Genomic DNA, 55,528 nt, shown 5'->3' with positions numbered 1-55,528 from the left:
TTTGAAGCATCTGTCAGCAGCCTCTGTCAGAAGACAGGATACTGGGCTAGATGGACCATTGGTCTGAACTAGTATGGCCATTCTTATGTTCTTAACCAAGGTTTCAAAGAAAGATACCACCCACTACATCAGCTTCAACCACTCAACCGTCCTCATTATCAAAACATAAGTTTTGGTGGTCTGATCAAAGGCCTGGAACACCGCTGTTTCTTGTATCTCCAGCTGCACCAGTTTACCTGCCTCCCTCCCTTTTGGGACCATCTCTCCCACTTTCTACCTGCATGGGAGCAGACTACATCCAAACAATGGTTGTTGGACATTACAAAATTGGGTTACTCCATTAATTTTACCTTCCTCCCTCCACCCTAGCTTTCTTCCCTGTCCTTCTTCAGGGACTCTTCTCACAAACACTTGCTGAGACAGGAGATAACCTTCTATCTATGCTTAGGATTCATAGAACCAGTTCTTGCACAGCACAGGGGGAAGAGATTTTACTTCAAGTATTTTCTGGACTCAAGGAAGAATAGAGGGTAGAGACCTAGTCCAGATATAAAAGACTCCTAAACAACTTTGTGAAAGTACAAAAATTCAGGATGGTGACTCTTGCAGCTATAAATTCCATCACTGAATCCCAAGGATTGGTTTTCGTCCCTCAGCCTTCAGAATGTGTATTTTCATATGATGATTCACCCATCTCAGAAGAGTTTAATTCAGTTTCTCATTGACCAAGACCACTTTTTGTATTGGGTATTTCCATTTGGCCCTTCCTCTGCTCTGGGGTATTCTCAAAGATTTAGGGGGCGCTAATAGTTTTTCTGTACCTCGAATAGCTGCTCAAAGGCCAGTCTTACAATGAGATTATTTCTGTCATGAAGACAGCTTTGTTCCTCAAGCTAGGTCTCCAGCTCAACACTGAAAAGTCCTCTTTGACCCCAGCACAAAGGATAGAATTCATAGCGGCCTCTTTAGATGCAGTAACATCTAGAGCTTACCTCCCCATGGACAGATTTATGATTCTATCAAACCTTATTACAAATACTCAAATAAGCCTGCAGACTTCAACAAGAAATTGTCTTAAACTTCTGGGACATGTGGAAGCTTGTAACTTTGTAATGTGTCTTGCAAGGTTACATCTTTGCTGTTTGCAGGTATGGCTCAGCAGAGTTTATATGCTGAACAAACGTCATCTGGACAGGCTGGTATCAGTCCCTTTTCAAGTACAAGACTCCCTCAATTGGTGGAAGAACTGTCACAACATCTGTGCAGATGTCTCCTTTATTCAGCCATCTCCAACCATCACTATAACGACAGATGCATCTTCTGGGCAGGGTGCATCTAGGGACACATAAAATTCAGGGCAGATAGACTTCTCAAGAAGCTCGTTTACAGATCAACCTCCTGAAGTTGAAAGCAGTCAGGAATATCTATATTCATTTTCTCCCATCAAAATCATGACAGACAATGTAGCTTGCATGTTTTACATCAACCAACAAGCAGGATGGGGCGAGTTCCCCTTTCTCTTTGTGCTGAAGCAATAAAGTTATGGATCTGGTGCATAGCCAATCACATCCTCATGTCAGCAGCTTACCTTCCAGGCATTCAAAATATCATGGCTGATGCTTTCAGCGTGATTACACGTGGGAGTTAGATTGCTGGATTCTCAATCATATTTTTTTCTGATCTTGTGCTTTCCAGAGGTGGATCTTTTTGCCACCCTCACCAACAAGAAGTGTAGACAGTTTTTGTTAGAGCTTCCCCTGCCCTCCCTTGGTTCTTGTCACACAGACAGACAGCAGAAGACCAGAGTCCGAAGTCCAGGCAATGCGATGTTTTTTGGGGTTACCAAGCAAGCATAATTCCAGCTCTTTACATGAGTAGAGCTTTTCCTGTTCCTTTTTTCCACCTCCTCCTTCTGAGCAGGCTTAATTATACTTGTAATGCATGCCCCTGGTCCCATCCCTTACAATTTATGGTCGTGTTCCATTTTGGAGGGTTGTGAGTCTGGGGTCTTCGGCATCACCTCTTTTGTGCCCCATGGGAGGGATAAGGAGTGAGGTTATGTACTTGCTAGGGTCACCTCATCTCTGGATTTTTAGTGTTTCTTATGCCTCTTCCCCCAACCTGCCTTGCCCCTCCCAACTGGTTGTTTGACCTTGCCTTGAGATAGGAGTTGAGGCAGTTTCAAGTGTACACTTGTATATTAAACTACCACCATACTCAGCAACCCTTTAACTGTCTTCCTTATCTTTTCTCATTGTGCTATAAACCTCATCTGGTTAGGCAGAAGCAACACAGTGGTTCATACATATTAATAAGGATATAAAAGTATCAAAAATAAAACCCAAAATTCTATCTCAGGCTAACAAACAGGCCTATATACTAACAGTTTTGCTCAAGAGGGGGCTTGGGCCCTCAATGACTGAGAGATGCTTTCCTTGTTCCATGGATGAAAGAGCCTTCTGTATGTGTTTCCTCCAACACCTTTGATATTGAAAGTGTAAACAAGATCAAACAAGACAAAGCCAAGGTCATATTCATAGTTCCAATGAGGTCCAGATAGGCCTGCTTCCCTTAGCTAATTGGTCTTGCTGTTTGGTAATCAGTCTTCTGTCCATTCCTCATATCTCTTTTAAGATGCATGTCACACTCTCCATCCCAACTTGGGAATTCTGCATCTCAGGGCTTGGTTCTTCAATGGTTCTCAGGAATCGAGACTTCGTGTTCTGCAGAGGTATAGCAGGTGCTGCTAAACAGCAGGAAAAGTTCTATGTGGAACACTTTCAAAAATGGAAGAGAGTCCACCATTGGTGTGACCAGTGGTGTCTTTTTTTTCATTCCTCCCTCTCGGCTGTCCTTGACTATCTGTTGGAATTTAAAACAAATAAGTATTATTTATGAGTTATATCAGAATTCACTTGCAGCTATAACAGCCTTCCATTTCTTAGTTGAGGGATTCTTATTGTTTGCTCATCCCATGATGGTAAGATTTACATGGGATTGGAAAACTTTTTTTCCCCTCCCTGTATGGGATCTAAACTTAGTATTGAAGTGTCTTGTGGGACCTCCCTTCGAACAATTGGATACCTGTTCTCTTCTTAGCTTCTTCATGATGCAATATTCTTGGTGGCCATCACTTCTGCCCAAAGAGTCAGGGAAATTGGATCTTTAAAGGCAGAGCCTCTTTTTACAGTGTTTTTCAAGGACAATATCATATCATATTGCCTCTGTATAAATTCATGGTATGCCCGCATGCAGATGTGGTCATCCCATCTCAAAAAAGATATACTGGAATTGGAAAAGGTTCAGAAAAGGGCAACAAAAATGATTAGGGATATGGAATAGCTTCCGTATGAGGAGAGATTAAGAAGATTGGAACTTTTCATTTTAGAAAAGAGATGACTAAGGAAGGATATGATAGAACAGTGCTTCTCAACCAGGGATTGGGGACCCCCCTAGGGGGCCTCAAGCAGGTTTCAGGGGGACCTCCAAGCATGGCCGCATTAGACTCGCTGGGGCCCAGGGCAGAAAGCTGAAGCCCCACCGCATGGGGCTGAAGCCCAGGTCTCCGAGCCCTGCCACCTGGGGCTGAAGCTGAAGCCTGAGCAATGTAGTTTCATGGGGGGCCCCTGTGACATGGGGTCCCAGGCAATTGCCCTGCTTGCTACCCCTTAACACCAGCCCTGTCTTTTATATGCAGAAAACCAGTTATTGGGGAACAGGTGGGCCATGGAGTTTTTATAGCATGCTGGGTGTGGGGGTGAGGGGGGGCTCAGAAAGAAAAAGGTTGAGAACCTCTGTGATAGAGGTCTATAAAATCATGACTGGTGTGGAGAAAGTAAATAAGGAAGTGTTATTTACTCCTTTTCGTAACACAAGAACTAGAGGTCACCAAATGAAATTAATAGGCAACAGGTTTAAAACAAACAAAAGGAAGTATTTCTTCACACAACACGCTGTCAGTCTGTGGAACTCTTTGCAAGAGGATGTTGTGAAGGCCAAGACTATAACAAAGTTTTTAAAAGAATTAGATAAATTCATGGAGAATAAGTTCCACAATGGCTATTACCCAGGATGGTCAGGGATGATGTCCCTAGCCTCTGTTGCCAGAAGCTGGTAATGGATGACAGAGGATGGATCACTTGATGATTACATGTTCTGTTCATTCCTTCTGAAGCACCTGGCATTGGCCATTGTTGGAAGACAGTATACTGGGCTAGCTGGACCTTTGTTCTGACCCAGTGTGGCCGTTCTTATGTTCTTAGGTTTTGTCATGCCCACTTCCTAATTTCACATCAATCAGTCATCCATCTCCCAGTATTTTCCCCAAAACTACATCACACCTGAAGGGATGCTACCTTATATACCTTGGACTTCAGGAGGGCATTAGCTTTCTATCTGGACAGAATCAAACCATTTAGAAAAGTCTCCCAGCCTGTTAATTTCAATTGCTGACAAGTCCAAAAGGTTCACAGTCTCCACCTTGTGATTCTCCAGGTAGACTTTTGGATGCATTATTTCTTGCTATGAATCTGCTGATATACAGCCTCCTTCTACAGTGTCAACCCATTCCACAAGGTCTTTTTCTACTTCTGTGACATTCTTGAGCATGTTTCTATTGGGGAGATTTGTAAGGCTGTGTTATGGACTTGGATACACACCTTTTACAAACATTATGTGGTGGTTCATTCTTCTAGATGAGATGCTGTCCTTGGAAATGAAGTCTTGTCTTCAGTCTTGGACTCAGCTCTGAAGCTCCTTCCTTCAGTTGAGGGTACTGTTTGGTAGTCATCTGAAATGGAGCACCCATAGGGTCACTGCTCAAAGGAGGAGAGTTTACTCACTTTATGCAGTCACTGGAGTTCTGTAAGATGTGTCCCCCTGTGGGGGCTCCACTAGCTGCCTTCCTTCCCCTCAGCTTCAGAGTTTCCTCTGAAGGACTTTGGAGTGGAGAAGGAACTTTATTCAGTGACAGTTTCTGAGAATAATAAGGAAAAGTCAAAGCAATCCAATACAACTTTTGTAAATCACTCGATGTACATTGATATTGGCAAAATGTCAGAGTCATAGAGTTTAAGTCCAGAAGGGACCACTAGATCATCTAGTCTGACATTTTGTATGTCACAGACCACCAACACTACCCACCAGGGCCGGCTCCAGCTTTTTTGCTGCCCCAAGCAGTGAAGAAAAAAAAAAGAAAAATCCAATTGAGCTGCTGCTGAAGAGGAAGCGAAGGACTGAGGGATCCGCCGCCGAATTGCAGCCGCAGACCCGGATGTGTCACCCCAAAAATGGATGGAGTGCCACCCCTTTCTGTTGGCTGCCCCAGGCACCTGCTTCCTGCATTGGTGCCTGTAGCCGGCTTTGCTGCCCACCACCTGCAAACTAAACCCAATAACAGAAATGGGACCAAAGTAAATAAAACCCACAGAAGACTAGGCTATTGACAGCCACAAGCAGAGAACAGGAGGGACCAAGATACACAAGTGCTCAAGGCCCGTGCAATGGCAGGGATATGATTAAATGAGATATAACCCACACTTACACACTGCAGAGGAATCTGAAAGTGTGTTATGAAATGAACAAAAGGATTGGCAAAACTGACAGCTATATGAAGATGGCTGAGAGGAGCGTTTGTTTTCAGTAGTTATTGTGTGTGCTATGGATATGTACTGTGGTGATTTTCTTTTTGCCAAAACACATCTTTTTTCTATTTTGTTGCACATTGTCTATATGTGTGTCTTAGTGCGTGGAAATGGGTATTGCACGTTGGGGCAATATGACATAAAAATGTCAAGCAAAAGCTTTTAGGATAACACACGTTATGGAAGGTGTAGCGAGGCGGTGTGGCCCCCCTCCCCCTGAGGGAGGGTCGAGCCCCATCAGTCATCCACGGGGGTGGGGCCGCTGAGCGGAGGTCCCGCCCCTCAGAGGGTCAGGCGGCGACCCGGAAGAATAAAAGCCGGGCCCCAGCCTTCAGTTGCAGGTCTGCCACCGGCAGGAACAGACGTGTCCGCTGATGCCCGTAACTGGGAGACTGCCCGGGCCAGAGGCCGAGACCAGGAGCTGCCAGAGCTGCCTCCCCTCTACTACAAGGAGCCGCCGGAGCATTCTCGAGGCTGCTACGACAAGGAGCCGCCAGAGCTGCCTCGCCCCTACTACGACGAGGAGCCGCCAGAACTGCCTCGCCCCTACTACGACGAGGAGCCGCCAGAGCTGCCTCACCCCTACTACGGCCCCGAGGAGCCCCCAGACCAGGCTTGGCCCGCATTCCCCGAAACCTTACCGGACCTGCCGCCCAGCCCGGATTGGGAGGAACCGATGGTCCTCGACGTCCCCGGAACAGAGGTCCCGAACCAGGTAGGAGTAGAGGGGGAACTAGGAAGTAGCCCGGGGGAGCCTGACGCCAGTCAGGCTGTAGGGCTAACCTTGCCGATGTCAGTGTGTTTCGGTCAGGATCCCCACTGACCACCGGTAGTGGTGACGGCTGCTACAAGGGCCCCGGGCTGGAACGCAGAGGAGTGGGTGGGCCTGCGTTCCCCCTGCCACCTGTAACCGGGTGGCAGATTCCCCCTCTTCCCAGCCGAAGAGGCCAGAGCTGTTGATAACTGTGTTTGGTGCCCCGCCTGAACCAAGGGCTGGGCCCCCTCTGACTTGGCCACTGCTCTGCCCTGCTCCAAAGGGCCAGAGCTGCTTGTTACTGTGTTTGGTGCCCCGCCCGAACCAAGGGCTGGGCCCCTTTTGACTCTGCCACTGCTCTGCCCCGCTCCAAAGGGCCAGAGCTGCTTGTTACTGTGTTTGGTGCCCTGCCCAAACCAAGGGCTGGGCCCCATTTGACTCTGCCACTGCTCTGTCCTGCCGAAAGGCCAGAGTGGATTGTAATTGCAGGGAAGACAGTGAGGCCAGTGTGGCTCCCCCTCCCCCTCAGGGAGGGTCAAGCCCTGGCGGAACCCTTCTACAGAAGGTAATACATCTATGGCAATACTGGAAGGCGTCTGCTTGCCAAGATGTCACATGAATATGAGCAAAGCAAACAAAGCAAAGAAGTTAGTCTGCTGTTTGCTTTACTGAGCTGATTAGGATACTTTCTACTGATGAAAGAACAGGAGTGCTTGTGGCACTTTAGAGACTAACAAATTTATTTGAGCATAAGCTTTTGTGGGCTAAAACCCACTTCACTGGATGCATAGAATGGAACACACAGAAAGAAGATATTTATATATACAGAGAACATGAAAAGGTGGGAGTAGCCATACCAACTGTAAGAGGCCAATCAATTGAGATGTGCTATCCTAAAGCTGCTATAGTACCATATATATTGATTTATTTGGTTATAAACCATTCTCATGATCACATAAACTGTTATACAGTACATTAAGAGAAAAATCTCATTTGTGATTATTTCCACAGCACCACACATGGGCATGTAATTTAATAGAAAAATAAAAGACAATTATAAGGCTCAGATGATCATACTTCACAGGAACGAGGAGGAAAAGAAAAACTCCATGATGTTCCATTCATAGAGTTTCCTCTAAATCATTCTGCGTGGGGCTGGTTTTCTCCAGTGGAAGAACAGGAGGTTCCACTTCTGTTTGCAGGATCAAGGTTCACTGATTTGTCAGGTCATGTAACAAGTTGATGGAGGTACAGAATTCAGATAGCAGGCATGTTCCAAATCAGGACTGAAGCAGATTGGCAGACATGTTTGGATGAAGTTTTAATAGGTGTAAATCACACTAGACTTTATTGTAGTCAATAGGTGTTTTGATATTTGCATTTATTCATAGTCATATTATAAATCTGAATTAAAATAGGAATAATTTTGTATTTACTCTCATGAATCCTAGTTAAACATTTTATCTTCTACTTCATAAGAGAAAATATAGTAGGAAGCTACAGGACTGGCCAGACTCATGCTTTTTTGTTTGGTTATGGTGTAAAAAGGAAGCTTGAAAAGTTGACTTAAAAATAAATAAATAAAAGCAGGGGCACGTGTGTGTCCTGCTAGTTCTTTTACATTTGAAATGTAGGTCTTGTCTGCCCTCAAAAATTTCTGTGGGTCTCTGTATTAGCCTTTCTTCCTTAGAATTTCCTGGTGCTACTATCACTGGTGCTAGCAATAGTGAGGATTACTGTAGAGTGAATATTTTAAACATTATGTCATCTAACCCTGCTCAAAACTATCATCAGGGATAAAACAGTGGTAAAACTGTTGTTTACATTAACATTCCCACTTTGCTATTACCTGTGGAGCCATATTGTTGGTAGCAACAGTGGAAATTTTAGAGAAAAAAGGACAGAGACAAAGTGTGAAATCCTGACCTCAAAGTCAATGAGACTTTTGCCACTGACTTCAAGAGGGCTAGAATTTAATCTAAAACCTGTGTTAACCTGTGCACTGGTGGCATCACAAGAGTCAAGTGATTTTTACTCAGGTCTCATCTGCACTAGAAAATTATGTTGGTTTAACTATGTCGGCAAAGAGTGTGAAAAATCCTCACGAAGTCTGTTTAGGCAGCACTATATCGAAAAATTCTTCTGCCAGCCTAGCTACTGCCTCTTGCTGACAGAGAACCCCTCCTGTGACCCTAGGTAGTGTCAACACTGAAGTGCTACAGCAGTGCAGCTGTGCTGCTGTAGTATTTTAAGTGTAGACAAGCCCTCAGACTGCTTAAAACTCTATTTTTGTTTACTTTTGAAACACCTGTTTAACTGAATAACTAACTAGTATTTTGAGTAAAGGATGTCTTTTTAAAAAAAAACTACTCATGCCCCTTTAATGAAGGAGTTAGATCTCACAATAAACATGTTCTGAAATCCCCAGCACATCTTCCTCTCAAACCAGTGAAGACCAGAGTTTTCATTCCTAATATTTCAAAGGTAAACAAGCTGAAAAGAAAACATATAAAACCCCAACTGTTCAGGTCCTCTTTATATATGGCTAGAGTTAGATGGTAAATTCCTTGGTGAAGGAACCCTAAGTACTATAGGCTCCCAAGTGGTTGGCCTCCAGGCACTACCACAATATAAATTATAAGCAAAGAGGCACAAGTTCAATTAACAAAAAAATCCTTGGCAGGCCAGCTTTAGTATCAACCTGCAAATTTGAAAAATGACTTGTGGGTGTCCAATGTGTACATAAACTACTCTATTTTCTGAGTGCAACAGGAGCACCTCATCACCATCTTTGGGTGCCATATTCTGACTATGTGCACAAAACAGCTTTTGCTCTGGCAGTGACTGTCTTCCAGTTCTGTATTTGTACTGCACCTAGCACAAAAGGGTTCTGGTCCCTGATCAGGGCTCTTAGTCACATATAACCCTCCCTAAACAGGCACATACTACATTAAAATCATGCAAAAAAAAAGGGGGAGGGAATGGCACCCCCCTCCCCATTTTGGGGAGCAAGCTGAATCTGCTCTGCAAATGTGATCGTAACGCATCACAGAAAGCATCCTCTTCAGTACGCTCCTGAAGGAGCTACAGTGGGCAGCAGGAGCCCGCGAGAGAGCAGCCAGGCCCGGCCCGGGGAAACCCGTCAGCAGCGGGGAGGAGTGAGAGGAGGAGTTACGAGGCCCGTGTGACAAAGCCCAGTGCGCAGAAGGCTGGTGACCAGGAAGCAGAACAGCTCCTGGCTGCGGCCGGGGCTGGGGGACGGGCGCGGGCTGCACCTGAGCCCAGCTGTCCAAACACAGCCCTGCCCCCCTTGTCAGCGGCCCTGATGGGGGTGGGGAAGTGAGGCCTCCTCCTCCCGCCCGCTGCTCCTCACAGGCCTCCCGGCCCCGGGAGGGGGAGGAGGCAGCAGCAGGAGCCGGAGTGTGCGGGGCGAGGGGGAGACAGCGGGTCCCCGGTGCAGCCGGGTCGGCGCTAAGCCTCTTACGGGGAGAGACGGGCATGAGCTTCCCCAGCCGGGCGGCTGCTGCTGCGGGCGGCCTGGCGCTGCGGGGCGAGTAAGGCGGGAGCGCCACTGAGGAGGAGAAGCCCTGTCCCCGCCGGGAACGATGGGGAACTGCCTCAAGTCCCCCACCTCGGATGACATCTCCCTGCTGCACGAGTCCCAGTCGGACAGAGCCAGCTACGGGGATGGGACCGAACCGGAGCAGGAGCCGCCGCCGCCATATCAGGTACTGGAGAGAGGGGAGCGAGGCAGCCACAGAAGGGGGGAGGGTGAAGGAGCCAGGCGTGCCCAGAGAGGGACAAACAGAGAAAGGGGGAGGTGGGACACAGGAAAGGGGAGGAGAGAGGAAATAGAGATTGGGAGGGAGGGGAGAGAAGAAAAACAATAGGAAGGAGAGAGAAAGACACTAACCATTCTTTCCTATTTTAATTCATGGACTTTGGGTGGATGTAGCTGCTTTCCATGTGGGCTTCTGTTTTTTGTAAACAGCTCCAATGAGCCTTTCACTTTTAAGTAACAGAAAGGTTGGGGGGGGGCTCTTCCTTCCTCTTCCCCGCCCTACTATGATTACAAAACAAACAGTGAAAGTGCTTTTTCTGTAAAAGCTTTGGTTGGTGAAACTAATGTGTGCCCAGTCTTAAGTTTGGCAGCTGGCTAACTCATTTTATGTACACCCTTGGGTGAGACTTCTTTGTTTCTTTCAGTCTCATCTATTTTTGCCTTCCAACAAATTGGAAAGGAGATCAGAGGTTTTCTCTTAAGATAGACCGTTGCTCAATGTGTTGTTGACGAAGATTTTAATTGATTTATAAAGTGTAAGTATAAGTGTGCGGTAGAAACTGTGCATACGAGAACAAAGCAATACACACACTAAAACTAGAAAAGATTTTTTTTTGTAACCCTGTCTTTAATTTTTAGACAGCTCTGGATTATTTTAGGTGTTAGTCTTCTAATTTTTGGCTAAATGAGAGGAGCCTCTAGTTTCTCAGCCTGGGCAGCTTCCTTTGTTATCTTCATGCGGTGACATCACTGTCTGGCATTGCTCTTTTCTCATTGCCTTTTTAAACCAGAGACCACACAAACAAAAAACAGTCTTTGTCCGGGTTTATTTACTCTAGCCTGTGCTATCTTGATTTTTACCAGTAATTGATCCTTAATGGATAACTTTTTTTTTAAGGCAATAGTTCTTATTTCTCTCGAGGAATATCAGACATAGGAAGTGTGTTTTTTCCCTTGCTTCTCCCATCCTTACAAATATTCATGAATTTGCAGCTTCTTGAACGATTAAAAAGATAGAAAATACATAGCATTTTTCTTCTGCATGAAAACTAATGTTGATATCAAAACAACGTGGTCATGAATAGTAAGTCTGTAACCTTGACCGCCATTCAAATGGTGACCAGAGAGATAGACAGAGACAGGCACACACTGAACTTGTGGTTGCACTTGCCCACTCTGTGTGATTACCACTCCCCTATATATCAAGCCATCCTAAAGGAGTTGGTTATGTCAGACAATAGTAAAAGTGGAAAAAATAACTTATCTTCATTTTTCTTAGGGGATGATAAAAGGAAAAAAAATCTTTTTGAAATTTCAAACCTGAAATAATAGGATATCTTCCTTGGAAGTCTACCGAAGTGATTGAGACAGTAACCTTGAAGGGAGACTTGATAGCTCTTTAGTTAGTTAGATAGGTGTCATTCAGAATTGGCATATAATTAACAAAATTGCAGGAAGCATTTAACTGGGTAGATCTGTCATCTGCAAATGCTCTATATGTTAAAGAATGATATCTATGAGAGGAATTTTTTTTGAACTGTTCAAGAGAAGGCATGTGTAGCTGTCACTGATGATGCAGTGAAACAGCAGTGGTATTACAGAACATTGAGTATAGTTGTTTGTTTACATTTTGCATGTGCAGGGAAGTGTCTAACCCAGGGGTAGGCAACCTATGGCATGGGTGCCGAAGGCGGCATGTGAGCTGATTTTCAGTGGCACTCACACTGCCCAGGTCCTGGCCACCGGTCTGAGGGGCTTTGCATTTTAATTGTTTTAAATTAAGCTTCTTAAACATTTTAAAGACCTTATTTACTTTACATACAAGAATAGTTTAGTTATATATTATAGACTTACAGAATGAGACCTTCTAAAAACGTTAAAATGTCTTACGGGCACGCGGAACCTTAAATGAGAGCGAATAAATGAAGACTCGGCACACCACCAAAGGTTGCCGACCCCTGGTCTAACCCTTTTAGAATGAACTTCCTCATATGAGGAACTTTTCCTAAATTCTCAATTAGAGCTGCTTAACTCCAGTGAACTGAAACTCATCACTGTCAGCTCAAGTTATTTAACGAACTTATTAATCAAAATTAAGCCTACATTATCTTTTCTAATTAAGAATGCAAGAATATTTTTGAAACCAAGACATAATATAAATAAAGTTTGGCAGTCCATGATATACATTGCAAATGCCAGAGGTGGTGGTGCATTATCTGACCACCTCTGGCATTTGCAATGTATATCATGGACTGCCAAACTGACAGCATTATCATAAAGACTTCTTCATAATGGTCTAGAGCCTCTTGTGCAATTTCTGCAGGCCTGTTGATTTCAGTAGCAGATAAGCATGTGTGTAAGAACTGAGACCCTTTCTCAGTTTTCTGGGAGGTTTTTTTTTCGTTTGTTAAATGAATGTGCATTTGGGAAGTGGAAGGGAGTAGGCTGATTTAGTTTACTGTCTGTTCTTTTTGTCAATTATTCTTAAGCTCTGCCACTATTGAGGTACCGCAGCAAATTTATTTCATAGTTCACTTACGTTAATAAAGTTATGGAGTTCCACATATATGCACAGAGTATATCTGAAGCTCTGCTATTTTGAACTTCATTTGTTGCAGTGACATTCATGATAGTTTATAAAATACTTTATATTTCCTAAGTAAATCAGTGCCAGAAAAGCTACTTTAATGCAATATCATGGTTCAGTTTCTTGATTTGTATGTTTAAAATTTCAAAGTTACAAGTCTCACAACTGAAGTTCAGCCTCAGTGACTGAAGATATAAATTTAACACTAGATACATCACATATGTTCAAAATGAATACATTAAAATTGAGGAAACCGTAATTTTGAATTATCTGACTTCTGTGATAGATAGTTAAACCAGAGTAGCTGCTTCATACTGTTACAGTGGAACATAAAGAATTCCATATTGTTAGTTTCATCCTTATTGTGAAAATAATCATTATCAAACTATAAAATTATTTACAGAGTTTCAAATTGTGTATGAAAATGTGTAAGATTGATGAGAGGCGTGCCTAACCATTTTGAAAACTACTGGTTTTGGAAACTAATGACATCTACTCTGGACAGTGCTGGGTGTTTATTACGATAAACATTGTTACTGGACTTTAAGCCTAAAAATAGGCATATGTATGCCTAAAAACAGCTACTATTTAGAAGACAGTCCTTCTCTTCTAGGGCTTACGTTACAAAAAACAAAACAAAAAAACCCCAAATCCCCCCAAGAACAAAACCTAGATTTCTCTTCTGCCAGAGTTCAATCAACTTGTTTCCCTCCTCATTAGCCGTATTTCTGTAGGTAGACACTGGCTTGTGGGTCTCATAAGTGACTCCTTAACCGTTTAGAGAGAGAAGGTGGGTGAGGTAATATGCTTTATTGGACCAACTTCTGTTGGTGAAGGAGACAAGCTTTCTTGAGGTCTGTGTAGCTTGAAAGCTTGTCTTCTTCACCAACAGAAGTTCGTCCAATAAAATATATTACCTCACCCAACTTGTGTCTGGTATCCTGGGACCAACACAGCTACACCACCACCTTTAATTGTTTGGCATTTAAAATATTTAGTGTTTTTAGATACTATGGTGATGGGCACGTATTTAAGACTCCAGTTAGGGCAAGTCTTCCATAACTTTTTTTTTTAAACTGTTCATGCAAAATACCCTCCCAACATTCCTTTAACTAGAGATGACAGATTATTACTGAATGCAGTGATATATAGGACTTAGAAGATGCAGTTTTTAGCTTCAGGAATTATAAGTCAAGACTGAAATACAGACACACAGGATAACAGGGATCAAAAGCTTCACTGGGTGTTCATGCACATATCTCTGTATATTATGTGGTGTGCATTTGAGTTGCAGCTGAAAGGTTTCACGGAAGAATTATGGTTATTTTTAGGAGGGACTTGAATGACCAGGAAGAGTAGCCCAAAATGGAAAGCAGTTCAGGTTTAAGGGGCAGCATGGAAGAAGGCACAAAGACAAGACTGAAAGAAGGGTAAAAAGGAAGCAGTTACTGATAGCTCTTTTCATAGGCTATATATTTTGTCACATACCAAAAGCCAGCATTTTGAAGTATCCACTAATTTTGGGTGCCTCCATTTTAGGGTGACCAATTTAGGTCCTGATTTTTCTAAGGCGCTAAACACATGTAACTCCATTTGAAGTAAAAAAGAGCGGTCTGTATTTAAGAAAAAAAGTAGGGTTTTTTTTTTTAAGTTCTCAGAACTGAGGTTTTTAAAAAAAAAATTGCTTTCCTTTTCTGTGTATGTCATCTCATCATTTGTTAGTACAACACTTCTGCTATATTTCAGACAAGTTCACTGCTTTTCCCACTTGTCACTCTTAGCAGTTCTAATCCAAAGGTTATTTTGTAAAACAGAAGTCTCATATGTGTTGCTTCAAAAAACCTAACAACAACAAACCTCCCCCCCTCCTCCCCGCCACACACATCCTCACTCCATCACCATCCTGTTCCTGAATAATGCACACAACAATTTATCATTTTATTAATTTTTGGAGACCCATACAGTAGCATCACAGTTTGAATGAGAAACTTGAGGAGAAAAGATGTGGGAAAAAACACACTTGTAGAGAAAAGAGGTATAGCTAACTTCCAAAAAAGGATTTTCATAAAGTTCAATATTAAAGCACAGAACCTTTGTCTCAGTATATATTATACTTAATGCAGTAACTGAAATGCATGAAAAACTCATACAAGTTCTTGGTATTCATATTGATCTCTAGAAAGCATATTTGAAATGTTGGTTTGGAAGAATAATTTACAAAACACTTTCACGTTGAATAATGTAGTTCCAGATCTATCCACAGATTCCTGTAATATTATATACTGGCCTACAGAATCATACATTATGGGATCCAGAGTTTAGTTTATCGTTTTGGCTTTTTTTTTTTAACGTGATATCCCTTAGATTAGATCTTCAGCACAAGATAAACATAGGGAGAGGGCACAAATGTGGCTTAAAGCTAATTTTATGCTCTTGTAATCTTGGAGCAGCTGGAGGGCTGAACTATTTCCTAGCAAAATTTAGGACAGACGCCATTCTTCTCTAAATTCTGATTGCTGCAACAGCCCCTTATGGTCTGTTGCACCAGCTGGGGATCACCTGCATTCAGTGTGCTCTGGCCATGCCCCCTCCTTCTCTAATATGCATTCTTCCACCCTCAGTGCTGGGGATGGCAGGTTGGGTCTGTACAAGTCAAATCCCCAGCAGCCCTATTAGGATAGCCATAGGAGTAGCACCAAGGTGCCAGGGCTGAGGTTCTGGCCCCTTGATTTTAAGGAGTTTTCAAGTGTCCCGGAAAATTAATCAGAATAATCAAAAGGCTGTTTATTGGAATAGTCCACTAGTTGCCTGTTTGAAACTTTCAGCTTTGGATGCATTTACTGGCTTTACTTTGTTTAACAAAACAGACAAGCTTTTATTGTGTCTCAGCAGTGCAATTTATATGTTGTGACTCACCCAACTATTACTTTGTATTGATGTTCTTCCACTGTTTCCAAAAGGAGCAGTAATTAACACTATTAAATAGGGCAAGCCATTTTAATCTCTGGTATGAGTGCAACTCCCATAGAGGTATCTGAGCCAAATTCTTTGAAGCCTCAAAATGATGGTGAGAGTTACATGGAGGCCCAAGATATTAATAAAACAAGTGCAAATGATAAAGTAGTATCACTTGTTCCAATTTGGCAATGAGTAGGTGTGTAAACGTAATGTAACTTACGCAGGGGCATAAGAGGATAGTTGAGCAGAAGAGCAACTAGCAGGAAAAAGTACCTACTGTTATCTTATTGATAAACCAAACCAGCTAATAGTTTTTATGTTTATATAACAAAATTAAATATGCAGGCCTGTTTTTCGTTCTCTTACCTTAGTATTCCAATCTCTCATCCCTTCTTCCTCCTCGCCCTCCCCAAAAACCCATACAGAAGGAACACCAAGCACAGTTGCCTCTGTGGTACTGAACTGTTCAAAATTCTGGTTAATTTCACTCTGCTCTTGTGGATGCCATTGGAGTAGTTCTGCACTGGAGAAGAGATTGTGTTGAGGGAGCTTCTGAAGATGTAAGACTCCTATGCCAAATTTTAACCCTTGGTTAAGCAAGCCTCATATTTGTAGTCTAAGGTATAATGAGGCTTAGTCTCCTCTGTCAAAATGTGGATGATGTAAAGGTTCTGTCATGGTGTGTGTCTAGGTAATTAAGACAAATGGAGCTCATTTCCAATGGGATGAGAAAGAAACGGAGTGTATAAGGAAGCTTAGAACTTGTGGAGAGTGGGAAATGGTAGAATGAACTAATGTTGTTCTTGCAAGGAAGTGAACAACAGAATGTGATGACATGAGCTATCTTGTATAGCTTGTTTTACAGATTGAACATATCCTGTGACAACATTTTGTAACAATGACTGTCTGTTATGCCCAGGACCAAATTATAAAGCCAGTTCTAAAAAAATTGTGCTCACGACAGAAAGAGTGCAGTATTTTCAGAAGCAATTTAGACAGTTATATTTGCAGATCCTTAGAATGATTCTTGTATGTTTTTTGTTATAATGGTGTCAGTATGATAAATTGTTCAGTCGTGCAAAACTTGGCATTTTGTAAGCACGAAGCGCACTGGACTATCTTTTTTTAATATCTGTATTTGGAGTTGCTGGGAGAATAGCTTCATTCAAAAATATATCCATACCAAATTATTTGGCTAGGAAACAATTTACCTTGACATTTCTTCCATCTGGAGGGTCATGTCTCGTGGACTCCCAAAGTGGTTTTTTGGGGGATTGTGTTGCAGTTGATCAATGCTAAATAGAGTGGATTTGGGGTTTTTTTAAGTACAGTTTTCTTTCTGGCTAATGCTAAACAAAAAAAAGTGCAAGTGTGTCTGTCTTGTGTACATTTTCAGCGCTTCAGCAGTGCAGCTGTAGTCCATGTGGTGAACACGCTCTATGCCGACGGGAGAGAGCTTTTCCATCAGCATAAAAAACCCACCCCTGTGAGCAGCGTAAGCTCTGTATGTGAGAGAAGCTCTCCTGCCAACAGAGTGCTGTGCACACTAGCACTTTTGTTGGTGTAACTTATGTCAGTCAATGGTGTGGAATATTCACTCCTGGGAGCAACAAACGTTTTACCGATAGAGGTAGTAGTGTAGACATAGCTCTGGTGCAGCCTAGTTAGATTTTTATCTTGAAAGAGAGGCTATTTGCTGTCTTGTTAACTTTTTCTAGTTAGCAAGATGGGGATGGGGGAGAGCCATATTAGGTATCCAGAAGATAAAGGACACTAGATAGGATCATAAGGTAGGTAATCTTCTGGCATCAAGTAATGGTGGAAGTATTCTTTATAACACATACTTTTAATGAATATACTTGGTTATTGGCTGAATCTTGTTATTGACTCTCTTCCAGATTAAAAAAATTAGTGTTGGGTTTTTTTAAACCCCAATTTAATTGGATACAAGTATTAAATTAAGACCTGAGTTAGGAGGAACCACCACCGAAGTACAGTATGTCCACTGATATTTGAGTTCTGTGTGTGTTGTGTCCTTTCTGTTGTGAAAACTAGAGAGAGTTTCTAGAGTCGTTGGTGATGGGCCTGCTAGCAGTAAATACTGATTCACAGACATTCCTGCCAGAATGTTCTGTAACAGCTATTCTGAAGTAAATAGAATATGCTTACAGTCTTGTGTGAAGGAGAGCTTTTGCCCCTTTTGAATGAACACAATGCTTTAGAAATGTCTGAGCTGGATGGAGACTCTACACATGAAGTAAAATCCATCTACCTTCGTCTCAATCGTTTTCTCTTTCTCCCTTCCTCGTTTTGATAAAAGTCAGAGGTGATGGTTAATGTACACTTTTGATCGTCAGACTGGTTGTAGATGTCTTTCTGACCTTTACTGGAGAAGATTTTAGTTGTGGTAAGTGAAAATGTAGCTAATGCTTCTTAGAATCTTCTTTGGGGTTGGCACTGATTACTGGGCTTCAGGAAGTTTAGATAGGAAGAATTTACCTTGCATAAGGAAGCAGATTATATGAGGTAACTTGCTATTCTGTGTAGTTTATCAAATGCTCTGTTGCAGCTGAATTTGGTATCTGAGGCAATTATGCATTCAGCGGACCAGGACTCACCATACTAACTTTTTTTTCTAAAAGTTTGAGTGAAAAAGGAATAATCTCACCACAGAACTACTGTGCGTGCCTCTCTTATTGGTAAGAAAAATAAATAAAATCTAAGAATGCAATGGTTGTGTTTCCTCAAACCCCCCCCCCCCAATCCATCTTCTGCAGAAGGAGGGACTATTTCTCCTCCATTCTGAATCATAAGCAGTAAAATGATTAGAGAGGCTTTTTTCTCTCAAATATTTTAAAATCAAAGCCTAAGGATCGGCAAAACATTGGAGGTTCAATTTAAACTGGAAATCTAAATAAAAAGAGAGAAAATTTCCTCTTAATTAAGCATTGGAGTAGATAATCTTCTGAATGCAAACACTTTAAGAAGAGAAGACTCAGTAGAATAACTTCAAAGTTTTGCAGATTCAGAAAGATAAGTCTTTGTATGTACATCTGCCAGTGCAAAATAAGAGTGGAACAATGGTCCCTCTGACCAGTAAGACAATAATTCATGCTAAGGTCCCAATAATGGGATTGTGTAGAGATCGGTGGGAATCTTATGTGAAAACAGAATCAGTACTGAGGAAGAATAAAGTCTTCAGCTATGTCCCAGCACACAGTTTAACTACTTTTTAAGGGAAGTTTTGGTGTATACTCCAATCTGAAGTATGATCAGTTTCTAGAGACCAAAACTCTCTTTACGATTTTTGTGGTCATCTTTTTTTATATTTGATGCATCTTAAATGCATTTTTAGATCTGCTTAGTTGATCCTCTTGTGTGATTGCATGGAACACTGTGTCCAGAGAAGACATTTCTGTTTGAAGCATTGAAATGTCAACAGGAAAAACAAGAAGCTTCTAGCTTCCACCAAGTTTTATCAGGGGAAATTGTTTTTAAAACTCTTTATAAAGCAGTGGGAGAAGAGAACAAATTCCTTCTTTTTGCAAAGTATTTCATACTGATCCAAAGCCTTTCCTTTTGCATCTGTGCAAAAATCATAGACAAGATTACAGAGACAATAAACATACAGTTCTTGCCAAAGCACCTTACAGGAGAAAGCTAGAGGAAGAATTGGTTAAGTAAGATTCTGACATTTCAGTGGCTAATTTATATCAGATCAGTCTACTTGAAATTATGAGGTAGGAAGCAAGCTGCTAATATAATCTGACCTTCAGTGTTTGTTACATTTTAAGACCAGTGGAGAAATCCTAGCTCCATTTAAATCAATGGGAGTTTTGCCATTGAATCCAGTGGGGCCAGGATTTCCTTCCTAGCTGTTTATTGTTCGCAATATCTCTGTGTTTATAACTTACTTTGCTCAACCATTTTATGATTTCTGGGTGGAAAATAGTTCATCTTCAGAAACATGGTAATATCCTCAAAACAAGCTTATTTTGACAACCATAAATATTACATAGGCAAAACATTAGAAGAACGCTGTTGTAAAGTCAAGCATTCAGAAGTTAGGAAATACCAAAATTAAGGTTACCTGTGCAACCTTGTGTGTATGTATGCATGCATTCTGGTACAGTTTTCAGTTATCACAGTATTTTTTCCACAAGACCCCTGACTCATTCAGTGCATAGGAAGGATGGTGCTTAGCAAGTAAGAGTTGTATGATGAATGAAGCCGGGTACAGGAATTAGAAACTGTTTATAGTGAATTGGGCTGCAAATAAAAAAAGGATGGTTTTGTTAACTAGTGAACCCACAAGCCAATAGAAACACTTGACATGTAGTGATTTCCTTTAATTACTTGCTTTGTTATTAGATTGCTGTATCCCTGTTCAAATATCAGAACAAAACAAAAAACCCCACAACCCAACCTATCATACCTGTATCCAAGTTACAAATGTGTGTTTATGCAGAATTAAATAGACTTTTAAAAATATACCCTGCATCCTCCCGAAGCGCGGGGCCTGGGGCGGTTGCCCCGATCCATCCTATGGACTGGACTGCTCTGGATCCAGAGCAACCTAGGGAGTTAATGGGGGGGGCCTGGCACCAGCAGCAGCGAGCAACTCGGCCCCAGCCCACCCGTGCTCCGCCCCCTCCCTGCCCCATTCCACCCCTTCCCCCAAGCCCCTGCCTCTTTCTGGCTTCTGCCCCTTCCCCCAAGCGATGTTGAAGTGAAGCGGGGTGGGCTGGGGACGGGTTGCTCACTGTTGTGGGTGCAAGGCCCACCGCTAGGCACCTAGGCCACCCTGGACACTGTGTCTCCTCAAAGCCCATGGCCCAGGGCGTTTACCCCAGTCCATCTCATGGATGGGACGGCTCTGCTTGGACCTGTTTTGGGCACCACCAAAAATTATACAGACCTGGCGCCTATGCTTCCCCATACCCTTGTTTGTGGTCATCCTTTGTGTGTCATGTCTGAATTAGATTGAAGAGGATAAGTAGCTGTGCATCCGCTTCTTCCAGTTAGTTGGTAAAACACCATCCTATGGCTCTGTATAATTTGTGACCTCTGGCAAACCACTTAACTTCTCTGTGCCTCAGTTTTTCCATATGTAAAATGGGAATGCTAATGCTTATCTACATTACATGGTTGAAGCGCAAAGCATCTTTCATTCAATCTACAATAAAAATTGAATATTAGATCCAAAAAGGGATCCTTTCATTATGGGATTAATTCAAGAAAATTGACTTGCATTTTGAAGGCTTTGCAAAAACAAAAGAAACAGAGATACATCTGTTTTTCTGTAACAACTAGCCTGTTGACAATTACATAAGTAAAGAAGGGGTCGTTTTTGTAAAGAAATCATAGTGAGCTGTGTTTTGTTTATATAATATGACCTTCTCTCATTTCTCTGCAGTCAACATCCCAATAAGCAGTGGGATACTCAAATTTCAGCTGTTTCAGCTCAAAAAAGATCTATCTCATGTAAAGGAGAAAATATTCTCCAATTCAAGGCAAATAACATGTCATCTTTCTGAATCATGTTCAGTTTCCTCCTTGTGGTCAAAATTCTTCAGTTTTATTCAATAGGTGGCTATCTCATTTCAGCTCCCAGAACAAGCAAGACTACATGTTACAAATGGCCCAGACGTAGAGCTTCATTTGCTGTTAATTCCTCTAAAAGCTCTGTAAATGGTGCTACAATATTTTTACTGAAAGCCAAAGACAGGAGAGAACATCTCACTTAGAAGTTGTGGTAGAAGATGGTACCAAGAAGGTTGTGAGTGTTGCTAAGTTGGACTAATGTTTCTCTTCATAGTAAATCAAAGAATTTTGGCAACTAAAGTTGGGGGGGGAAGGAGGAGGAAAGACTATTCATCTCCCTGCCAATGCAGGAATCATTCTTTCTGATCGGTTCTTGAGGAGCTTGTCTAGTTCGCTTTTGAGTTATTCAGGTGATGGGGGTTTCTATAGCTTTCTTAGGGAGATTGCCCACATCTTCTGGGAAATTGTCCCAGACTAGTCACCCTAAACACTCCCTGCCTTATCTACACTAGGGACTTACTCTAGTTAAAGCCTTCAGTGGCTAGTAATCATTGTAGCTGCACTAGTGCAAACTCCAGCAGTGAGTAGGATACGCCACTGTAAGCTGCAGTTTGTATTGGTCCAGCTTACCTTAGTTTCAAACAGGTGTAGGCTCCACCAGTGCAAACGGTGGCTGTGTCTGACCATATAAGGTGTGAAATCCTGACCCCAGTGAAGTTGATGGCAAAAGCCACTGGCTTCAGTGGGGCCAGGATTTCACCCTAAGGGTTTGCAGTTGTTGCAAAGCAAATGTCCAGTATAGACAAGGCCTCAGTTTCGTCCCTTTTTTCCCCTTCTACCCATGATCCTTCTGTAAAAGAGTAACCTGATAGGATGTAAAACTATCCACATAAGGTATCACAGGAACAGCCCGGATCTTTACTAAACCACCTAACAGTTCATAAGTTTTTTTTTTTCTGTTTGTAGATTTAGGAGGAGACTGCAGAGGCTTTCACAGCTTGTTCGTGTTGTGCAGCAGACTGATATCCCATGGGCCATTGAGGATTACAATAACATCATTCATTTGCATTGTGAGGTGCTGCTGTGCCTCTTTCCCTCACACAGACTGCCAGTTATAACTCTGTGGATTGTTTCCAAAGTCTGAATCTATTTGGCAAGCTTTCTCAATGACATTAAGAGTTTGATTACCTTTGTTCCTGTGTGTGGGGACTGCCTGTGTTTTTTGAAGAAATGTTGAACGTAAACCTTTTTGGTCTCTGAAATGTTTTGCTTTTGCTGGAACTTCTGCTATTAATATCATATTTTTAAAATTGTAAAGCATTCACTTTCAGTTAAACTGCACTGTGTTATACTTGATGGTTCTTTGCTGTAGTTTAGTGTTTTTCAGTAGAGTCCACCAGTTTCCTCTCTTTAAGTCTGTGTTGTTTAATGTGAATTGCAGGATTGAATCCTGCCTCTAAATACAAAGTCCAGGGACTCATTTCAAGAAGAAAATCTTGCTTCCATTTTAAGTGTTTGTATGTACAACAATAGCTAATTCACTGTGCAGCAGCAGCACATTTCTTATATAGTTTTTAGCCCTATCTTATTAACTAATATTTTATTTCTTTATCCTTTGTTAATTCATAATTAGTGAGACTGAATATTGGCTGGCAGCAAATACCCCTTTGTCTGTGGCCTCTTCAGATCTCATAAGCTAAGTATTTGTCAGGCCTCATCAGTACTTGGATTAGAGACCTACAAGTATAACCCAGATGCTGCAAGAAATTGTGTTATGGTGCCATGATGCTTTCTTTCTAGCTGGTATTAAACTAAAAAAGTGCCTGGTATTGGGGCTGGGGCACTGCACATCAAGAAGTGTTGTCTTCTGATTGAGACATAAAATTGAGGTCGTGATTACTCAATGTCCCTGAAATTCCTTTGGTTCTTTTCACAAGATGTACAGGTCAAATTCCAACTTGAATACAGTAATTATATGCTGCCTAACTAAAATTCCCCTGTATTTTAAATTAGAGCAGTTATTCTTCATGTCTCTCCTCCTTTTAAAAAAAATTGAACAAAAAAATTAAATGGCATCTGCAGAATGACGACTGTATTCCAGCACAGACGTGGTTGCATTTCAGTGTAAGATGGTAATATAAATATCTTCACACTTTAGCAAAATGTAAGTTGCTTCATTGGATGCTACAGGGCAGATCTTGGCCTGTGATGCAGCCCTTTTGTGCTGCTGGAGCAGCGTTGAGAGGTTGTAAAACTAAGGATTTTCTTAATGTGGTAGAATCCCTAGCTGGCATAGAGCCAGCACAGCAAGCTTTATAATGATCCTCTCACACACCCTCCCTCCCCTACTTTGGTGACACTTTTGGCTGTACTGTGTTCTAACAGTCTCCACCAGCATATTGGTTACCCCCTAGGGGTTGTTTCAAACCAGTATAAATTAGGCAACCCTGAAGTTAATTTTAGACTGGGGTCTGAACAGACTTCCTTGGGAACAGGAGGAGCACAGAGGTGGTGCACTCTTGCACATATCTCCACCCCACATTGGGTCCTGTGGGGAGTGTAGCTTGACTGGATCCGAAGATGATGGCATATATATATTAAATATATACAAATGCAAATATCATGCACTCATACTTCTTATATTAACTTACACCAGCCAATGAGACTATTTTTGTAGCATTTCTAGGACAGTGATAAGGTAGATTTTGTAGAAAAAGTTTAAGACTTTTGCTGAAACACTTTATTTTCTTTAGATTAATCATAATTATATTTATTACATGTATTTTTGTTTTACAGAATTTAGAAGGGCTTTTTGGTAAAATTATGTGTTAACTGCATGAATCAGAAGTTTCAAATGATGAAATGAACTAGGAATTGGGGGTTAAAGCAGAGGCAACTTTATAATACAGTGAACTCATAAGACAAACATTCTGGATTATGTAAACGCAGCGATGAATCCTGTGGCACCTTATAGACTAACAGACGTTTTGGAGCATGAGCTTTTGTGGGTGAATACCCACTGCGTCGGTGTTACCAATTTCCACTACATGCATCCGATGAAGTGGGTATGCACCCACGAAAGCTCATGCTCCAAAACGTCTGTTAGTCTATAAAGTGCCACAGGACTCTGCTGCTTTTACAGATCCAGACTAACACGGCTACCCCTCTGATTCTGGATTATAAAGTTTTGTCCTAGCTATTCTTTCACAGCTATGTGATCTACTTGTAAAGACTTTCTTTTTCTCAGTGGTAGTCAGAACCTGGCAATCCATAAAGTTCTAAAGTTTTTAGTACAGTAAGGCCTTGTTTAAATGGAAGGGGTTTGGAGAAGACACTGTGGTATTATCAGATATAATTATTTTCCCCCTTTCTGTACCTCAGCGTACCTTTCTGCTGTGGTGCAGACCAGACCTTAGTCTTTTCAGAGCTTTGATATATTTGTTTGATAGTGTTAAAATCATTAATATAAGGAAAGTAACAGAAAATCTCAAAAGGAAAATATTTATCTATAACAAATATGAATCCATGACATTTTTCCCATAGCTGTTGAAATGATTGTGAATATTGTCAATACTAACTCTTTTGAAGACATTTTCAGAGAGGAGTTTCTCCAAGTTTTAGTACTGGTTACTATCACAACTTCAAATATAAAATATAATTATACATGCACACATACATACCCTCTTCTAATGCTCATCTCAAACAGGACTTACCTTTCTCAGTCTCTGTGGAATGACACCCAAACCCTTTGTAGGGTATACTAGTTCCTAAAAATCTGGGAAACGAATGATAGTCTCACAGTCTCTGTCAAACCCTCTTTGAATCTGCTATTTCCACAACCTGCAGCAATTGTAGTCATTATCTTCTCCCAATGGGTGAGGGAGCCTGAACACACAGGCAAAGTCCTTGGAACACAATTCTTACAGCAGACCATGTCATGTTGCGCTGTTCCACCACTAAGTTTTCTAGTCAGGCTCCAACTCCTTTTATTTATAAACTCCTTCCCTCCCCTTGAATTCCCATTGGTTCCTCTCTGAATGAATGTCAGTGTGTTCTCCAATACTGCTTGCCCACAATGGAAGTCACTCAAATAAGCTTCAAACTGCTGATGAGCACACTTGATACCTGCTACACCTATTTTTGGATGATTTTTGTTCATCCAGAAGAGTCACTCTTGCTGGGATTTGACAAGTCCGTAGGTACAGAGCCCCAAAATGAAAATGGGTTCTTCCCTTGTTTGCACCACTAATGCTGCAGTACAGGCATGTGGGTTACATAAACAAACATGTTGCTTTGGTTTAACTAAAATCTGTTTTTAAATCAATTTAGTTTAACTGATCTTCTATGTGGACTCATGCCTGTGGAAGTGCCCACAGAGAGATTTGGAATGATTTAACTACATTGATTTTAAAAACAGATTTTAGTTAAACTAGGGCAACCTTTTTGTGTAGACAAGGTGTGAGTTAAAAATGATGAATGCTCCTTTTAGGTACTTCCCTGACACCATGGCTCCCAATATCCCTTCTGGTAATAGCCCCTCTTCAGGAAGATACCTAAACTCATGCGTAACTTTAAGCATTTGAGTAACTATTTCTCAGACACGAGAAGTAGGCCAAGAATTTAAAAAGCATATTCTGATAATTATGCATGTGGTTAAGATCTTTCCTGAATAAAGGCAAATGAGAATATTAAACCATGTTTAACATCTGTTATTTTTTGTTTTTTAGAGACTAGAATCTTTCTTTTATTTCTTAAGATTGAAAGTGGGGTGGTTTTTTTTGTTTTCTCCAATCAAAAATAACCCTTGTGAGGAGACACAAATATGAATGATTAAAATTGTATTTATTTTATTAAGCTTCATGCTAAAGTGGTGGTAATTTGTCCTGCTAAGTTTGGAATGTGTAGCTATTTTAGATGACAGTACATATATTTTTATAGATTTTGATGCTAAGCACCAAATTTGGAACTTGTGAAATGCTTAACCAGAAGTGCCAGGGCAGTAAGAAACAACGTGGCTACCCTATTTGGTATATCTATGTTGTTGTGTTTTTTTTTACATTTATAGCATGGAAAAAAAGGCGTAGCTACAGACTTCTGCCAAGTTGTTGTCAATTTGGGTTAAAACCAGAACCCTTTCAATAAAATCCAACCCAGAGAAGGGGATCTGTGTTCAAATGAGAGCCCATAGTGAATTCTCTATTTTTGTTGTTCCTCCCCTGGCTTAGGTTCAGATTAAATTGGGCAGCATCTGTACAGGTTTTATTGACTACGTTGAAAAGGGATTTTCGAAAATCCCTAGTGAAAGAATCATTGACAGGGTGCTGCACAGTAAACTGAGCTTCATAAAAATCTAGGGAAGACTAGTGGCGTTCTAAAGTTACTGAATGACTGAATAAAGATAAATATTTCTATTGTAAAGAGTTCATATCCAAGCAAGGAGGTTTTCTTTCCTTCCCCCGTCACTATTTTAGGGCTTGTCTAAATGATGAAATTTCCTAGCATAATTATACCATTGTAGTTATACTGGCATAACTCCCTGTAGGCACTTTTATTCCGGAATAAGAGTGCCAAGAACTGGACTGAACTGAACTGGAAAAAGGCACTCTATTCCAAAATAAGAGTGTCCACATGGGCAAGTATAGAGGTATCACTATAGTGGCATAATTATGCTGGGAAATTTCATCATTTAGACAAGCGCTCAGATGAAATTCTACACGTTTTTTATCTGTAATCGCTGTGGGGGTTTTGTTCTGGGGCTTTTTTTGAATGGATTGTGGCTTCACGTATCTTTCTCCTAGTTCATCAAAGACAACTATCTCCAAGTTTACTATCTAGAGCTTTCCATCTGTGACTCACCTCTACAATCTCCTTAGCCATTATAAGTGATAATTTATGTACTAAAACATGAATAAAAACTTGGTTTAGTGACAGTCAAGGTTGTAGCAGGGCACACCCCTTCCATTCAAAATGTTCTGGCTCTGTTGTGGTGTAAGATAAACTGTGATGTAACATGGAAGATTCCCCACTGTGTATGTGTGAGCTGGGATGATGATGGATATCTTTTAAGATTTGCAGGTGTTCATGGATGGATGTTTCAGATTAAAATAGTTTTTTGTGTTCAAATCATTCTCCCCATATAAAAAAAAATAGCCTCTCTGCATTCATTTTCCTCCTATTAAACAGTTGCCCTTCTTCTGTCTCAGATTTAGTAGCAAAATAAACCATTATTCACCAAAGCATGTAAGTATGTGCTCAAGTCCTATTGAAGGCAAAGAAATTTAAACACACGTGCTTTGCTGAATTAGGTCCATAATTGTCTGGTTATCTGTTCATGAAGGCTTCCAATATGTTGTATTTGGATTGTTTATCTAGACTGCAATTAGTTATTTTTCAGTTGTGTGTATATTTTCTTGGAGAGTGTTTTGACTATTTTGGCACTGTTTGGTCACACCAGTTGGTGCACTTAGAAATGGAGACTGATGGCTAGATTCTGAAAGTTCCTATGGTATGATGATGATTACTCTGTATTGAAGTCGTAACTGGAGGCCCTAACCAAGTCTAGGTCCCATTGTTCTAGGCACTGGAGAGATATATAGTAAAAGATGGTCCCTATAATAAAAAGCTAATGATTGGATTCTTCATTAAAGGTCCATATTAAATTTTCTGTTAGGCTAATAGTGGTGGTGGGATTTGTAGAACATACATAGATTTTATTATTTGATGTCTTATGTTGTAAAAGAGAGAATGATCTCAACATGAAAATCCCAGCAGTTTTACCATTAAGGGGCAGACTTCATTTAAATAACACGCTTACCATATTCCACGTAATGATGTGGAAACCCTGAAAAATGGGAACTGAGGATAAGCTTTCACAGTGGAGAAGCTGGACAATGCTAAAGTTCTTATTGTCTATATAGGAATAAATTGTCAATCCACTTTGTGGAATTTACATAGCAACTCCAGTTGTTAAGTGGCTGTATCTTGTACTGCTAAATTGATTTACTTGTGGTGGTTTTGGCATGTAGAATGAGTTGCATGAAGGGTGAGTCTTGTCTTGACCCCAAAGTTAGTTCCATGATCTCATTTTTTCACGTGAAAATAGTGAGGCTGATTATGCTCTTATTTAAAACAGTATAAATTGGAAGTAATGAAAGTATGTGGCGTTACATTGATGTAAACCAGTATAAATTAGATCAGAATCAGGCCCTGTGTTTATAATGTTGAGTGTTAAAAGAAATACCACAGACTTGGAACATTTTGATTAGACAGACATAAATGTTTAAACAGCTTCCGTGGTGGATGACTTGTCAAATAGTCTTGTTTGTGAGGCTGAATGTACCTAGTTTGACCTGATAGTGCATCATTTGAATGTATTCTTGATAGAAATCTGTAGCCTGAAGACACACATTCTGGTACCAGACTCTGGACAGTCTCTATAGACATAAAAACTTTTTAACAAATGGAAGAAAATGCCTTCTGGAAGCATTCTACTTGTGCTGTATGACTTGTCCCCAGTGAGTCTACTTCTGTGTGTTGTACCTGTCCTTACCTTAGTACAACCCGATCTCCTGTGTTAGAAGTGGTTTGACAGTTGAATGAAATCATTCCTGGATTTATGCCCTTGCAAGCTAAATGCAGAGTCACTGGCCACGTCCAGACTAGAAATTAAAATCGATTTTAGATACGCAACTTCAGCTACGTGAATAACGTAGCTGAAGTCGAATTTCTAAAATCGAGGTACTCACCAGTCTGGACGGCGCTGCATCGATGTCCGCGGCTCTCCGTGTCGATTCCGGAACTCCGTTCGGATTGATGGAGTTCCGGAATCGATGTAAGCGCGCTCGGGGATCGATACACCGCGTCCAGACTAGACGCGATATATCGATCCCCGAGCAATCGATTTTAACCCGCCGATGCCGCGGGTTAGTCTGGACGAGGGCACTGTTTGTGAGGATCTGATGAAGTGGGTTTTAACCCATGAAAGTTTATGCCCAAATAAAATTTAGTTTCTAAGGTGCCGCATGGATTCCTCATTGTTTTTGCTGACACAGACTAACACGGCTACCCTTCTGAAACCTGTTTGTGAGGACAAGCCTTATGTGAATGAAATTACAAATATTGCTCGTGTGCATGGGAAGTATTATTGTAGTGAAGGGAAGTTTGTAATGCTTCAGAATCTCTCAGTATATATACTTTTTCTGCCTTGTTTACAGATCCAACACTGCCTGGTTGGTGAGTCTTGCCCACATGCTCAGGGTTTAGCTGATCACCATATTTGGGATTGGGAAGGAATTTTCTTCCAGGGCAGATTGGCAGAGGCCCTGGGGGATTTCACCTTCCTCTGCAGCGTGGGACACGGGTCACTTGCTGGAGGCTTCTCTGCATCTTGAAGTCTTTAAACCATGATTTGAGGATTTCAGTGGCTCAGACGTAGGTTAGGGGGTTGTTGCGGGAGTGGGTGGGTGAGATTCTGTGACCTGCGTTGTGTCAGACTAAAGGATCGTAATGGTCCTTTCTGACTTTAAAGTCTATGACTCTGTGACTCATTCTCAACATGTTCAACAGTAATAATCAAGACATGGAGCGTCTCATAGGGATTAATAAAGGCCAGCTGGGATGAACTGATGGCCTGAGTCTATACCTCTGGCTGTTTACTCCAGCTAGTCACTAATCTGCAAAAAATGCCTTGTGTCAAGGTAATTAGTGCTATTATCAAATGACACTAAATAAAAAGCTTAATAGTATTTTTTCTTAAATTCTGTCATCAGCACAGCCAGCAGGCCACATGCAGCTGCAGCTGGCAAGAGGAGCTACATCTGTATTTGGCAGAGCAAATGTGTTCGGGCTGCCTGTGGTGAGATGAGACAAAGAGAAATGCCTGTGGGTTGAGGAAGCGCTGCAAACTTTGCACAGTAGTGCAGACTTTTTCACAGTCACATGTGCAAGGCGGTGATAGTACTTCAAACTTTTGATTAAAGAATCTGTTCTGACAAGTCACTTTACTGCCACTTAAGATTAAATTGTTAAATAGACCCCCCCAAAACCCTCTTAAAAATAAAATTGAAGGTAGCAGACCTTATATCAGATCATAAAGCCGCTGCCACTTACACAGCTAATTCCTTAGCTGCACTTCCTGAGCCCAATTTTCGGACCTGGACTTTTGACTTTTGTGTATCCAGTTTGTGTGTGGAAATTAGGTGTTAACATTTTTTCAATAGTCAGAGGCTGATAGAAAAATTGTCCTTTTGTATCTGACAGTATCTTCAAGGTGGTAACTTCCTGTGTGAGTATTTGGTATTGAGGATCATATTATAAAAAGTTAATAAAAATATTTTAAATTGAGCATTTTGGTGCTTTCAGATCAAATAACCTTAGTTGTAGCACTGATTCTTGAGTTGCTGAGGTCCTTTTAAAAAATTTCTGAATATAACTATACTATCATGCAGGAGCGGCGCAAGGGTTTTTGGCACCCTAGGCAGGGGTCCTTCCGCGGTCATTGACGGCAGTTCTGCGGTGAGGGGGGTCCTTCCGCGCTCCCGGTCTTCGGGGCACTTCAGCGGCGGGTCCCAGAGCGAGTGAAGGACCCGCCGCAGAATTGCCGCCGACGACCCAGAGCATGGAAGGACCCCCCACCGCCGAATTGCCGCCCTCTCAAATCCTGGTGCGGTCGCCTAAATGGAAGCGCTGGCCCTGCTATCATGATCTCAAAAATCCCCTTGGCTTCACCAAGAGTGCCAGTTTTGATCACATGCTTGACAGCTTAACCCACAATCACTGTGTTGTATGCATAGAACACCCTCTCCCCAAAAAAACAAATCTGTAAAATCACTGTTGTAGCTTCCTTCAAACCCCTCCTTAATACTTACTTCTCCCAGGATGCTACAGAAAGCAGTAAGCTGATAATAGCTAGGAAGGTGGGGTGAGCTGAGACTACTGCTTTTGATCTGCCTGTTTGTTTCAATTAATAACAAACAAGCAAACAAAACCCCCACAACTCTCCCTTACCCACATTACATCTTGTCTTAAACTACATTGTGAGCTCTTTGGGGCTGTGATAAAGTGGGATATGTCTATATCAAATTGTGAACTCCATTTTGTATTGTAACCTCAATTTTAGGACTGGAACTGGGAAGCTGCCAGGAGCAGGAGTTCCAGAGACTCTGGGAAGGGCGGCCTTGGAGCCAGAGGCTAAGTTATGAGTTAATACAGTTTTTTTTTGGTTTTTTGGGTTTTTTTTGTGCTAACTTCTGTTAAGGGAAAAAACCTCCTTGCAAAATAGTGGGTGTTGCAGCACATGATTTGGAGCTGGGGAGAAATGCTAAGGGGGTTCATAGGGAGAAGGTGTGACGGAGTAGGGAGTATTAACCTGGTAATGTTGGATGGGAATTTTACTAGTTTACTGTCATCTGCTAACACGGGGTGTGCCTCCGTTTCCCTGGGGTACTTCACCAGTACTAGATGGTGATGGGAAATAAGGGTATGACTTCACAGAGGGATGATACTTCATGGCCAGCACATAAACAAGGGCGGCTGCCCTTCGTAACCTGAGCCCAGGAGGAGGTTGGGGCCAGCCGGGGGTGTGGCTGGGTGAGGCAGCAGGAAGGGGTTTCATTTGGGAGCTGGCTGGGGAGATGGCAGGAGGCCCAGAACCTGGGTCTGGACCCCCCAACCCCGCAAGAGGGACCTGACTGAGGGGTCCTGTTTTCTGTACCTACAAGCTCTGTTTTAGATAGTGTTCCTGTTGTCTAGTAAACCTTCTGTTTTACTGGCAGGCTGAGAGTCACAGTGAATTGTAAGAAATGGGATGTGTAAGGCTCTGACTCCCCCACATTCCGTGACAGAAGAAGAAAGGGAAACCTAGATAGTGGAGAAGAGGGATTGTGTAAGAGTCCAGAAACAGAAGAAAGTATGAGTGATTTGGGAGAGGGAGAATATTTAAAAAAAAATCAAATTCTCAGGAGATGAGTGAAATCATGGCTCCATTGAAGTTAATGGCAAAACTCCTACCTCTGCAACAATGGAGGATGCTTACTCAAAAGTATTTCTGCATGAAAAGACTATTATTCCTTGAAGTTTCTCTTATAACAAGAAAGCCATGTTAATTATGATACTTAGTAAAGGGAAAATCAAGGTTAGAAATGCTTTATGCTGTGATGTTTTTGTCCTTCAGCATTGCCAGACTTCCCAAAGGGACCCTCTAATGAGAGAGTAAACAATAATACTGTGCAGTTAAATGGCCTTTGTGTAACACTAGGGATGCAGTGATATCAGAACAATCCCTCAGTCGTACACGCCAACTCCATGCGTGCTCCAGGGCTGGAGCAGCCACAGAAAAAATAGTGCTCAGCACCCACTGGCAGCCCCATGGATCAGTGCCTTCTCCTTGTCAGTGGGCCCTGCCAATCAGTTCCTCCTCCTCCCTCTCAATGCCTCCTGCCCACCATGATCAGCTGTTCAGCGCCGTGCAGGAAGCACTGAGGGGGAGGAGCGGGTGCAGGAACAAGTGGGGGAAGGGGCTGAACTGGGTGGGACAGAGCAGGAGCAGGAAGAGGCAGGGTGGGGCGGAGCAAGGTTGGCGCACCCCCCAGGAACACAGGAAGTCAGCACCTATGCCCCTAGTAGTGTATTGTAGCAGGGTTGCCACTTACTGAGCACCTCCTTTTGGCCAGAGGTCACTTTGAAGGCACCTTGCCTCTGTTAGCCCCTTCTTGCAGGCCCCTTAAGAACTCTACACACACATACACTTCCTCTTGTGGCTAGTAGCACCCCCCACCATAGGGCTAGTTAAATAACAAATGTTTCAAAATCATCAGGGTCCCAAAATTAAAGTCCATAACCGTACCACAGAAAGTCATACTAAGCCCTAGTTCTTCTGCCCCACCCAAAGCCACCAGTCTCAACCCTTTCTAGCTGAATCTCCAGCCATGGCTTCCTTCTCTCATCAGCCTGCCCCTGCAGCTTCCCGCTGCTCTTTATAAGGAATCCCCTGATCCAGCCCAGGTGTGCCTCCTTCATAATCATGGTCAGGTGGCCCCAGACCCTCCAATCCTTAAGGGGCAAGCCACCGTGTTACATACATATGACATCTGTTTTCTAAGTAGTATTGTTCTGAAAGCTATGTTCTGAAATCAGACAAAAATTGACTACTATTTTAAAGAAAAAAGTATGTCAAATCATAAGTTATGTGCGATTAGTTTTGATAGAGATTCTTGTCTCTCTAACATAAGGGGTTGCACATTCTTGAGATATGCAAAGAATCATAATTGCATTTTATTCCTCTACTTAATACCATTTTATAAAGTGGTGTTAGGTTACATATTTTGTGGAGTAACTTGGTGATCTGTTTGAAGAAGTATCATAGTCCTGCCGTGTGTGTTTGGGAGAGAATTACATGTGTTTGGAATCCTCTTCGTAGCTTTCATCCATTTCTTAGTATCAAACAGGCCTTTTGTAGATTTGAAGACCCAGTAAGTCAGGAATCAGTTACCATTTTAGCTAACAAGATGTGAGTTTAGTGCTTTCTTTTGACATTACTGACTGTATTCCTGTTAAATGAATTGTGTCTACTAGATAAAGCCACTATTACTGATTCTAACTTGAACAATAACTCCCTTTGACTGATCTGGTTGTCTGTCCTAGGCCTCTTTCCAAATTAAAAACAAAAGGTTTCTTTCTGTTTTTGAAAACTAAAGCATAATTCTTCAGGTGTGCTAAAAAATTACTTGCATTTTGGATGGCTATTTGGAAATAAAACATAATGAGGGGTTAATACAAAATTATGGGTAATAAGTTCATTAAATTGCGTTTTATTAACTGGTATTGAGCTATGATGTGAACTGCTCTTTTTTTGGTGTAATAAGTAAAGTCTGTTATAAAATTGGCAGATATCTCATAACATTTCTAAAAGGTTATTAAAGTAACCTACAATAATAATATTATAATTCACACAGTAATGGTGTGTGGTGTTAAAATAATACGACTTGGCGGGGGATAAGTAAGTTATCTCAGAATAAATCTTAATGTAATCAAATCTGAGAAAGCTTTTCCAGAATAACATTTACAAAAACAGCCCCTCCACCACTATGCCAAGTAAATCTAATAACCCAATGAAGCAAGAAGAGCAGAAGACTCTGTGAAATTCACTAGAGATATTGCAGAAAATAACCAAATGAAATTCAGTTTGAAAAAAATGCATGATAGTACAAATGGAAAAACAACACACCCAGTACATGCCATAGTCAGTAACAGCTTGATCCAAAGCCCTTTAAACTCAGCGGTAGTCTGTCCATTGACTTCAGTGGACTTTAGATAAGTCCCTAGTAGGAGGAAAGAGATTTAGAGTGATAATGGACAGCACAACAGACATAAATTTGCAGTGTACTATGGCTGCAGAAGGGCCAGTGCATTTTAGCTCTTCATAGCAAAAGCACCAAGTCAGTGTGCCTGGAGGCAATAGCAGGTATGGCTCAGGTATGAAGCAGTAATTGGACTATTACAGTTGCTTTTGGACCACACGCTATAATGAAGATACTGACAAATTGGAGGGAGTTTGAAATAGAGCAGAAAAAAATCATGGCAATAAGAGAGAGACATTTGTGAGGAAAGATCTGGACCGGGGTGGCCAGCCTGTGGCTCCGGAGCCACATGCAGCTCTTTAGAAGTTAATATGTGGTTCCTTGTATAGGCACCGACTCCGGGGCTGGAGCTACAGGCCCCAACTTTCCAATGTGCTGGCGGGGGGTGCTCACTGCTCAACCCCTGGCTCTGGCCCCACTCCATCCCTTCCCACCCCTACCCCTCAGCCTGCTATGCCCTTGCTGCTTCCCCTCCCCCTCGGAGCCTCAGCCTGGAGCCTCCTGCATTCCTTGAAACAGCTGATCGGGAGGTGCAGGGAGGGATTGGGAGATGCTGAGGCTGCTGACGTATTACTGTGGCTCTTTGGCAATGTACATTGGTAAATTCTGTCTCCTTCTCAGGCTTAGGTTGGCCACCCCTGATCTGGACTGTTCAATTCACAGTATTTGCTTTGGCAACAACTAAGGGGAGAGAGAGAAATATACCAGTCTGCAAATACACGAAGAATGTAAACAAGGAACTAGAAGAATTGTTTAGTGTAGTACACTGAAGTAGAACTAAGAGTATGTTTAAACTTGAAATTTTAGTAGTGTTTGAGCATGTTAACTAACAATTGTACATCACAGCATACGGCCACTTCGCAAATGTTCAGGTTAAACATGACAAGGAACAAATGTTTGTATCCTTCGCACACTAGAATTTACAACTATGGTAGTTAACTGGTGTTAAAACATAACTCAACATTCCAGCATGAGTATGACATATCCTAGGAGTTATGGGATTTAAAAAAAAAATTGGGAAATTCAAGGCTTTAATGACTTTCTGATGGGGAAGTAAAGGGAAGCCACAAGCAGTCATGCGACCCTCCCCAGAAGTATGTTTTGGGTGCCTAGGGCAGCCAGCAGAGAGGTAAATCACTGTGAGGTGGAGGAAGGACAGGGAAGTCCCTGCTTGTGGCTCCTACCCTGCGTTAGGCTCAGCTGCTAGTCCCATCTGGGCTGGGGAGGACAGGACTTCCGCTTACCCTGCATGGCATCTGGGGCCGTGTCAGACCCACCCCCAGATTTCTCCCCCAGCTGTGGGAAGCTCTGCAAACTCCCCCCTTTCCTCCCTCTCTTCCCCCATGCTTCCTGAACCCATTGCTCCTGAGCTGCAGGGAGAGGGATCTCTGTACAGGGAACTGCTCCCGCATCCATCCAACTCCTGTGCATCCAGACCCCCTCATACCCAGACCCTCCTGCTGAGCCTCACCCCCCTCAAACCCAGAACTCCCCCTGCACCTGGACCACCCTGATGAGCCACCCGCACTTGGATTCCCCACCCTACCGAGCCCCAACCAGCTGCCCCTGGATCCCCACACCACTGATCCCCACTTCTCCAGCACCTAGACCTCGCACTGAGCTCCCCACACCCAGACACTCCCCCCCTGCTGAGCCCCAACTACCTTCAGCTGGACCCTCCCTGCAGAGTTCCATTACTGTTCACTCAGATTGCCCCACACAGAACCCTCTCAACCCACACCTGGAGCCCCCCACACTAAGCTCCTCCACGCTTGGGTCCTGCTTTTCTGAGCCTGCCTGCTCACACATGGTGCACCTGGCACAGAGGGGCAGGGCCCTGGGGTGTTTCTGAGATAGGCCAGTCCTTGCATTGTCAAGGTTGGGTGCAGGGGGGAGGAGCTGCAGTTATCTCCCACCTCTGTGCAACCAGTGGCCTGTGCCGCCCAATGCCATGCTGGAGTTTTCACATTTATTTGACAAATAAAATTTGCAGGATTTTGCAGAATCTTAAAATATTGTGCACATAATTTTTAGACGCAGAGTGCCCTCAGGAGTAATTGTACTCACTATGAGCTAGATTGTACTAACAGCATTTAGCCTGCAATAAGAGTTGGTGCATGAACCATTATGCTTCAGAGAGACAGTCTGCCAGAGCTTCCCGGTGTATGGAGCAGCACACAAACTGGTCGCACCCCTTGAAGGGGTGCATCCTGCAGTCTCTGATGCCCATTCAGTGGGCTGTGATAGGTAATAGTTTTGTTGTTTAATGTGCTACTGCAAGGCTTTCAGATACTACAGAGATGAGTGCAGTATAAGAACCTAGAGAATAGACTCAAAGCTCTAGTTTCTCCAATCTTTGCTTTCTTCGGCATTGATCAGTAGCAACTCTGTTCCCCTAAAAGGGTTGTGATTTTCATCATCACTTATATGGGCTGCCAAAGGTGATGGAAGGTGTCTTGCTCCTTTCTCTCTTTGCCCCCGCTGTGTACCAGCATAAGGGCTGTCCGTGCTCTATCCCTCTGTTTGTAAAAATCAAAATCCTGTTGAGTGTGTCAGTAATTTCTGACACTCATTTCAGTTTTTAAAAAAGTCACTTGGCAGAGCTAAAAACTTAGGCTCACCCAGAGACTACAGTGTAAGTGGAATCTGTGGTTTTTGATTAAAGTTAATGGAAATGCTGAATGGCTGTAAGCTTCACAGCTCTTGTGATAGTCTCATTAATTCAGCCAGAGATCATATGGTTCTTTTCCTCACTAAAGGAAGTCTGCTACCAATATTGCATGAAAATGTATTTCTTATCTAGACCATATCGGAGAAAATTGGAGGATGAGCAGTGCACCTATTTGGCGATGTTAATCTAGAGATCTGTGCTTATAAGAAACATGTATTATTCTGAGTATAGTACTTGCTATTTGCCCTCTATAGACTTGCATCTCTTTGCATTCTTTGGAATGTGGGCTGCTGTGTATCATTCTGCTTCTGAAAATGCCAGCATCAGATTGGATCTGAGACGTCAACGTCATTACGTCAGATGACTTTAAAAAAAATACCAGTTTAAAAGTAAAATGTATCCTTCCCTTCTTAACTTCTCATTCTCCTATATTGTTCTCCTTTTCCCTGACTTTACACTCCACTCTCCCTGCATTTCCCAGTGGTAAAATGGAGGGGAAGAACAAACCAAGTGAGGCCTTTTTATTTTCTTTATTTCCACATTTGAGTCTATGGTTTGGCTGATGACACAGCTATGGAATGAGAAACTCAAGGGACTCCTTTATTGCCATTTCAGCCCTTTAATAAAAATATTATTTTACTTCTACAACATCACATGTCTAAATGCTGTTTAAAAAATTGCTGCTCTTCCAATTGACTGTTCTGGTGTCAAGATTATTGACAGAAAGTATTTGGCCCAAAATTTTGATGTTTATGTTTTTAAAGCTTACACAAAATAAATGTTTCCATTATTTATGTTTAACTCCCAGGTAGCTGTTTTTAAACAAATAAACATTCCCCTGTGATATTTGCAGTCCAAATACTGCAACAGTGTGAACCAGAAAGTGAAACTGATTTTTACCAAGTTTCATTGTCCAAGTTAAAAAATGGAAAAAGTAACTAACAAATGGCAGATGTGATAAAAATAAATAGATTTTTTCATAATTTTAGGTGTAATAATTTTAAGAAGACATTAACAACAAATTAAGTATTCCTTTAAATATCCATGTGGTATGTTTACTCCTCATATAATATTTCCTTTTTAAAAAAGAATAATGTAAAGTGATACCAATATATTTCTTAAGAGCTAAATAGATCTATGTATAGGTTGTGAATTAGTACTTCATCTTTTGTAGGGAGCAGGAAGGTCAAAGGGAAAATTGTGCAGGTTGGTATGATTCTAAATAATTATATATTGGTATAAGGTATTGCTGTTAGGTGGAATAAAATAATCTTAAAACAATCTTTATCCGGGATTAAGAGTTTCTGATTTACCAGTGACCTGTTTTCAGAGTGCTACAAAACCATTATGTATGCAAGTACAAGATGAAAATGCTGTACAATGTGGGGTTAGAGAAAAGCAGTTTTACAGCAGCGTAAGCAATGACTGTCAAGGAGTTGTACCTACCTTGCCAGATAAATGACTATAGTGTTTTATGGAGAAATCTGCAGAGTAGAACACTCACCTTATTAAAGCACCTTCTTGTGGCAGAAAATGCTTAAAGAGTACTATGGGGCCCACACGCAGAAGAACATTTCTAGGGTTTTCCCCCTACTGCTTGTTTCTTACATTAGAATTCTAAAGTTCTGACATCCTCCTTTTTGTTGGAGGACTCAAGAAAGATTTTTTGAAGACTTGGATGGTGACATCACAGGACGATGAAACCCAAGTTGCTGCTGCTCTCCCAGAGTCTCTTGAGAGGGGCCAGGGAAATTGACTGAATCAGGACTGCATAAGCATGGAGACAGAATTCTTCTTGTGTCCCTCAAGATGCTCTTCTAGCCAGGGCTGAAGTGCATTGGCAGCTCAGTATAGGGAGACATGTGTTGCCACTATCTAAGCTATCCCTGTTGTGGATATGTGGAAGATGCCCATTTTCAGGGCTGTCCATCAGGATCATTCACCAGCCCTAAATTCACATGAACAGGTAATAAATTAATTAAAATAAACTGGGCATAAAGAAGGTTTTAAGTTATATTAGAGGAATACTAGTATGGATATTTGTTTGGATTTTTAGCTTTTTGCATAAAAATAAAATCAACATGAAATTTCATCTTTGTTTAAGGTGTTTGACAACTTAATCAAAGGATAAATAAACCCAGGCAAGGTTTCCCTATGCTGGTTATGAATTTAGTGGTTCATAAATTGTCTGCAAAAACATTTTCCATGGGGGATGATGGAAAGAGGGAGAGAAAAGCTTTGTGCTTTCATTTTAGCTATATTACAGTTATTAGGATTATATCATCTCTTTTACTTATCTGTATGTCAAAGATAGAGTGACCAGATGTCCTGATTTTATAGGGACAGTCCCGATTTTGGGGTCTTTTTCTTATATAGGCTCCTACTACCCCCCACCCCCTGTCCTGATTTTTCACAGTTGCTGTCTGGTCACCCTAGTCAAAGGGCCTTTAGCTATAAACATAATTTGATTAAGGGCTGTAATCCTGCAAACTACTACTCCCTTGAACAATCCACCTTGAAGTTAATGGGACTACTTGCATGAGAAAGGATTGAGAATTTGGGCTCTAAAGTCTGATCCAGCAAAGGCTTGCACACATGTTTAACTTTACTGTGGTGACTAGTCCCATTGAAATCAGTGGAACTGCTCATGGCGGTAACATTAAACACACACATAGACCCTGATCCTGCAAAGACTTAACTTTGTCTATCTAGGCTACGAGAGATCATTATCTTATGAGGTTAACATCCCAAAATGTTGTTTAATTTTAGAGAATGGGAGGTCCATGTTAAACTTTGGTTACAAGGTTTAATATTTGGAATACATATTAATTTTAAAAATAGCTATAGGATTGCAAAAAAATTGCTGGGGAAAGCAATGCTTATTTTGTTTTCTGTATTTCTAAATCTTGGAAGTAAAGTAGTTTTCCCGTTTGTTGTTTTAATTGAAATGTGTTAGATCTGCCTCCACTATGTGTACAAACACCTTCTGGTCTTTTGTTTTAAATATATCAGTATATAAACATGAAAATCCCTGATGCCCCATATCCATATAATATTTAAAATTTGCTTCTTCTATTAACATTTAACCCCTCCTTCCCCCCATAGAACAAAATTAATCCTTATTCTAAAGGACTTGACTAAAGAAATCAGAATTCTCACATTCAGTGAAGAAATACTCTCAGAATTTTTCAAAAATATTGCTCCCAAGTATAAGTACCACAAACCACTTCACATAGTATTCTGCCCTGTGCTTACGCATGTTGTTATTTTTACTAAAATGTTTACATCATGGTTGGGTTTGATGGTCCAACTTTGAATAGTAATTTGAGGGGATATTAAGGCCTTGGCTACACTGGTGCTTTACAGCGCTGCAACTTTCTCGCTCAGGGGTGTGAAAAAAAACACCCCCCTGAGCGCTGCAAGATACAGCGCTGTAAAGCGCCAGTGTAAACAGCACTGCAAGCTAATCCCCATGGGGAGGTGGAGTATGTGCAGCGCTGGGACCACACTCACACTTCAAAGCGCTCCCGCGGCAACGCTTTGAAGTTTCAAGTGTAGCCAAGCCCTAACAGTGCCTTCAGGCCCTCTCAGTCTTGCATATTGTAGTGTTATGTATTTTTACTTCCAGGAATACTGATTTATGCATTTTCATGGGACCTTGTTGGTGTCCCTCTTTTTTAATCACTAGTATGATGGATTAACAGTAAAAGGCAGCACCATTTTTTGTCTTCCTCTCAGGCTACTCATCTGAGAAAAGATTCTTGTCTGGCATGTTAGATTGTAGATGCTCACAGCTGACAACTGCAAATTCTTGACTAAATTGGTTATGTCAGACATGTAAGTGTAGTACAAAGAAGACCTGACACTGGAAGCAAAAAATATCTTTTTTTTCCAGATCAGGGTATAGTTATGGACAGCTTCTGAATGTTATGGGGGGATGTCTTTGATCCTTTCTGTTTTCCTCTTCTACTTGGAAGGCGGGGGAGAAGATATAATTGGGAGGTAGGGGATTGGAATAATAAACAAACAAGATATCGCTGGTCATGGCAGCACTTCACTGTGTGCTAAAGACTGAAATAATTGAGAGATGTTTCCTTTTGCTATGTTTTTGGGTGTTTAAAAATGTAACTACTCACTGTGTTTATATTGTGAACATCTAACACTTAATAAAAGCAATCTTCACGTGGTTACCATGAGTAATTTCTCATTTTGGAGCCACCTCGCTTTTATCACGTAACAGGATCTTTAAATAAAGAACCACAGCTTTCCTTTAGATCCCATTTATATTCAGATCAGTTTATAACCTTCTAATTCATAAGGCCATGTGGTGGGCTATCACTTGAATCTTTCTAAATATACTTTTAAAAGATGCCTCACTGGGGTTTGTTGTTGCTGTGCTGTCTCTTACTCACATGAATAAGCATCATATAATACCCCTGATAATCATGTGATTAGTTGCTAAGCAGTGTATATATTTTGCTGTGGACAGGGAGATCATAGGAAATGTTCCCCTTTTCACTCTCACCTATTTCATATTGATGCTCATGTAAAAATGGAGCAAAACATTTTAACCCAAAAGAATCTGCCTGTTTCCAGAACATGTAACACTACTAAATACCAATCATTACTTGAAATACAAAGCAGACTCTTTTTTTTAAATGGGCAGATTGACAAAGATTTGGCCCCAACTCGAATAAATGTCCATAGTATAGTGGGGTGGCTGCCCTATCACTCCCTTTTCTGCACAAAATGGTACAGCAAGTGCTCCCTGTCTAGTTTCCTCCTCTTTGGTAGTTTCACTGTAACACAGAACTGTAGGTCATGATGTTATCCCCCTGCCTGAGTGAGAGAGAGACTTGCTAATGCTAAACTGTGTGTCAGCTCCCTAGAACACCAGTCAGTTACCACCCAAACACACTCCTCCGGACTTTGCCTTGCAGCTTAACGCTCTAGGTACCCAATTCGAGGTCCGCCTGTAGTGTCCATCCCCTGACACTGGACACTCACAGTAATTATCAGGTAAGGGGTCCTCAAAGAGAGAGTGTACACATAGCTGGAAGGTTGCAATTCAGGATCAGATCCTTTATAACAACACAACACTGTAATCTATTTATGGTGAAAACAAATATAAGTTCATTAGCAAAGCACAGAGAATCACAGATTCAAGTGCGTATTGAGTCAGAATAAAGGAAACAGACATGGTTATGACTTTCTAGAGTCTAAAACTTAACATATTACATCCCTGCCTAAAGCATTTTCTTACCCTCAAAGTCTTTCTGCAGAGCTTGCTGGTTTTTCAGTCAGTCCAGGATCCATCTTAAAAACTTGTTAAGCCTTCATAAGCAATGGGTGATGATAAGCAGCAGTGTGTCTGTAGTGGGGAAGTGTTCGGCTTCTGTGTTAGTCTATTTAGCACTTTCTTTAATAACCTGGAAGAAAATCACAGGTGATGTTAAATTTGTGGGGAGGGTTTGAAGACACCAGTCCAGAGGACAGAGAAATCATACAAAGGGACTCAGAGAGATAAGGAGCATAGACAACAAGTAATTACAGAAGATCCAGTTTGGGAAAATGCTGACTTTCTCCCTACTTGTATTAATCTGGAACATCCATAACTCAGTGTGATAGGAAGAAACTTTGGAAGTGATATTTGGTAGAGGCCTGAAGATGATAAAGAATGAATTAGAGATGAGTTATAATGTGATATGGCTGTAAATGTTGCATTCGGGGGCTGGATACACAAAGGCATCATGTCGCAGAGTAGGGAGGTTGACTTATCTGGGTATATGTATCACTCTTGGTATGTGGCTCTGGTGCGACCCCACCTGGGGATCATTGAGGCACTGCTCTACCAGAAAGATGGGTGGGTTTACAATGCCAGAATAAAAAGGATCATAATTTGTAAAGAAAAATCATAAACGTAGATAAATATAGTTTGACTTCAGGGTTGGACATAAATCTACAGATATTCAAAGGGTGAATATTTTTCTCCTGGAGGGAGAGAAATTATTTAGTGTTTTATAAGAAGGAATAACTAAACAGTGTTGGAATCATATTAAGAAAAGCATCCTGACAGGGAAATTTGGCTGTGGAATAGTCTCTCAATGGAAAGCCCCTTTGCTTGGGATACTTAAAACTAGACTGGACAAAAATGCTAGGACGTGTACTTTAGGAAACAAGCATATATTGACAGGAAATGGCCTGCAGGGTCCTTTCTATGTCTGCCGTCTATGATTCTTGCAGGTCAATGCAATCACATATTCGCAGATGCAACACCTTACTCATATCATAGGCTCTCTGCATTGAGAGAAGAATCTAACAGGCTGTGTGCATTCAGCTGATGCTATAGCCTTCTGTAGGAGGTTGCCAGGAGTTTTATTGAGTCCTAAAGGTTGATTGGCATATTGCACAAATATTCTCAACTATTTTGCTAACCTTGACCCAGACTGGCAGAAACCTGGGGGACAAGGAGGGCACTGAGAAGGGCAGTGTTGTATTGTTCCACTCTCTCCCCTCCCCCTGTAACTCCTAGGTCAATGTTGGATGGACTCCATGGTGTGGAAATCCCAGCAGTTGGCATGGGATTTCTTGGTACTGTGACCTCCACAGGAGTGTGATGTCCGAGAGCTGGAGGGGCTGAGGGAACCTGTGATGGATTGAAAGGGCACAAGGCTGTCATAGGAGTGTACCTGGTGAACTAGTGACTCCATAAAGATTCTCAGGTTTTGGGAGCTAAACCTGCTGGTTATTCTGTGAGATGTAAAGCCTGATGCCTCCGCAACTGGTGATGTTTAAGTGGAAACTCCATGATGGGGACCTTGCAGAGTCTGACACTTCCTACGTCTGATTTTCTTGTGTGGGGCTGACCTCGTCTCACATTATATGATTAATATAAAGCAATTTCCTCTCAACATGAACTGTAAGAAAAATAGCTGATTAATGATGCTGTGTCTCTGACGTACAAATATGTAGTTTCACACCATTTTTTCTGATGAGTAGATTTTTTCCCTCTGCAGTTAATAGACATTATTAAACTGCTTTAATGCAAGTAATATACCGCCATAAATCTACTGTTAATTAGGTTATGTATCAAGTATTGTCCCAACAAACACTATTGTAAATGATGGCTTCAGTTTTCCAAAATTCTGTTTTAAATATAAGGAATATAGATACAAGGTTTAAACACTGATTTAAGTATCTGAAATAAGGTTAAGCAACAATGAAAAGCATCTGTTTGTGAGAACATGATGAAGAAGAATGTCACAGTTCAGGGTAACTGCATTTGTATTACCCTCCTCTGGTCCACCAAAGGCACCCACTTAACAGTTCCTGAATCCTCATCTGTCACCTCTCTGGAGCAGCAACCCACATCCCTTTCCCTCCTGACCAGTGGGTTTCTGGGCTGCACAATTCCCTGCCTATACTGTGATATTCCCAGCAAGCCAGACTGCCTAAGACACCAACGTGTGCACTTTACTTTCTCTGTGAAGGCTGTGAACAGCATAATTGCACTCAGCTACAAGTTACAACACAGCTTTTTATAAGCAAGCAATTTTTTTTAAGGTGAAGACATTACTGATGTCACACATTAAAAACAATAAATGACTGTACACATATGCTAATAAGCTTATTAGATGCCATCCATTAGCCTGAGGAGACCATAGTAGGTCAAATCCTTCCAACCATTCTGCAAGGATTGAGGGCCCCCTTTGGACAGAAGGTCCTGTCCATTTGCCAGATTACGAAGAAGGCCCAGTGTCAGCTTAAATTTAGGCTATTTATTTACAGTTTTTTTTTCTTTGTTGGTTTCTGGAGAATTTAATTTGAACTAGTATATGGGAGCCTCCCCAAAAGGTGGCGCCTCTCTTGGGGGACTGCAACCTGGCTGATTTGCTTCAGTTACCCACTGTTTTTAGTTCCTGGAGGAGCTGTGGTAGCCCTGTCTTATGGAGTAGATCACAATTATACATAAACCGTTAATTTTAAACACTGGACTCCAAAAATACTGCATGGTGTTGCAATATTTGTTACATCTCCCCCCTCCAGAGGTTAGATACAATCCTGGTCCACAGTAATACATAAACTGGATACAATAAGGTCATTTAGGATATTGCAGGAAATTGCCATATCTACCATGTATGTTTAAAATATTTTCTTTTGTGTGGGAAATACAAATTTAAAATATATATTGCTTCAAGTCCAACTTTAACGAATTCATAAAGATATTCATATATATAAATGTATTGGAAGTTCAGATGTTTAATTGGATAATTATGTCCACGTTAGTGTATTTAAAGTTGTTAAGAAATAAATCTACAGGTCTAAATTATTGTTCAGGTGGTACATGATTTTGTAATTACAGAGCCAATTAAAGATCCTTTTGTAAAATCATGACACTATACATTGGGCCTGTCAGCACAAATGATTCTCCGTAAGTGTACAGAATGAGAATGCATCAACTTATATTTGTAAATTTTCTCCATACATTTCATAGTTAGGCAGAACATCTAACAATTAGTTAAACCCATGTAAACTTTATTTGCCTATTTTCATGTGGAGTTTGTGCATCTATTTAACTTATCTATGAATAACTCCTGGAGACAAAATGAAGTAGTCTGGTAGAGAACTGCCAAAAATAGATCCTTGCCAGTTTTCCTAAGAAGCTGGCAGCACTCTTTATCCTATCCTCCACATGAAGTTTAAGCCAAAAATGTGTGGGGTAGCAGAGGGAACTTGATGCAAACATTCTTCAGTGAGTAAGAAAGGGAACAGCATAAATAGTAAGTTTAGTATATTCCAAAATCCACTGATGTCAGCAAACATCAGCAAAGCAAACTTTGTTTTTTGTTTTAAATCTTCTAATTTTAGGAGCAGGTTCCAGTTCCTGTTTATCATCCAACTCCTAGCCAGACTCGGCTAGCAACACAACTAACAGAAGAGGAACAAATTAGAATAGCGCAAAGGATAGGCCTTATACAGCACCTGCCTAAGGGAGTCTATGATCCTGGACGAGATGGCTCGGAGAAGAAGATTAGAGAGTAAGTTACACAAACTAGTAGTTTTAAGGTGGTGGTGGTTTATTTTTTGGTTTTTTTTTTTTAAATGATATTTCTGCGGGAAAGCGGATCTTGGGAGGAGAAGGCTTTTTTTGGCCTTGTTATATTCTTCACCTCACTTTCCTTGATTAGCAGTGAGATTATATACCCTAGGGCAGGAGTGGGCAAACTACGGTCTGCGGGCTGGATCCAGCCCATCAGGGCTTTGGATCCGGCCCGCAGGATTGCCACCCTTGTGGCGCCACAGTCCCCACACCGCTCCCAGAAGTGACTGGCACCATGTCCCTGCAGCCCCTGGAGGAGGGGACGCAGAGGGCTCCATGCACTGACCTTGCCTGCAGGCACCACCCCTCACAGCTCTCATTGGCCAGGGAAGATACCGACAGGCGAGGGCAGTGCACAGAGCCCTCTGCTCCCCCTTCTCCAGGGGCTGCAGGGGTGTGGTGCTAGCCGCTTCTGGGAGCAGCCCGGTGTGTGCCGCTGCCACCTTGGAGCTGCTCCAGGTAAGTGGTGCCGAGCTGGAGCCTGTACCCCAAACCTCGCCTGCACCCCAACTCCCTGCCCTGAGCCCCCTGCTGCACCCTGCCTGCACCCAAAACCCCTGCTGCACCCCACACCCCTTCTGTACCCCAACCCCCTGCCGTGAGCCCCCTCCCACACTCTTCCTGTACCCCAGCCCCCTTCCCTGAGCCTGCACCCCTGCCCTGAGCCCCTTCCCGCACTCTGCACCCCCTTTCTGCACTCCAACCCCCTTCCCTGAGCTCCCTTGTACACCCCACACCCCTCCTCTGCCCCAACCCCTTGCCCTGAGCGCCTTCCTGCACTCCTCCCTGCATCCTGCCCTGAGCCCCTTCCCGCATTCCACACCCCCTCCTGCACCCCAACTCCCTTCTCTGAGCCCTGTTGTACACTCCACACCCCTCCTCTGCCCCAACCCCTTGCCCTGAGCCCCTTCCTGCACCCTACATTCCCTCTTGCACCCCAACCGCCTGCCCAACCCTACATTCATGGCCCTGCATGCAGTTTTCCCACCCAGATGTGGCCCTCGGGCCAAAAAGTTTGCCCATCCCTGCCCTAGGGTGAAGTAGATGCCAAAATACCACTGCAAAAGCAGTCTTCCCCATCCCTGCTTAGACCACATAATCCCATTCCTTGAATCCCTCCATTGGTTGCCTGTAACAAACTAAAGCTTCTATTTCTCTCCTACCTAATCTTGTCCCCAGAAAATCTGTGTTCCTTTCTGCCCTTGTTCCCCACCTCCATGCTGTTCCCAGTCCTTTTGTTCTTACTGATCCTTCTGTCTCCTTTTTTGCATTTCTGATTTCATGTCTTCTACCATCCTCCCTTCTTCTCCGCATCAAGAATAATCACAGCCTCTCTCTCCTGAATTATTGTCTCATGTTTCGCTTATCTTGTCTTATTAAGGTTATAAACTCTTCAGGGCACAGACTGTGTGTTAGCTATGCTTGTAAGACATCCTGTAAATTTATGGTACCGTTTAAATATTTTTTAAGCACAGTATGTTTAGCAAGTATCAGAGGGGTAGCCGTGTTAGTTTGGGTCTGTAAAAGCAGCAAAGAGTCCTATGGCACCTTATAGACTAACAGATGTATTGGACCATGAGCTTTCGTGGGTGAATACCCACTTCATTGGATGCATGGCATGGATATTTAGCTTAATAGTTCCCATTCAATTCTCGTGGAAGTGTCAGGCTGCAATCAATCTCCTGAGTTTTGATAGTAATAAGGAGGGTTCTCTTCGCTCTTTTCGGAAGCCTGACTGCCATAAGGAAATTCACAGCTTTCTTTCCAGGCCAAGTAGTGGTTTTAAGGAACATTGTTTTCCATGCACCAGTCTCACTGAAGTTTTCCTGTGCCTTGTCCCATCCCTCTGATAAGTGAGTTAGAGACAGGTTTGAATAGTCCTCAGTGGTGAATCACTAGGGCTTTGATTTTTGAGCTGAAAGTCCCCTTGCTGTAGCAAGTAGGTTCCTGAAGTTTCAAGTACTGAGAGGAAAATGGATGTATTATGGTAGATGTCTCTTCACCTAAGTTACAGTAACTTGGTCATTTCTCCAACAAGTCCAAGTAGATTTGACCTGGTCTAGTAACCTCATGGAAATACTATGCTACTGCAGAAAGGCCAAAAGTTTGAGACTTGAACTTGGTTCTTCACTCCTAGCTTGGTAGAGAATTAGAGTGGCCACTCCTGGCACTACTGAAAGTATTCTGGTGCCTTGGTGGTTTCCAGCCATTTATATTGGGATGTGGAGATTGAGCTTCTGCCCTCCAGGCATAGGGCAAGGCTCAAGAGACTCCTGTTGATTGATTGGAAGAACACCCTGTGATTCAGGCTCATGTACTCTGGCTGGCCTACATAGAACATTGAGTCAATGGCAAAGTAACAGCAGCACAGCTGTCTTGAGCGCATCTGATTGCAGCATGCTGGAGAGAGTCTGGCTGCTTCATGCGGGAGGGAAATCAGGAGCACAGACAACAGTCCCTCATGAGGAGGGAGGTGCTGAGCCAAGAGAGAGGGTCCTGGCCTAAATAGAAAAGTTGCATTGTTTAACTACAGGTGTGATTTTAAAAAACTGATTTAGTTAAACCAGTGCAGCTTTGTGTGGACACACACTGTTTTAAGAGTGTTTAGTTTAAGTTGATTACAAACAGGTTCTCACATAATCCCATGATTCCAGGAGCTCTGGCCTTAAAAATAAACACTAGATAGCACAAGATTCACAATAAAATCATGGGAGTTGGCAACATTGTGAGCTTATGCCACTGGAAAGCACCATTCCAGAGCTTTTCTTCCTTAAAAGCTGTATTCTTCAAAATGGCAACATCTGCCACCGTAAATCATTCCAAAATATAGAAAAAAGGAACTGCACCTAGGAATGTTCATGTCAGAATCTCACAGAATCGGTTGAACTGAGCAGCAGCCTTTTCAGTTATGGCACAGAGCACAGCATTGATTGTGAGTGCCTGAAGGAAATGGCCTGTCGGGAGAGATGGAGACCAGAGGAATTACAGTAGTTGTGGCTTCTTCAGTTTTGAGGGCCTTTTTACGTTGATCAAACAGGTTACAGTGTTTGATAGAGTCAGATCATCCCCCTGTGGGTTATAATCACACAGCTCATTGGAAACTGAGCTTGCATTCAGCATCCTCCTAATTTTGTTGGATGGGAGGGGGTTCCCCTCCCCCACATGGGTGGATTACACAGAGTGAGGAGTTGGGATTAAAAGCATTACTGTGGCAGGATGTGCCAGAGGCTAATGTCATCCACATGGAGACTCTTTGGGATTTTAGGGACATAGCATTGAGAGCACTCCCAAGAAAGCTAGTGCTGATGGCATTAGTGTTAATTTACCCAGGAAATCCCCACCCTATGAGAGGATGAGGTGAAGAGAACAGCTTTCCCACCTGCCCCTTCCACACTTGTGGAGCCCAGCCCCAGCAGAGGCGGCTTATATGGGGTTAGGGGAAGTGAGGCAGTGGCATAGAAGAATTGCCCTCTTCAACACCCCTTCCTCCAGTTTGCAAGTTTTGTCCCCTCCATGTGTGGACTTGGAGGGATGATTTGGCCTAAATGTTTTTGTCCCATAGTTTAACTCTGAGAACCTTGTTTTTTTTTTTAAAGTGAAGTTATAATTAATATTTATAAGGCAACTACTGCAAATAGCTTCATACCCAGGCATGTCACTTACTCATTTTAAAGTAGAAATAGCTTTGGCTGGCTGGAGAAGTCCTTTTTAAAAAAGCATTAAAGAATAGGTAGTAATAGAATTATTTACTTACATAGAGCCATTGTAAAGCACAGTCCTTCCTAGGCAAAGATGACAAGGTCCTACCTCATGGAGTTTAAATTAAATATGTGCAACAGTGGTAACCGAGGGGGAGTGGAGGAGATGCAGCCGTAAATAGCGAGAGTCAGAGAGGTTGTCCCCTTTATGAGAGCTGAGGATGCTTAGTACCATGCAGGAAGTACACCACCTCGAGCAAGCTCAGCCCGTAGTGTGGCCATGCCCTGCAGGTCATGCATGGTGTGTTTTCACATGGTTCTCATTATCTACATTTTATTTAAATTATTTTATTTATGGGAGGGGCAGGGGGAACAATGAAGGGTTTAATTCAGCCTTTTACTTTTCAAGGTTAATCTTTATTTTAATTTTTGTTATCATAAATGGTGTTGGGCATAGAATTAAGGAGACTTGTTAGCTTCACTAACGTAAAATGTATTCAGATGTTGATGTGATAATAAACTTATCCTTGTGCTTTTCTCCAATAAACGTAGTAGCAGGGTAGGTAATACTGCTGCTTAACTTTCCAAAGCGATAAGAGTATCTTAACATTTCTCCAACTTCTTTTTCCTCAGATGTGTGATCTGTATGATGGACTTTGTTTACGGGGACCCTATCCGATTTCTGCCATGCATGCACATTTACCACCTGGACTGTATAGATGACTGGTTGATGAGATCGTTTACGTGCCCCTCCTGCATGGAGCCAGTTGATGCAGCACTGCTTTCATCATATGAAACTAACTGAGCCGGGGTTTTGCCTCTGACTCATCAAGGAAACCATCCATTTTAATGGGTTTGATCCTTTGTCATTCAGCCCAAAGAGCCAGGGATTAGGAATTAAGATCATGCACAAAAAGTACATTTCCTAACAATTCCTGAATGGCTGCAGATATTGGAAAAACACATAATATTTTAGGGAATATAGAAAAAGTAGGAAGTTATTTTATGTAAAGCCTTGACCCAATACTTAAAAACAGTTGTTCTTTAACGCCTGTTCTTACACACATACATAGGAATTGTATAAAGTTCTAAAAAAACCTGTAAATGTTCAAATTGAGTGTATCAATTTTTCTTAGATGCGAGATAAGGATATTTTTTCCTAAAATAAAGGAACAATTTTTGTTCTGATTCCTTTCACAGATTCCTGGTATTTGGGTCAAGGCTTTATTAAAAGCTACATTTTATAACACTGGCACAAAGAAATAGTTTTAAGCTTGTTTGCACAGTTCTTTTTTTTCCATTGGAAATGGACTCCATTGCCTTAGGTCTTTTTAAATAGTGTATTGTTATCGTTGGGCTGGCTCTACGCTTGAAATCCAGTTTATTTATAATCTGTTAAAAGTGCTATATTTTGTTTGCAGTTAGGATTATGCAGAATTCATTGATCTCCTAGTCTGTAAGCAAATGGAGATGCACTGTCCCTTTTCTATAAGTGACAATTCAATGCAAGGATGCAAAACAGATCTGCCAGTTAAATTTTGTTTTACCCTTTTCTGTTTCTTTTTCCTTAATTTGCTTCAGTTTTGATCAGACAATGATGCTTAAACTTAAGTGTCAACGTTTTTGATTTATTATGTTAAAGGTGGACCACTGTGCTTCAGGACAAGATGAAAATGGAGCCATGGTGATTAAACTGTTCAGAACCGTTTATTTTCCTTCTTACAAAAATTAATGTCAGCGTTGATTACTTCTCCTGCCGTACCCCACCCCCAATGTCTTACACCATAGCAAAAGGGTACTGCATCTCTCCTTCCTGTAGTTCTTCTTAGGTTATTGAAATTAAAAATAAACATACTGTATCTCAGACTCTGAATGAAATGTATTTGTTAAGTCTTACTGATGGACATTTCAGATATATGAACTGTGTTTTATGTTTTGCACATAAATGTTAAGTTCATATATAAACACAATTTCATAGTGATCAAAGGGAAAAAAATAGTACAACTAAAGTGGAAGTGATACAAGAGACTACAATTCTGAAGCAGAAAAGGTATGTGCTTGGTAGAAACAGTCTAGCAAAAATTGTAGCTTTCAATCTTTGTATCTGCTTAGCATGTGGTTTATTTTTTTCTTAAATGTACTCTACTGCAGTGGTCCCCAAAGTGTGAGGCATACTCTGTGCCCCCCCCCCCCAGGGGAGCAACATTCGGGGGTGGCAAGGTAGGGCCTGGGCCAGCCCCTACAGGGAGCAGGGAGGGGACACACCCAGCCCCACTGTGCCCCCAGCCCAGCTCTGATCCCAGCTGCAGCTCTGCTTTGCCCTTCGCTGCAGCTCCAATCTGTCCCCTGCTCTTCCCCCACCCCAGTCCCATTCTGCCCCCCCTGCTCCATCCCCAGCCAGCTCTGTCCTCATTCCCTCTCTGCCCCCAGACCAGCTCCTCCCAGATCCCCAGCTCTGCCTTCAGTCCAACCTCTTCCGCTAAGACAACTGTGCAGTAATGGAGGGGAGACTTGGACAGATTCCATTACTGGTAGAGGGGGGGCAGAGACGGTGACAGGAAAAGTTTGGGCACCGCTGCTCTACTGTGACTTTTATACCCTCAGTGCAAAGCTGACACATTGAGACAGCTTAGTCTAGTACAGGGGTTGGCAAGCTTTCAGAAGTGATGTGCCAAGTCCTCATTTATTCACTCTAATTTAAGGTTTCGCGTGCTGGTAATACATTTTAAAGTTTTTAGAAGATCTCTTTCTATAAGTCTATAATATATAATTAAACTACTGTTGTATGTAAAGTAAATAAGGTTATTAAAATGTTTAAGAAGCTTCATTTAAAATTAAATTAAAATGCAGAGCCCCCTGGATCTGTGGCCAGGACCCAGGCAGTGTGAGTTCCACTGAAAATCAGCTCACGTGCTGCCTTCGGCATGTGTGCCATAGGTTGCCTACCCGTGGTCTAGTAAAATGGGATGCAGCCTGAAGTTAACCACAATGAATAAGGGAACATTCTTGGTTGTTCTGTGTATATAGTTTGAGTGCTTGATGTAACAATTTATATTTAAACACACAAGGACGTTGAAAACTCTGTGTACTTATAATATACAGCAATTATGTGTCATTAATGATTTTATAAGGTTGGGCAGTAGACTGCAGAATCAACATGTTGTTTTATTTATTAGCCCTGCAGCTGAAAGCTACACACCGTATTGTATATGAATTCTGTAGGTATTCAAAAACAGTTCAGAACAATCTACAGTACCAGATTAATGGAAGTTGTTATACATTGCCTGATTTCCCCCGTCTTCCCCTTTATATCACACACACACACTCACTCTCTCTCTCAATTACATGAAGCAATTCTGAGAGGAAAGACCTGAAATTGTGCAGTGTTCTCAGTGGCAAATCATTGGTGTAGGTGGGTGGGTGTGGGTGTGTTTTGTAACATCATAATGTCCATGTTTGTCAAGTATTCTAGTCAGATGTTTTTCCTTTTGCCTTGATTTTTAAAATTGGCAAATGAACAGTTTTTAAACAAATTTTTCATGTTGGTATTTGTCTATTATAATACGTGATTTATGAAAGATTTGGAAGGCGCATTGAAATGACTGGTTATCGAGCTGAATGGTTTTCCAGGCACTTTGTATTGTTGAACTTTTAACACTGATATATAGTGTTAAAAGAAACAAACGTATGCTTTAATTAAATTACTGGTTAAATTATAACAAAAGGTGTAAAGGGCTAGAGTTAGAATTGATAACGCAAGAACATTCCAAAAACAAATTTTAATTTAAAATATGTAAATATAATGAATGCATTAATTGATTTTAAACTTCTAGGTGCAATGCTGTTGCATAATAGACTTGCTTTTCCATAACTAAATAGCTTAAATTCAGATTTTTGGGGGGCTTTTAATTCATACACCCAAAATGAATACATAATTTACTTAAGCCCAGGAAAAAATAGTTTCAAGAGAACTGTGTAGACTGAGATTGTAGATCACTTGGATTCTAGCCCCAGCTCAGAAACTACTTCCTTTGTGTCTAATTTCCCCCATCTGTTAAAAATTAGGATAATACTTGCTTCCAACTTTGCAGGGGTGTTCTGAATTAATTATTGACACCTCAAATACAAATATGATAGACAAATTGATTGCAACATAGTTTGTTTCCTAACCTACTTACAACTGCGGATCCATTTGTGGTGTAGCATAGATCTTACCAGTCTAGATCAGTTTTGTAATTCTGATATGGCCACCTGTTTTAACCTGTTTCCCTGCTGTGGTTGTATTTTTAGGGTAGACAGTCCCTTAGTATTTATTATAATACTTTTCATCTTCAAAGCACTTTGCACACATTAAACTAAGTATAATTAAGCATGATTTTAAAAATCTTTACCTGAAAAACTGTACTAGTAAAATACTGAACTTGTAAAAGCAGTTCACCACTAAAGGAACTTTGGATAAAAATAGTCTTTATTGTTTTAAAGCATCCCTTAGCAATCATACATGTGATTCACTATGATATCATAAATGCTTTACAAAACTTCATTACACAACCATTTTAGAAAATATTGGGTGCTCAATTCCATAGTTGCTATAGATAATTAACACACACTATTAGAAATGTTGAGTGTTAGTGGTGGTATTGTTTTAATCCTTTCACCTATAAAGCCAGGTCCCTCAATACTGTGAGGCCAGCTGTCTAGGCCTCTGAGGGAAGAGAAATTAGTTAATTCTAAAAGTTTTTTTTTTTTTCTTACATACAATTATGATTTTAAGGTACCAATATCTTGCAACTTTTCTGGATTAGGAGCAACTGTCCCTTTGGAAAGCTGACAAACCCCTTTTCTAGTGATGTAAAGCAAAAATTTCTAGACCAAGGGATTACAAGATATCAGACCTTAATCTTGTCAGTGATCGTTTCTTTTTTTTTTTTAATGGCAGATGTTTGAAACGGCTGAGAGGCTTTGAATGTTACATTAAGTCCTGGTGAAGATGGAGTAGTGGACAGAGTGCAGGTTAGGTGATCAAAAGTGCATGTTAAATACAGTTTATCACATGGCTATCACTAGTATGTGCTTACACCCCTATGTGTGCATGAGATTTCTCTTCAACAAGCAGTCAAATGTCAGATAAAGCTAACACGAGAATGTTTCTTATAAAATCTATAACTGTTAAGCCATCCATAGAACAGTCCCAGATTTAATATCCAGAATAAATGTTTGTTTTAAAAGATGAAATTCCTTTTACACAGAATTTTAGTTTTGGGGGAAAATGGTGGACATGGTTGTATGCTAACAACTCTTAAGCTGTTCGCTGTTAAATCCTGTTCCAGGATCAGAAAGTGGGGCCTTTGACTTTCTGCAGCTGAAATGCTTAATTAATCCCTTTATCAAAAAGCATAAAGGTAAACATTTTCCTTTAAAGTATACTTTGTAGAAGA

At 41.6% G+C, this 55,528-nt stretch overlaps 1 protein-coding gene and 1 long non-coding RNA gene across 2 annotated transcripts; both read left to right on the top strand.

Moving 5' to 3' along the window:
* Positions 1-9,617: 9,617 nt before the first annotated feature.
* Positions 9,618-51,954, top strand: RNF11 (ring finger protein 11). The gene is made up of 3 exons (XM_050961693.1): positions 9,618-10,124; positions 46,161-46,330; positions 50,724-51,954. Exons 1-3 carry the CDS (start codon positions 10,002-10,004, stop codon positions 50,893-50,895), a joined length of 465 nt encoding a protein of 154 aa, XP_050817650.1. The 5' UTR covers positions 9,618-10,001; the 3' UTR covers positions 50,896-51,954.
* On the top strand, positions 16,154-23,285 carry LOC127055094 (uncharacterized). The gene is made up of 3 exons (XR_007775410.1): positions 16,154-16,282; positions 21,330-21,501; positions 22,233-23,285. It is a non-coding gene; the product is annotated as an uncharacterized LOC127055094 (long non-coding RNA).
* Positions 51,955-55,528: the final 3,574 nt, after the last annotated feature.

Source organism: Gopherus flavomarginatus, chromosome 7 (assembly GCF_025201925.1).
Source record: "Gopherus flavomarginatus isolate rGopFla2 chromosome 7, rGopFla2.mat.asm, whole genome shotgun sequence".
Lineage (NCBI taxonomy): Eukaryota > Metazoa > Chordata > Testudines > Testudinidae > Gopherus > Gopherus flavomarginatus.
The sequence above is the reverse complement of the archived record's forward strand: the minus strand, read 5'-3'. Positions and strand labels throughout refer to the sequence as shown.

Excerpts from the sequence above, each read along its gene's own strand:
- RNF11 (XM_050961693.1), top strand. The coding sequence starts at position 10,002 with ATGGGGAACTGCCTCAAGTCCCCCACCTCGGATGACATCTCCCTGCTG. Across the intron at positions 10,125-46,160 it reads AGCCGCCGCCGCCATATCAG|GAGCAGGTTCCAGTTCCTGT; the intron begins GTACTGGAGAGA and ends TTCTAATTTTAG. Across the intron at positions 46,331-50,723 it reads TCGGAGAAGAAGATTAGAGA|ATGTGTGATCTGTATGATGG; the intron begins GTAAGTTACACA and ends CTTTTTCCTCAG.